Below are 72,089 nucleotides of genomic sequence, written 5' to 3'. Positions count from 1 at the left end.
CTTTTTAATCTTATAACTCTGATTTATAGCTGGATTCTCTTATAACTCCGTATTTATAGCTGCATTCCTTCACACATCGACGAGGAGATCCTGGATATGTCTCTGGCAGATCCAAAGACTAAAACTTTGAGGAGGGTGGTGACTTTAGTAGCACGTGGTCACCAGGTCCAGCAGGAAGCAAATCTGTGTCCAGGAAACAGCAAATGTCTGTAACCATCTGACGTGACAGCTTGAGTCTTCTGAGACGCTGCTGTTTGGATACATCAAGGGAACTCAGCCCTTGTCTGTACACCCTGTGTCATGGGTAGTGCCTCCTGTGAGCTGCACCACTCACTGCTCCCCTGTCTTCCACTCCCGTGCCACTGCCCTCTCTGCTTTCCCCTGTCGCTGCCCTTTCTCTCACTCCGCTGCCACCTACCTCTCTGCTGCCGGTACTGGCCATATTGGTCCTTGTCTGAGGTCCCATCTAAGACAGCCAAAGCTCTGCCCATCCTGATTTGATCGAGAAAACCTCCAGAATGTAGAAAGTAATCTCTCAGCAAAAGTACTGTGAAAAATATCATTTCCCATTGGCAGGTAAGAAAGCAGCAGTTGGTACTGAATATTTACTGCAGTGTTCCCACAAGATTGATTCAGCCACCTGATCGTGGCTCTTCAAAGCATAATATATGATGACCAATAATGAGGAAGCATCACTTTTTGATCATCAGGACAGCGTGGCAATGCAAAATGTTCACAATCATGCTCATTTTGTTAACCATGGGCGGTAAACCAAGATACTAGTAAAGTAACTTTTACTGCTATGAAAAGTACAACTAACAGTTGAAGTTGTCTCCTGTTGGTTTTAAGAGGGTACATTTTGGAGAATTGTACTGCAGTCTGCTGAATCTTATATGCTTGTCATGCCGGAGACTGATGTTACTGAGAACCAAAGAAAGGTAACTGATTACCGGTCTTTCACTGCAGTTGACCTGTAATGTGGTTTGTAGTACAACAGTTTTCAGGATTGGGCTTTCAGATTCAAAATGTGAGCGTAGGCCAGTGCAGTTCTGAAACCTCCTGTAAGCCATGCCCTGTACAGACACAAAAGATTTATAATGGAGCACAATTCATGCACTGTGATGGTAAATAAAGTGGTCTCTTTAGTAGGATCAAGGCAAATGTTAGGGAAGACAAGCAGGGGCCGTTGTGTGTTTCCAGAATCTTCTGCCTTTATTTCTGATTTCCTACATCTGAAATATTTTAATTTTTTTACAGACTATAAAGTCTCTCCGAAGGCAAATCAGCTGATACAGCAATTAAAATTTGACTGAATTTGAAGTGGTTCTTATCACATAGCTCAGGAAATATGAACAAAAGCAGTTCCAAACAAATCTTTCTTGAGCAACACACTAAGTAAATTGGCGCAGTATTTCAGTTTGCTCTCAATTTCCTGACTTCATGACATACATTAAATTTAACTGTGATGGAAACAAAGCTTCTTCCTGCTTCACGTCATAAAATGTCTGTGTTCAATCTATTTCCTATGAAATCTTAGGCAGGCCATTATACCATCAGACTCTCATTAATTTTGCAGCTAAATGAGAGTCTGATAGCGGCGACCTTTAAAATAGTGGTGAGCATCCTTCGTGGTACAAGTGAGGGGCTTACTGGGTTTTTCAGAGGGCAGTTAAGAGCCAGAGGCCATGTGATTGGGCTCTGTAACGTTGCTGATCCTGTCACCACTGAAGGCCAAAACTGCAAAAATGTTGGCCGGCATTCTTCCAGCCACTTTTGGCATGGCCTACACAGTGCCCTGACTGTCAGGGTGCTAGGGCAGGCACAATGTGCATGCACCAGGAGTAGCCGCACGGGTGGATCATGATGTCAAACTGCATCTAACACTGCTTTGGCCCAAAATTTGCCATTTTGGATCATGTAGGTCCAGTTAATGCCCCCTCTTAATACTCCCAGCTGAGCGTTCATCTACACGAGGGATCCACCCCCATCAACAGGAATCTTTAGAAGGCTAGCCATTCAATTTTCAGATGAAGTGCCTTTGGTTTTCTTTGCTAGTGCAGGGTTATTGGAAGTACTGTATTCCGTGGTATTGGACGGGTTTTGTTAATGTTTTGGATTTATAAGGGAGTGGCGCTGGGTCTTGACAAGGAGGTCAGAGGAGTTGATTGGTTGACATGTCTTCCTTCTTCCTTAACCAAGGTTTTCCACCCACTGTGATTGACAGGGTCCTCAACCGTGCTTGACCCATCTTCTGCGCCTCTGCCCTCACACCTTCCCCTGTCTCCCAGAACCATGATAGGTTCCCCACTGTCCTCACTTTTCACCCCACTAGCCTCCGCATTCAAAGGACCATCCTCCGCCATTTCCACCAACTCCAGCATGATGCCACCACCAAACACGTTTTCCCCTCACACCCCCATCAGCATTCCGTTGGGACTGTTCCCTCTGTGACACCCTGGTCCACTCCTCCATCATCCCAACACCTCATCTCCTTCCCTGCCCCTTTACCTCCTCCCTCCTCACCATCCAAGGGCCCAAACATTCCTTTCAGGTCACTTGCACCTCCTTCAATTTGGCCTACTGCGTTCACTGCTCCCTATACGGTTTCCTCGACATTGGAGAGGCCAAACGCAGACTAGGTTAGTGCTTTGCGGAGCACCTTTGGTCTGTCCACAAGCATGACCCAGGCCTTCCCGTTGCTTGCCATTTCGACACACCATCCTGGTCTCATGACCACATGTCTCTCCTTGGCCTGCTGTAATGTTCCCGTGAAGCCCAACACAAACTGAAGGAACAGCACCTCATCTTCCGACTAGACACTTTACAGCCTCCGGGACTTAACATTGAGTTCAACAATTTTAGACCATGAACCCTCTCCTCTATCCTCACCCCTTTTTAATCCCCTTTTTTCTACGTTAATTTTTATTTTTTATCCACTTATTTTTATTTTTATTCATTTTTATTTTTATTCATTTATTCATTGTTTTATGCTCCTATTTCATACCCCCTTTCTATCCCATTTTCGATCCTTTTTACCCTCAACACCACTTCCTCGCCCCACCCGACCCTCACAAGAGCAGCCTGTTACCTGTTCATGTTGTTCTGCTATTATCACATTCTGCTTTCTTACCTTTGCCACTATCAGCGCCTTTTTTTAGCCCTGATCACTACCATTAACACTCCCTTTGTCCTTTTGATCATGATATCTTTTTCAATCCCTCCTTTGCCCCCACCTATCACTGGCCTTCTATCCAGTTCCACCTGCTGTACCCACTTCAAACAGTATAAATTTCATCACATTTCTACTTCTCTGTAGCTCTGGAGAAGAAACGTCAACTCTGTTTCTCTCTCCACAGATGCTGTCAGGCCTGCTGAGTTTTCCAGCATTTTCTGTTTTTATTTGAGTTGGTTGGCCTGTCAGGAGAAAGTCTGCTTCAATAATGGAGGCAAAGTTGCAGTACCTCTTGGGCTGCAGGGTGATTTGGAGTTGAGTGAAAAGCAATAGCCTGGTATTGTCATACTCACAGAATCATACCTTACACCCAATGCCCCAGGCTCATGCATCAGCATCCCTTGGCATGTCCTGGCCCATCGCGAGGACAACCTGGTGAAGAATCTACAGGGAAGCACCACTGACCCCTGGTGCCAGTCTATTTCTTGGCTCTGACATCTCAAAAGTGACCTAACCACTGCTGTGTAAGGGGCTTGGATGTCATGGGTGTGGCGAGGGGACGGGAGGGCGCAGGCAGTGAGGGTGGGGTTGCGGTGCCAGGATGATAATGATTCATGGGGGCTGGGGCTAATGGGGGAAGAAGTTTGAAGGCGGTTGAGAGGAAAGGGGTGCACAGATAAAATGGCACAGACCTCTGACAAAAAAAAAGAGGTGGACAAGGGAGTTGGGTCTTGATGCAGAACCTCCATGCTTATCAACGCAGTTCTTTTATAGCCCACCCAGACCTGCTGAGCTGCCACCTGACGATGGAATCTTCCCATGAAAACCTGACCCCGCCACGCAATTGCGCATGTTTCGCGTGCCTGCTGCTGGTCCTTTAAATTTTCACATGAACTGCATGGGCACCAGCTCCAGACATGAAAGCACAAGTGCCACCCACTTCCATTTTCAACATCGGGAATGGTGCATCGCTGATTAAATCCCAATCTTGGTGTCACTCCTCCTTTCCATCTCCATCACTGAGGCCTCCAGCACCCACTCTGAAAACCTGGGCACCCTCTCTCTGGCCTGTTGCTCTGTTTTCCGGGCTATACCTTCCAAACAAACCTTCCAGAGACAGTTGCAGCAGCTTCTGTTGAATGAGTCCAGATTCCCTTTAAGAGGAGCAAGTTGCCTTCAAGAGGTGCAGGCGTCGTGCGAGTCATGAATGCACCTGGCCCTCCTCCCTGGCGTGCAGGCAGTCAGCAGTGTGTTTTGCACTGGGCTGCACACTGAAACCAGTTAGATAAATAGACAGCACAAAGTTTGTCTGCTGCTGGCTTCGACAGACCCAGACATGGGGTAATCGCGCATTATGATCCCCAAACCGATTATAAGTCCTGGTGTTTCCCCCAGTGTTTCTCCTGCTGCTGCTGCCATTACTTTAAATAAGTTTAAATTCAATCAATTACTGCAGAGCAGAACATGCCTGTGTGACTTCAACTGACTGTTGGTCACAGATCTTATGTACCAAAGGCAAATCAAAGCAGTTAATTGAAGCCAATTAAATATGTACTGAAATATGCAAATAATGTCAGTGAGGACTCAATAGGCTGATTGTAGCAAGTGTCTGAAAGTGCAAAGTAACTTGGCAGGGGGAGTATTTTTAAGGTGCAAAACAGGTAGGTACAACTTCCACCCGATTTTCCTTGCACACTGAAAAGAGTAAGGGACTTTATCCTCATAGTCTTTTGCCACGAGACTGACTGACTGGCTGCACGCCACAGAGGAGGGCCAGATGCATCCATGATTTATAACTGATATGAATTTAGCAGATGATTGGAATTTGAGTTGCAGGATTGCACCATAGGATGGAGAGAGATTATGAAAAGAAACATTTTACCTAATCTACACCATTTAATATTTGTATGCCATGGTAAAGGCAACAACTATCAGCAAATCAAGCATGTTAAATGCAATTACACATACTTCTTCTGATGTTCCTCCACATGAAGCATCACTAATTTCCAAACAGATACCTGCGGGGTCCACTATCAAGAACATCTGCTTTGGACAACGATAAATGAACCATATACACTCACTACTGAACAGACACTTAATTAACTGACAGAAATAGGAAGCAGACAGAAATGTAATTATATATCCAATTTGTCAAGTAAGTTCCGAGCTAAGTAATGTATCAGACATCCACTCAGTGTTGACTCCGGACATTTATTGCATTCAACTGCTTAAAAGGTAATTGAAAAATGTTGCAGTGATAGGTTTATTTGGTTTTTAATTAGTTTCTTCTCTTTTCACGTGTCTCCTTATTTTAGATGTTCTTGCTTGAGAACAGCTTCACTGCTACTTTTCCGGCACCGCATTTAACTTGCCCTTCCTTATTTACCATAGAATCACAGAACTTTAATGGCACAGAAGGAGACTATTCGGCCCATCGTGTCTGCACCAGCTCTCCAAATGAGCATTATGATCCAGTGCCACTTCCCTGCCTTTTCCCTGTACCCCTGAACATTGTTTCAATTCAAATAATCATCTAATGCCCTCTTGAATGCCTCGATTGAACCTGCCTCCGTCACACTTCCAGGCAGTGCATTCCAGACCCGAGCCACTCGGGTGTGAAAAAGTTTTTTCACACGTCACATTTGCTTCTTTTGTAAATCACTTTAAATCTGTGCCCTCTTGTTATGATCCTTTTATGAGCGAGAACAGCTTCTTCCTATCTAATCTGTCCAGCCCCCTCATGATTTTGAACATCTCTATCAAATCTCCTCTTAGCTGTCTTCTATCCAAGGAGAACAGTCCCAACCTCTCCAATCTATCTTCATAACTGAAGTTTCCCATCCCTGGAACCATTCTTGTAAACCTCTTCTGCACTCTCTCCAATGTGTTCACATCCTTCCTAAACTGTGGCACCCAGAACTGTACACAATACTCCAACTGAGGTCCAATGAGTATCTTATATAAATTCAGCATAACCTCCTTGCTCTTGTACTCTATGCCCCTATTAATAAAGCCCAGGATATCTGCCACCTATCTGTCCACTCCACCAGCTTGACCATGTCCTTTTGAAGTTCTATCCTGTCCTCGCAGTTTACAACACTCCCAAGCTTCGTGCCATCCACAAACTTTGAAATTGTCCCCTGCACATCAAGATCTAGATCATTAATATATATCAGGAAAAGCAAGGGTCCCAATACCAACCCCTGGGGAACTCCACTACAAACCTTCCTCCAGCCCAAAAAATATACATTGACCATTACTCTCTGCTTCCTATTTTTCAGCCAATTTTGTATCCACTTTGCTACTGTCCCTTTTATTCCATGAGCAATAACTATTCTCACAAGTCTGTTGTGTGGCACTGTAACAGATGCCTTTTGAAAGGCCATGTACACTACATCAACAGCATTACCCTCATCGACCTTTTCTGTTACCTCTTCAAAAAACTCCAGCAAGTTAGTTAAACACAATTTCCCCTTTAGAAATCCATGCTGGCTCTTCCTTATCGGCCTATATTTTTCCACATGACTACAAATTCTATCCCGAATAATTGTTTCTAGAATCCAACACTGAAGTTAAACTGACTGGTCTGTAATTGCTGGGCTTATCCTTACAACCTTTTTTGAACAAGGGCGTAATGTTTGCAATTCTCCAGTCCTCTGGCACCTCCCCCAAGTCTAGAGAAGACTGCAAAATTATGGCCAGTGCCCCTGCAATTTCTACTCTCAGTTCCTCCAATAACCTTTGATGCATCTCATCCGGTCCCGGTGCCTTGCCAGCTTTAAGTACTGACAGCTTATTCAAAACTTCCTCCTTATCAATTTTGAACCTTTCTAGTGACAGAATCCGTCACCATGGCCTGGGTAGCATCTACCTCCTTGGTAAAGATAGATGGAAAGTATTCATTTAATACCTCAGCCATGGCCCCTTTGTACATGTGTAAATTCCCTTTTAGATCCCTAATCAGCCCTACTGCTCCTTTTACTACGCTTTTTACTATTTATATGCCTATAGAAGACATTGAGATTCCCCTTGATGTTGGCTGCCAGTCTTTTCTCATAATCCCTCTTCACTTCTCTCATATGCTTTTTCACCTCCCCTCTGAACTTCTGTATTCCTCTTTGTTCTCAAATGTATTTTCTACCTGACACCTGTCATAAACACACTTATTCTTTTTTATTTTAATTTCTCTCCCCTTTTTCATCCAGGGAGCACTGGATTTGTTTGCCCTACCTTTCCCTTTCAATGGAATATATCTTGACTGTGCCAAAAGGAATTTTTTTTTGAAGGTAGCCCATTGTTCAGCTGCAGTTTGTCCTGCCAATCTTTCATTCCAGTCTATCTGGCCCAGCTCCATCGAAGTCGGCTCTCGTCCAGTTAATTATTCTTGCTCTGGATTGTCTATCGTCCTTTTCTATCATCATCCCAAAACATACAATACAATGATCCCTGTCTCCTAAATGTTCCCCCACTGACACTTGATCTACTTGGCCCACCTCATTTCCAAGAATCAGGTCCAACAGTGCATCTTTTTTTCTTGGATTGGACACATACTGCTGTAGAAAATTTCCCTGAATCAATCCAGGAACTTTTGCCTCTCTGCACCCTTTACACTACCACTGTCCCAATCTACATTCGGGTAATTAAAGTCACCTGTTATAACTCCTCTATAATGTTTGCATCTTTCTGCAATTTCCCTATAGATTTGTTCTTCTACATCCTTCTCACTAGTTGGTGCTCTATAGACTACACCAAGCAATGTAATTGCACCCTTTTTGTTCCTTAGCTCTGGCCAAATTGATTCTGTCCTTGAATCCTCTGGGATGTCCTCTTTCTCCAGCACTGCAATGCTCTCCTTAGCCAATACCGCCACCCCTCCCCTTTTCCTCCCTTTCCTATCTTTTCTGAACACCTTGTACCCAGGAATATTTAACACCCAGTTCTGCCCTTCCTTGAGCCAGGTCTCTGTTATCGCCACAACATCATAATTCCACATGGCAATCTGCGCCTGTAACTCTCCAATCTTATTTACTGTACTCCGTACATTCACATACATACATGGTAACCCTGATTTAGAATTTGTTACTTTCTCCCTCACCCCGACTTCACCTATTAACTTACTATTCTCTATACCAGTACCAGCTGTCCCTCCCAGTATTTTGTGCTGCCTGGTACTCCTCTCTAATACTCTCTCCAGGTTCCCACGCCCCTGTTGAGTTAGTTTAAAGCCCTCCCAACAGCACGAGCAAAATGACCCGCAAGGAACTCAGTCCCAGCTCTGTTCAGGTGCAACCCGTCCAGCTTGTACAGGTGCCATCTCCCCCAGAGCCAGTCCCAATGTCCCAGGAATCTAAAGCCCTCCCTCCTGCACCATCTTTCCAGTCACGCATTCATATGTCTTATCCTATTTCTGTACTCACTGGCACGTGGTACTGGGAGTAATCTGGAAATTACTACATTTGAGGCCATCCTTGCTAATTTTCTATCTAACTCCCTAAATTATGATTGCAGGACCACATCCCCTTTCCTACCTAAGTCATTGGTACCAATGTACACCACAGGCTCTGGCTATTCACCCTCCCCCTGCTGTTCTGTGACATCCTTGACCCTGGCACCAGGGAGTCAACATGCCATCCTGGAGTCACTTCTATAGCCACAGAAATGCCTGTCTGCTCCCCTAACCAATGAATCCCCTATCATTATTGCTCTTTCTTCTTCCTCCCCTCCTGTACAGCCGAGCCACTCGTGGTGCCACAAACCTGGCTCTGACTGCATACCTCTGAGGAACCAGCACCCTCACCAGCTTCCAAAATGGAAAACCGATTTGAGAGCAGGACCCCAGGGGACTCCTGCACTACTGCCTACTTCTCTTGGACTGCCTGGTGGTCACCCATTCCCTCTCTGTCTCCAGGCCCTTGAGCTGCAGTGTGACCACCTCTCTGAATGTGCTATCCACTTAGCTCTCAGCCTCGTGGATATGCCACAGTGACTCCAGCCACCGCTCGAGCTCTGAAACCCAGAGCTCCGGTTTCTGCAGCTGACAGCACTTCCTGCACATGTGGTCCTCAAGGACACTAGTAGCATCCATGCCGTGTATGTGACTAGGGTCAGCTTGCCAGTGGCGACTGACAGGCCATTGAAATCCAGGAGGTATCATGGTCAAGCCTGAACTACTTTCGCCCAACATCCAAGCAAAATCACACTTCCAGCTGGAGTTGCTCAATAACAGTCAGATAGTGAATTCCCATTCTAACCTGTTGTGCTTCCACCCTGCCTAAAATCATCACTGTCACGTACCACAATCACTACCCCGTCCCCACACACAACCACCACCATTTCTCGTAGTGCTGCCAGATCCGCTAACTCAGCACAGACGGGGAAAATCCAGCTGTATGACCCAGATCCGAACCGCTTGCTGCGTGAAAAAGTCTTTCCTCAGGACACCGTTGCTTGTTTGCCAATCACCTTAAATCTGTGCCCCCTGGTTCCCGATTCTTCCACCAATGGGAACAGTTTCTCCCTATCTACTCTGTCCAGACCTCTCATGATTTTGAATACCTCTATCAAATCCCCCCTCGCACCATCACTTCTCCAAGGACAACATCCAGTCCCAACTTCTCCAATCTTTCTACATAACTGAAGTTTCTCATCCCTGTAACCATTCTCATGGATCTTTTCTGCACCCTCTCTAATGCCTTCACATTCTTCCTAAACCATGGTGCCTAAAACTGGATGCTCTACTCCAGCTGAGATCAAACCAGTGTTTTGTACAAGTTTTACATAACATCCTTGCTTTTATACTCTCTGCCCCATTAATAAGCACAGGATGCTGTATGCTTTATTAACTGCTCTCTCTCAGTCATACATATTTATTTCTGTTTGTGCTATAAATTCGTCCACTTTGTTACGAATACTGCATACATTCAGATACAGAGTCTTTAATTCTATCGTTTTACCATTCTTGCAAACTCTGGTTTTATCTGCTGGTGTAGTGGTAAGTTTATACACTCTGCCCCTTCCTGCCACACTCTGGTTACCATTATCCATATTGCTACCCTGCTTTATTGCCTTGTCCTTTCTCCTTAATTTACCACATTTCCCCTCAAATGATCCCTCCCCCCAGCAATTTAATTTAAAGCCTTCTCTATAGTCTAGTTATACAACTGGCCAGAAAATTGGTCTCAGGACAGATCAGGTGAAGGTCCCAACAGTACAGCTGCCACTTTCCCCTAATGCCAGTGTCCCATGAATCCCCAAAACTCCTAGTACTGCCAGCACCAAGGATCAGTAAAATTTCCTCCTTTATCCAAGTTAGGTCTTGATGGAGACTGGGCCTCCCCCACATCCAGTTCTGGTCCTCATCCTGCTGTTTATCCAGATACTTGTCTTGAAGAAAGAGTAGGGGTGAGTTGGTCTGTGGTTTAAAGAAAGAACTATGCGAATATATGTGCACTTTATGTTGTGTGCACGCTGAGTAAGAGAAGCAGGGGTGGACAGGACAGACAAGTGGTCAAGTGCAAGAAAGTGGCTTCAGTGTGAAATGTGAAAACAGTTGGCAGAAATGTGAAATGCTTCCCAGCTGCTATCAGGCAACTGCAGAATGCTGCTTGTGCCTGTTGTGACAGCATCAGCAGGAGGTGAGTGTGGTTACAAGGGGAAGGGGAGTTAATCCAGTGTCCCATAGCATTTGGAGAAGCAGGGTGAGAAGGGAGGGAAATATTTGTGTGCTCAGGTAGAAAAGTACCATAGCAAGGTCTCATCATAAGAAATCGAGCCAGCAAGACACAACTTTTACCGTGGCAGGTCATGTAAAAATGTGGAACTCCTTGCACTGGGGATGATGTTTCGCGCATTGATTTTCTCTTTCACCCCCCTCTGGGCTTGTTGCAGAATCTATCTGAGCACCTTCCTGCCATTGGAGGGGAGGAGGCACTCACCTGCTCCATTATAACCTCTACTACTGTGTTTCCAAAGCTTTGAGTTCCAACATGAGACCTTTTGAAACAAGTTAGCCATGATCTGATTGAATGGTGGAAAAAGACCAAGGGACTGAATGATCTTCTCCAATTCCTACATTCTTATCATAAATTGCAAAGCCATGGCAACAATTTGAACAAAGTTAAACATGCCCCACTTTAAAAGATGGACCACAATTTAAATAAACAGTAAATCTACCCTCCAAATCCAGTGAGCTACCAATCATTGGTGACAATCAGCTAACCAATCAAGTTTCAATGATGTCTGAGCATCAAAATGGTTCTCACAAGTGACATTGGGTGGGTCAACATCGAGTTAACATCTGCCTGATGCCCAAGGAATACTTGAGATTAACAGGACTTTTTCCCTCTTCAGACTGATGCATATGTTGAATGATCTTCCAGCAGAAGCAATTAATTCTGTAGCAATTCTTCCTCCTCCTTCAAGTACCATATGCTAAGAGGAGATTGGTGACCATGGATTTCTATTGGATTGATCCATGATTATGCTTAGAAAAATACTGCAGTAATTTTCCATTGCGTACTGCAGTATTGCTGACCAGTAAACTTTCCTGCTCCCAGCACCTGATTGACATACTGATAATCAACCTTTTTGGCCACATTATGAACACACCTCCCATGACCATCAAGCCCAGAGTGGGACTTGAACCCAGGGCTTCTGGCCCAGAGTTAGGGGTGTACCACTGCACCATAAGAACTCCTTCTGTAGTAGTTATACCTTAAAAGTATAAGAAATATGATTGAAGTTAAGTATACATTAAAATGAATACTGTGTGGGACATGTTGTTTCCTGACTTCCTAAGGCGAGACCATAGACAAATATCATGACAAGAAAGCCAACTTAATTAGGATAGCATTATGATCCTGGACCAGATCCCCAAATATTTGGTACAATCCAGTTAGGGACCAGCAACATTTTGTTTAAAATAGACAAAGTTTGAGATTCAAGACACTTGCAAAAAGAATAAAGCCGTAAGATTCCACAGGTTTGGAACAAACGAGAATAAACTTTGCTATACAAGGTCAGAAAGATAAAACAATTTACATCTATCTTATACTCCAACATTGCCTGTGAATTAACAGGCAAACTGTGGTTTAGCACACCACTCTGCACAATAAATGGCAGATGCAACCAAGACAGAGTCTGTGGATTTCTCACCAACCCACCCAGATGTTGGTAAACACTGTGAGTCAGTCAATCTCATTATAATTCTCTCTCACACATTGGATTCTCTTGGAGCCTCTTTCTCTGCTCCTCTCTTATTAACTGGGACCTTTCCATATCCTCTCTCCCTGTCCCCTGCCTGGGATTCTTCTCCGATATGGTGCTCTCGGTCACACGATCAGCTTTTCGCACCATTTCTTTTTCTTTCCTTCATGCAGCACACTGCTGTCTTTAACTGCCAGATTGCGCATGCGTCACCCGCTCCCAGTCCATGCATGCACAAAACTCCCGAGGCCTGTCGAGTTCCCAGCCCCCACTTGCCGAGAAGGTAAGATGAACTTTGCAACAATGTAGACTATAGGAAGTAATAGTCATCATATATTTTCCTAGGTTTAACTTTGGATGATTTAACCCTGCAAGGATTTCCTCAAAATATTGAATAGGATGAGCAGAGTTCCTGAAGAAGTGTATGAAAGGAGCAAATTGATGAACTGAGTACTCTTTCCTGCTGCATGCACATATTCTATTTAAAAGCAATTCTGATGAAAGCAAGAGCAAAATATTCTGCTGAAAACCTGACATCAGGCAAAATGTTGGAAACACTCAACAGGTCTGACAGCAGCTATGGAAACAGAAATGGAGTTAAAGGCTAGACGTTTTTACAGAGGTGGTGCCCTTGCACCCAGCCAATCCCTACCCAGAACCACACCCCTCCCACAAGGACATTTGTCCCAGTACAACCCACGCCTTTTAGATAGCTGTCTTCTTCCCCAGCTCTGGTCCTAATTCCCAAAGAATCTGAAGCCTCCCTCTTGCCTCAAGTCATACATTGATCCTCCCTATTTTCTGATTTCTACCCTTTTTAGTATGCATCACTGGGGGCAATCCAGAGATTACTATTTCCAAGGCCCTACTTTTTAACTTTCTCCCTTGCTCCTGAAAATCTGACCTTAGGACCTCAATACCTGCCCTCCATATGTCGTTGGTACCAATGTGTACCACAACCTTTGGCTCACTCCTTTCACCCTGCAGAATATTCTGCATCCTCTCCATGATGTCCTTTACTACCATGGAGACAAGTTACCATGCAGGACCCACAATGATGGTTACAGAAATAGTGACTGTCCCCCTGGCTATGGAATCTCCAATATGACTGCATTTCTACACTTTGCTGTTCCCCCCTGTGCATACCTTGCCCATTGGTGCCATGATATAGACTGCACTCCTTTCAGGTGTCATCACTCCCAGCAGTCTCCAATCTCCAATGCCGGGTGTTAGTTTGAGAGCTGCACACACCCCGAAGAGTCCTGTACTTCCTGCCTTTTCCTGCTCTTCCTGATGGCCACCCATCTGCTATCCTGAAGTCTTTTTTGCTTTGGGGTGGCCACCTCAAGGAAACACACATCCTCCCTGATCCTCCAGTGACTTCAGCTGCCCCTCAAGCTTGGAAATCCTGAGCTTGAGCTGAAGTAGCTTGAGTCACGTCTCATTTATGTGGTCCCACAAGACACGTAAGGTGTCCTAAGTTCCCACATGGTGCAGGACTTGCAAGCAACAGGTCTCAGATGCCTACCCATGATTTAAAAAAACTTCTCTATTTCCTCTTTCACAATTTAGTTAGTAGCTTATTTAAAGTATTAATTTTATTGATGCCTCTAGATCTGCTCTGTGCTTATACTCCTATTTATTGACTCACTGTTATACTTTTATAATGATTGAAATTTTTAATTTCCCAGCTCCAAACTTGAATGAACACCCTAGAGAGAGAAAATACTCATCAACCAATCACGCACCCGCTTTCCTGTGACATCACAATTTGACTTTCTTTCAAACACAATTGGTTGGCTCTGAATTACCCGGAGTTCTTTTATCCTCCCTCTGGTCTTGTTGTATTCTCACTCTCAGTGCTGCTGCTGCTCTTTTATCCCCCCTCTGGTCTTGTTGTACTCTCACTCTCAGCGCTGCTGCTGCTCTTTATCCTCCCTCTGGCTTCACTATGCTCTCACTCTCATTGCTGCTGCCACAACTCTATTACCCTTTCACTGCTCTCTGCTTTGTTGTGTGGCATGGTTTAGACAGGGTTTCAGGATTGTCCAATCTCCCAAAACTATGCGGCTCAAGTCCATTTTCTTTTTAACCAAAACAATTTATTTATAGCAAGTATTTACACTTTTGGATCTCCACATGAAGTAAGAGCTTATGTCCTCTTTAAGATCTCTCTTAATTCTCAGTCATGTCATCTGACATTATTATTATATCAGCAACATGTATGTTTCTGATGTTAACCCTTTGGCCTACATCTCCCCCCAACTCTTTATCCCTGTCACATTTACATCCTCCCATATCTCCCCACAAAGTCTCAGACTTCACGGAGTTAGTCTCTGAGGTACCCTGAGCAATTTCCCTGATCTTGTTCTGATCTCCTTTTGAGGTTGAGGATATTCAGTACTCTCCCTTCTGTCACTGTGAGTGTTCTTCTCCTGGGTGACTGTAGAGCTTATAGTAGATCTTTCCTTTTCTTCAGGATCTGAGTAGTAAGTCTCTATTGGCTTTATTTTCAAGGATATTAAGATGCTGTGGTTTCTCTATATGATGCCCTGGCCTGTCTCAGCCCTGTACGATCTTGATTGTGGAGTTCTTTTAATGATTGTACCTTCCCTTTGTTGGTCTCGGACTCATACTCTCTGCCCAGGCTCCAGCACTGATAACTCATGTGCTCCATGCCTGTGACTAAAGTTCCGAGCCTGGTTGTTTCATTGTTCTTCCTCACAATGTTTTACCTCTCGTAGTTGTATGTGGTGACATTGGTTTGAATTTTTGTGTCAGAGGTGGAAGCTACGTTCTCAATCTTCTTCCCATTAGTAACTCTGATGGTTTGAGACCATTCTGTAATGGTGAGAATCGATAACTCAGAAGAGCTAGATTAAGGTCTTCACTTTTCTTTAATAACTCGTTAACAGTTTGTACCTCTCTCATACAAGCATACGAATTAGGAGCAGGAGTAGGCCCATCAAGCCCGCTCCGGCATTCATTAAGATCATGGCTGATCTGATTGTAACCTCAACTCCACATTCCCACCTACCTCCGATAACCTTTCACCCCCTTGCTCGGCATCTCTCTTGACCTCTCTCGGCTTCTCCATTTGCTTGATGATAGTGAGGTGAACTGGTCACGTGAACAAAGCCATATTTGTTTGCTAAATTTTGGAACTGCGCATTGTCAAACACTACAATGTCTGGAGTGCCATGCGTTGAATAAATTCTCTTGAGGGATTGAATGATTGCTTCTGCCATGATACTATGAAATCAGTTGAACTCAATCCACCATTTATAATAATCAATAACGATAAGGAAGGTTTTACCCTTAAATTCAAATCAGTCTATTCCCAGGCACTCCCACAGCCTTGATGGAAAAGGAAAAGGTAATAGTGGTTCTTTTTATTCCTGACTGTATATGACATGAGTACTACAGTTAGAAATCATTTCTTCTATAGAGTGAGTAACACCTTGCCACCAGACTGATTGTTGCATCCTTGCACGACACTTGGTAAAGGTCCTTGGTGAAGTCTTTAAAGAATGTCAAGCCAAATATCGGTATGACTAATCACTCATTGAAGACTAGTAAGACGCCAATGACAATGAGGTTCTTGCACTGTTAAAAATACTGGTGTAGTATTGGATTACTGGGGATATAGTCCAACCATCCTTCCAGACAACATTCTCAAATTTGAAGACATTCTTCATCCCATTTTTGAGCTTGCTTTATTTCCTGCCACTTTCTTGCAGTAGCTGGTGAGTGCTGAGTAATTGCGGACATATAAGCTTCAACCTCCTCGATGATACCTAAATCCACTAGTTCAGTTCCTTCTGATGGTACTCATAACAGTATATCCGCTGTTGTTTGACATTTTACTTGCACATACTATGTGATGGAGTGTTATATCATCACTCTTAATCTGAACTGCTGGATTCTACGCGGCATCTTTGCAATTTCTTTCGCATTCAGAAGGGTGACTAGTGGTTTGTGGTCTGGTTCAACCTTGAAACACAATCCCACAACATGGTCTGAAAATTTTTCACACGCTAAAGCTTCTTTTGTTGTTCCTTTTCCATCAGTGACCTAGAGGCACAGTAGACTGGTCTATGCTTGCCGTCTCCCTGCACTTGAAATAATACTGCCCCGAGACCTGTAAATGATGCATACACCACTACTATGACTGGTAAGTCTGGATCGTAATGTGCCAAGATTTCAGAAGAGATTAAAAGTTGTTCAATCCTTTCAAAAGCATTTTGTGGGTCCATGTCCCAGCATCACAGTTGATTCTGTCTAAAAGCTGTCTCAAGGGCTTGTTGACCTCTGCTAAATTCAGTAGAAACTTGTCTACTTTGTTCACCATCCCTAGGAATCTTTGAAGCTCAGGTATGCTCCTGGGTTGCAGAAATTCTCTTATAACTTTTGTCTTTTGCGGATCAACTGTGATTCCAGCGGCTTGTGTTATGTGACTTAGAAACTTAATCATGGGTTTGGCAAACTCACATTTTTCATTCAGTGTTGGGCCAGCATCTTGTAAGGGCTCTCAGGGCTGCTCTGACCCTGCAATCATGCCCCTCTCTCATGGATCCATGTATGAGTATTTTTTTTATTTATTCACTGGATGTAGGCTTCGCTGGCTAAGTCAGCACTTATTGACCATCCCGAGTTGCACTTGAGAAGGTGGTGGTGGGCTGCCTTCTTGAACCACTGCAGTCCATGTGGCGTTTTACTCCTTCCATGCCTTCTAAGTGTTGGACATGGTTCTCTGGAGAATTTCTGGAGTGGATGCGATTCCAAAGGGCAATACATTGAAACAATAAAGACAGAAAGACATTTTAAATGTGGTCAGAAATCTGGATTTTTTGTCCAGAGGAGTCTGCCAAATCCACTGTTTACATCCAATTTGGTAAATAACGTGCTCTTAGCTAGTTTTGCTAGGCTATCATCCACTGAGGCCATCGGGTGGATCCCACATTCCACTGCTTTGTTTAGCTGAGTTAAATCCCCAGTGACCACGCCACGGTTGGGTTTTACTGTGCTGCAGGGCTAGGGCTCCATTTTGGAAAGGGCCAGACACGATTAACGGACAGGAAGGGGCTACAGAACAAGGGCTGCATTGGGGGCAATGAGCAGGGAAGGTTGCACTGAAACACATGACTGGAGGTGGGTTGGGGGGCACTAAAGGGCCACCCAACTGCGATGTAATTTCCAAAATGAGGACAGAGCCACAGCTGAGACAGGTTAGCAGCTGTTCAACTGACATGCAGGGAGTCAGGGAAGTGGAGGTGTCAGCTGTGGCTCAGTTCATAGCACCCTCGCCTTTGAATCAGAGGGTTGTGGGTTCATGTCCCACTCCCGGAAACCAAGAACTGTGAATGTACTCGAAAGAAATAGAGAGTTAGGGAAGTGAAGCAATAAGGCCCTTTCATGCAACACTGATCCCTCAAAGTGGCAATGCTTGTACCCCTAGTTTTAACCCATCATGTGCAGCCTTCAAATTCACCAGAGTATTATCAAACTGCAGAACTATTGGGCGACTGGACAAGCTTGAGAACCCCCTTGGAAATGTGGCCATGCACCGCTCACAGGGGAGAAGCCTTGGGACCTGCAAAATTAATCTCATGTAAACACTGAACATTCACCCTCATGGTCAGTCAAACAGTGCAGGCTTGGAGTGGAGGTAATGATGATCCCAGCGGCTCGGCTGAAAACAGAACTTTCAGCTGCCTGGCCAAAGCTGTCGGCAGTCGGTCACGTGGGCTGGGGGGTGTGGGGGTTGTGGTGAATGTTCATGCACTGGACATCATTTCAGGGGCCAATACTCTTCTGTATGCGTTAAAAAGGCCTTGAGGCCACAATCACAGACAATTCCTTGACAGAAAGTTGTCCTTTGGAGACAAATGCTGACTCTTGTGTGTTTCTCATTGATATTGTAGTGAGGAGACCATCAGGAAGATGGAGCCTGGTGTCATCATGCCTACATTGTAGCTTATAGGCAGGAAAGAAGAATGAGAAGAATACAATGGAGGCAGCTGGCTCACCAAAGGAAGGAGCAGAATCCGCAAGACAAAGGGGCAGCAGGTCCTCCTTCAGAAGCAGAGGACCTCAAAGGGGCTGATGGTGGTGAGGACCTGGAAGCCAAGGATGCAGGCAAAGGCACCATTGCACAGGCCAGATGAGGCAGGCGTGCTTGTGAGGACCTCATTGCCAGCAGATTCCAGGAAGAGGATGACGAGATGCACTGAGGATCCTCCTGGACAAGTCTCCTCCGTCATGGGGCAGCATGACCAGCAGCATTGCTACTCCTCTAATTTCACCCATGAACTCCCAGATGACACTGCATCGTTGTACAGCACACTCACATTGTCCTGATGCTTTGTAGGATGAGAAAATCTCAAGGGCATGTATCCATGTTGAGATGAGGTGCTACCTGGAGGAGCGCACCCTGGCATCAGATGTCAGAAAGTGTTGCCTCCTCACACGGGCATCTAGCATCCCAGTCACAACAGCACTCTACAAGACACAGGGGCACTTAGACGATCCTCAGTGGGCCTGTGCCTGCATGCCTTCAACCTGGCAAGGCTCCTCTAGGAGATCCATGGGAACCAAAACAGTCACACACAAAGTGTTACATCGATGGTGAAACAGAAACATAACACTTGGGACAAGGCAGCCGATGAGATTCCGCTGCTGTGACAGCACTTAGAGACGACTCAGTCGGCTGTGATACACTCCCTGAAATGACAGTGACATCCAGCAATTTACGTGAGGGTCCCTGAGCTGCTTTGATTCTAATGCTGCAATGGAGGTGGAGCACCTAAGCATGACAAGGTCAGACACTTGGCTGCCTGATCTGAGGTCCCTCCTCTTCCACACAACCAGTGTGCCCTCATGGCCGGTCCTGGCCCTAGTGAAGTCCAAGTTGATCAGCCAACATGAAGCCCTCAAGGGCTCGTGCCATTGCTAATGAGAAGCACTGTCCAGGTTCATTAGATACTCACTCCTATCCCATTGCTCCCCTCCATACTGTCGGAAGCAATGATGTGCAATTCCAGAGCATGCTTAAAGACTGTTCTGGCCTCCAGACATCACCATTTGGAAGTAGGATCATTGTTGGAGAGTCAAGGTGATGGGATGCACAGCGCTGTCTACCAACTTAGTGATGAGAACCTTCTCTCCATCATAGTCACAACTATAGGGTGAGAGATGCTTAAGATTGGACGTCTCAGCGCCTGCTCACAAATGTGCCATTGCTTTGTCACTTTGAGGTGACAAAGTGCTTCCACTTTTTGCAGAGATAAGCAGATTGACACTGGGAACGTCGGACACCTGTGTGGCTGAGGGCAGAGCTCATAAGCTCTGAGTAAAGGCTGACATCATCAAAACCCTGCCCAGAGACAGTAGGCAGATGAAGTTTGATGGTACATCAATGGATGAGCACATATCCCCTTAAACACCAAACCTTCAGCTGTCAAGAATGCAGATGAGATAGGGGCACACCCCTGCCTCAATTGTTCAGAGTCAAGAATGCACATGATGGCAGCCTGCAACACGGGAACGAGGTTTGTTTGGCAATCACACTTTACATGAAGGTGCAGGCATTACTGATGTGGAGAAACAGGACACTCACTGTGGTCAGATGGTAGCACACTGCACAGAAGAGAGGCCCAGGATAGAGACAATTGCTTTAAGTGTGTACAGGAACCAAGGTATCACACGTGATTGACAGTAACACAGCTCATCATAAGAAGGAGGCGTAGACAAGCGGAGACATGAAATGATTGTGAGTGATTTACATTTCTGAACATTATATACAAGTGGTTCACACCCATGCCAACATTGTGCAACTACATTTTTTTCACTTTCCTCATCCTGCCGCTATGTCTTGGTGCGTCCCGACATCCACAATGGAGGTGGAGGTAGGTGCTGACTGCTATGCCCCAATCTCTGTGATGACCTTGACAGGTGCCCTCTGGAGGGCCGAGACCTGGAGGGCTCTGGCCTGCTTTGCAGGTGTCCTGTTTTGGAGCAGGTTCACCCTCCTCGGCCTGTAGAGCTGGAGCTGATGGGGTCACAGGAAGAGGGGATTTGGATTGGGCAGACACTGCTGAAGTCACCTGGGTGGATTGCCCCGGGGTGTGCACCTGCTGATCCTCCTCCCTATGGGTGCCCGAGGGCCCCTGGCTGACTCTTTGAGGAGAAGGGGCAGCTGGAGTGAGATTGAGCTACCTCGCAGCCCTCTAGCGTTGACACTGATGGATGCCACCAATGGCTACAGTGACGGAATGCAGCTCTTACAGCAGTGCAGGACCGATGTCCTGGACCAAGGTCTCTATAGCAGCCGCCATCCTACCAGTGTTGACCACGGTGCACTGGTATGCCAGTGCTATCACCTCAGACAGAAGGCAGATGGACTCCTCCATGGTGTATTGCAATCTGAGGAGTACAGCTGACATCCCTTTCTGATGTTGCCATGCTTGTCTTTGCAGTTCCAGCAACTGATTTAGAAGGCTCTTCATCCTACTCGAGCTCAGCAAATTCCTGACCTCTAGCAGTCCTCCGAGTGCATGCGACCTCAGATGTCCCTGCCTCCGCCTGCTGTGGACCAGATGGTGCACTGTGCTCACCAGATTGTAACCCCTAGGCTACTCTAGAGCTAGGCCCCACTGAAGTGCGTGTCTCTGTGCTGGTGGAGGGTGTGGGTGAATGCTGCAAAGGATTTTCTAAGTTACTGTCCTCAGCATCCTCAACTGAGGTGTTGTCAGGGCTGCAGTTGAGGGCCTGGCTCGTAGGTGCCATTGGAAGCTTTCCAGAGGTGCCTGCAAAAGAAAGGAGAAATAATTAGTGCGTGACAGGCGACTCTGAGACAGGAGAAATCACTCACAGTATGCTTGTCTGATGGACATTGTAGTGCAGGATCCTCACTTGGGTGTGCGCCACCAACCTCAACATTAGTGCAGGCACAGCCTACGTCCTCTATGGCCAGCTGTATGGCTCTGTTCCCGAAGTCTTTGACAGCCTTGATCTCAGGGCCTCCACCGCCCTTCTGGGACCTCTCCTTCTTATTGTGAGCCAGTTTATCCTGCATGAAGACAGATGGAAAGAGTATGAGCAAGGCACATGCGAGGGCAGATGATAAGGATGCCTGGCATGTGTGGGTGGTGAGTGGAGCCCTGGACAAGATTAGGATGCAAACTCCAGAGGAAATGCAGCCGGGTGACGATGTGAAGGTATGTAAGATTGAGTGCTGATGTCCCTTGATGTGGCAGCAAGTGAGATCCTTGTGAATGTGTGACGGGCTTATGAAGTGTGAGTTGAGAGTGATGAGATGGTTGACTTACCCTGGCGGAAAGGACGAGATCATTCATCCTCTTCCTGCACTGGACTGCTGACCTCTTCAGCAGGGCATTTGCACTGACCACCGCGGCAACCGCATCCCAAGGTCACCTTGGCGGAACTCCTGCAGGCAGAACAGGAGTAGAGAACATTGCAATGGGCCCTCGACTGCGTCCAACAGGTGCTCCAGTGAGGCGATACTGAATTTCAGTGCAGCATGCTTTCTGCCTTTGGAAGCCATTTCTTCTGTGGAGCCGTCCTCAGCTGCAGAGGGTGCAAACGCTGTGCAGGGGTGCCGTTTAAATATGGCACCAGCAATATGGTGTGATCGCCGTACATGAATATTTAGTGGCGTTTGAAGCACACGATACAGCGCAAAAACCCACCATTGCAGCCGGTGGGTTGAACGCCATTTTTTACACTCTCTACCAGGCATTGCATTTTTCAGGGAAAATCCAGGCCTGTGTCACAGCTTGCATCTGCTGCTACCCCAATGTTCCAACGTCTTGGTGAGTATTGGAATTTTTTCTTTTGTCATTCCTTCGAGCTTCTATTTTCTTGCCAGCCCTGTAGCTTCTTTCCGGGTCTTTCACTCGCTGCCACCATGTTTTGTTGTTTGGTAAGGGTTTAGAGAGGGCTTGGGGATTGTCTAGTCTCCCAAAAGTATACTGCTCAAGTCCATAGTCTTTGTAACCAGACGTATTTATTTATGGCAAGTATTTACACATTTGGATAAGGTGAGAGCTTCTGCTCTCTTCAAGGTCTCTCTTACTACTCATGTGATCTGACATCATTATTACATCAGCATCATGTATGCTTCTGATGTTAACCCTCTAATCTACAGTTTCACAGTGCTCTCACTCTCAATGCTGCGCTACCACTCTTTATCCTCCCACTAATCTCATTGCTCTCGTTCTCAGCGCTGCTGCTACCACTCTTTATCCTCCCGCTGGTCTCTCTGTGCTCTCACCCTTGGTGCTATTGCCATCGCTCTTTTATCCTAATACTTTTATTGTACTGCTTTTTGTGGGAGAGTGCCACACATCCACATCCTTTAAGTTGCTCTCCTGAATGGCGTGGCTCTAATTTTAAGGTTATGTCCCCTTCTGCTAGATTCCCCGATGCAGAAAAACTCTCTCATTCTATATTATTGTATTGTTGGGTTGGAGTAGTATCAATGATTCTCGAAGACTGCTAACTATAAACACTGTAACATTTATTTTAACACATTTACAGATCATGGAGAACACTCTCTCCCAAGCTTCTGACCTTTTTAACTTCAACTTTAGACAGCCCCAGAGTCACTACATCACATGTATATGTCACTTCCTTCTAAGACATCACAGACAATTACAGTTAACTGTTTATGGGACTTAGTCTAACGTACTCCATTCTATTACACTATCCATCCAATTAATTCCCTTCAAAATACTAAAAGCCTCCATAAAATCACCCTTGTCTTCTATATTCCAGCGAATACAAGCCAAGTCTATGCGATCTCTCCTCATAACCGAACCCTTGGATCTTTGATAGCATTCTGGTGAATCTGTGCTGCACTCCTTCCTAGGCTTTCTAAGGTGCAGTGGCCAGAACTGTACACAGTGCTCACCAGATGTTGTCTAACTGGGGCTTAGTATAATAACAGCAAAATTTCCTTGCCATGATATTTTGGCCTTCTAGATTTAGAGGCTAACATTCCATTAATCATTTTGATTATTCTTGTGCCTATTACATTTTAGCACTACAAACTCTTTGGATCTACACAGTTTCTGGCTTTTCACCATTTATAAAATACTCAGATCTATCCTTTGTTGGTTCAAAATGGATGACCTCACATGTACCCATGTTGAAATACATTTGTCACAGTCTTGCCCACGCGCTTAATCTATCAATGCCTCTTTGAAAATGTATTAGCCAAGAATTTCACAGGGCTGCTCCTGCTCTAAGGTCCAAACTTTGCCAAAAACTGAAATGGCTCTCCTGGAGTCGTTGAAACACACTGGCCATGCCACTCCTCCATGGTGGATGTCCTCGTTAGAAAGTAATTTATCTTCAACGGGACTCCGAATTCACCAAATTGGCAAATCTAAAGATAAAGCAAAGAGGCAGCATGAAAAATTACCTACAAAGTACATCCAAATTACTTTTCAGAATGTGAGGAAACATAACTCCATTTGGAAGCATTTGCAGTGATTAAAATGGCAACGATTTGCATAAGGCATGTCACTGACTGAATGAAAGTAGCTGTAAATTAAGAGAGCTAATTTATAACCACTGACAATTAGTAACAGCCTTTTTCGAATTTTTCTTCACTTTATTGAAGAACAGTTTTAATGGTAATCATAGCAGTTAGGAACCTCACTCATATGGCCATTCTTCACAGGTAGGCATAGAATATGACTGTCAGCATGGGGGTGCATTGCTACTATGACAAGCCCTGTTTTAGCTAGATATTCACACAAAAATACTTTGCAGAAGACACAGGCTGGTGATTAGGAGGTGAAAGCCCTGGTGGATTGTCCTCGTCCCTAGCCTCGGAGCACTGAGGCCAGTTCTAACCAGTCACTTCAGCCTAAAATCAGTTTACCCCTCCAATCAGCATCACAAAAACAGATTATCTGATCATTATCACCTTGCTGTTTCTGGGAGTTTGCTGTGCACAACTTGGCTGCTCTGTTTGCTACATTACTACAGTGAGTACACTCCAAAAGTACTTTATTGGCTGTAAAACACTTTGAGATATCAGGTGGTGCATTCCAGATCCTAACCACTCACTGTGTAAAAAGGTTTTTCCTCATGTCACCATTGCTTCATTTGCCATTCACCTTGCATTGGAGTCCTCTGGTTCTTCACTCTTCCACCAATGGGGACGGTTTCTCTCTATCTACTCTGTCTAGTCTCTACCCTCATGATCTTGAACTGGAGAATTACAAATATTATGCCTTTTTCAAAAAAAAGGATATAAGGTTAAGTCCAGCAACTATGAAAAAGGCTGTTACTAATTGTCAGTGGTCGTAAATTAGCTCTCTTAATTTACAGTCAGTTTACTCTTAGTGGTGAGAAAACTTTTAGAAACACTAGTGCAAGACAAAAAGGGAGGCCTAAGACCAGATAGAAAGATGTGGGTGGTGAGAGACTCAAATGGAAGAGGGATGGGTAACTGACAGCAGAGACTGGATCAACCAGCATTGTATCAACGCCAAGTAACATGGGAGAAGCTGAAAGGTATAGGATTTGGGACAAAATTAACAGCCACTTGGACAAATGTGAATTAATTAAGGAAAGCCAGCATGGGTGTCTTAAAGACAAATCATGTTCAAATTACTTGATTGAGTTTTTTGATGCGGTAACAGAGAGGGTTGATGAGGCGAATGCAGTTGACATGCTGTATATGGACTTGCAAAAGGCATTTGAATACCACATAATAGGCTTGCCTGCAAAGTTGAAGTCCACGGAATAAAAAGGTCAGTTCCAGCATGGATATGAAGTTGGCTGAATAACGGGAAACAGAGACTAGTGCCAAATGTTCTTTTCTCTCCAGGCTGCAGGAAGGTACACAGTGGTGTTTCCCAAGGCTAAGTACAAGGAACACTGCTTTTCTAGATAAAAATTAATGACTTAAGCTTCAGCGTACAGGGCACAATTTCAAAATTTGCAGATGACACGACAGTTGAAAGTATTGTGAATTGTGAGGAGGATAGTGGTAGACTTCAAGGGGATGTAGATAGGCTGATAGAACGGTCAGACATGTGGCAGATGAAATTGAATTCATTCATTTTGGTAGGAAGAATGAAGAGCAGCAATACAAATCAAAGGGTACAATTCTAAAGCAGGTGCAGGAACAGGTAGATGGGGTACATATGCTCAAGTCATGGAAGGTGGCAGGGCAGGTTGTGAAAGTGGTTAAAAGGCACACTGGATCTGGGCTTTATAAATAGAGGCATAGAGTACAAAGCAAGGACCTTATGATGAACTTTTATAAAACACTGGTTTGGCTTCAGCTGAAGTATCATGTCATGTTCAGGGCACCACAATTCAAGAGGCAAGTAAAGACTTTAAAGAGGGTGCAGAAAAGATTGACAAGAATGATTCCAGGGTTGAGGGACTTCCACAATGTGGATTGATTGGAGAAGCTGGATTTGTTCTCAGAGAAGATGTGCTTGAGAGGAAAGATAGAAATGTTCCTTGATTGTGTACTCTATGTTTCTATTAATAAAGCCAATGATCCTGTAAGCCTTTTAACGTCCTTTTCAGCTTGGCCCTGCCACCTTCAGGGACTTGTTTCATATACCCGCAGATCTCTCTGTCCCTGCACCCATTTTAAATTTGTGCCATTTAGTTTATATTGTCTCTCCGCATTCTTGCTACTTCCCCCACCTCCCAACTCCACCCCACATTCCTGATATCTCTCCCGAGTGCATGAACCTCTACCCACCCTAAGTTCCAGGCCTTCTCCCCACTACCCCGCTTTCCAAATTTTAGACCTTATTCTCCTCCTTTCCCCATCAATTCCAGGCCTTCCCCCCAGGTTCCAGGACTTCACCCGTGCCTCCTCTCCAAAATTCTGGGCCTTCTCACCCAACCTACCCTGAGTTCCAGACCTTCTCCAGGCATGAACGGTTGGGAGGAAATTCAGTTCAGGCCACAATCACTTGCAGCCACAAATGAGGTACACATGCACCAGTGGGGGCGTGGGATGGCGTTTGGGCTCAACCCCCATACAGCTGCACATGCATAGAAGGATGGCTGATATGCCTTGTGAGTAATCACTCTAATATGTCTCTAGCCAGCCTCCCTTCCTCAACTCACCACAAGCCTCAACAAGAAAGAAAAGTTTGCATTTGTGTGACAGCTTTAGCATAGAAAATGTGCTTCAGAGAGGAGTAAAACTGGAAAAAAGAAAGACTTGCTTTTCATGACCACTGGACATCTCAAAGCACTTTACAGCCAATGAAGTACTTTTGAAGTGTAGCCACTGTTGTAATATAGGAAACACTGCATCCAATTTTCACACAGCAAGCTCCCTACCACAATGCAATACTAACCAGGTATTCTGTTTTTGTGATGTTGATTGTGGGATAATTATTGGCCAGGACACTAGGGATAACTCCTTTGCTGCCTAGGATCTTTTACATCAACCTGAAAGAGCAGATAGGAACATCACCAACAGTGCAGCATTTCCTCAGTGCTGCACTGGAGTGTCAGCCTTGACTTCTGTACTCAAGTCTTGAACACAGAACCTTGTGATTCAGAGGTGAAAGTGTTACCAACTGGGCCACAGGATAGGTGCTGGGGGTTTGGAGAGCTGACAATAGAATTTGTTAACTATGTTTTGGGAAGGCCTCTAAAGGCAAGAAAGAAGGCAGAGAATTGGCAGGGTTCAGGGAGGAAGTTCCAGACAGCATGCCCAAGAGCCTGCTACTGTTAATGTAACAGAGGGAGGGAAGATATAACTTATGCAGTAGCCTATATCCTTCATCTGCACAAAGTTCCATGTTCCAATCAGTCCCAGCTTTTACAAGTTCCACTTGCTTCATGTGCCTCAGCAAGTTGAGTTCAAAATTCTCATCCTTACTTTCATAGGCTCAACCAACCTTACTTATTGACCTCTCCCTGCCATACGTCCCTGTGTATGCTTTCCCTTCCTATAACAATGGGCTTCTCCTTGACCCCTATTCTCTCTGGACTGGTTGGCTAAGTCTTGTTTCGGTGTTGCAGTTTCTATTTAACTCTATGCAACTTGCTGTTTGAGTCTTATTACACTGGTGGAAATAAGAAAAATTTGAGTTCAGGCGAAGGTGAATTGAAATGTCCACAGCAACAATTTAATGCAAATACCCACTGAGATGTATGAAATTGTCATGCAGGTTCACTTATTAATGTGTATGTGTGCCTAAAACCTCAGCTGCTCCACAGAATATTGATTACTGGTTTCATGTATATGTATCAAAGTCAAGCAGCAGGGAACAAAGGAGGTGGAAAGGAAGATAACTCAACACCAGATGGGATATAAGCTGTCAGTTAGTATAGTGTTTTGCAGTCATGTGTAACTAGGACACTTTACTGGTGTTTGGAGACATTTATTTAAGGAGTTCAAGATCTATATGTTTATCTTGTTGAAACATGTAACAACATGTACCCCTGCCACCTTTCAACGATAGTGCAAAGTCCTAAAAGATGTAGGCCAGAATTTTCCGCTCCTCTTGGTGGCGGGCATCGTGGCGGGCGTGAACAGGCAATATGGCGAGAAGGCCAAAAATCGGTTTCACGCATCATTAAACCAGTTTGTGATCGTCCATTCCATCCGTCAATGGCAGGCCACGTTTCCTGCCTTCCAATATCGGGAACTTAATTTTAATGCATTTGCATCTCATTATTGTGCCCCCATGCCAGAATCAACCCCCCACATCAAATTTACATTGGCACGGCTTCAAAATGCCGTGATTCATGACTGCCTTTAAAATTGAACTTCAAGGGGAACTCAGAGGCGAGTGCGCACAACCTTGTGTAGTGCTCATGAGGATTGCCCGTGGCACATCAAGGAAGAGGCTCAGCGCTTTCGGTGGGGGGGTGGGTGGGTGGAGGGGGTTGGAGATGGGGGGTGGTGTGGGCACAGGTAAGTCGTTTTTTTTCCTAGCTGGCTTTCAGTGCGGTGTCGGGGCAAGGGTCTTATACGAGTGGGGCCAGGGAGGGGTGCAAGGCAGCACACACTGAAGGAAGTGCACAAGCATATGCCAGGGGCTGTAACAGATACACTTGGAAAGGCTTGTCAAACTGTGCATTCTTCCACAGCTGAGACCGTTCAGCAGCAGCTCCATTGACATACTTGGAGTCAGACTTCTTCAGTATTTCTGCCCACTCAAGCAACACAAAAGCACGAATGTGCTACAAAATGTTCCAGGCCTTTTCACCCCTTGGACGCAGAGTGCAAATTAATGTGTGTTTTAGGGAGTAACATAACAATTGGCCGACTGGGCAAGTTGTAGAATCCCCTTGCAAAAGGTGGCCATGGTGCAGTCACTGGTCACAGCCCCTTGCAATGTCTTTATTAAGGTTTGGACCAGTGTCCATCATGGTTCAAGCTAACAGAGCAGCCTTGCAGTGCGGGTTAGGGGAATGCCTGTGCCTGATCAGAGAGCACAGCATGCAGTCCAGAGGCTGAAGCTGCCGCCAATTTTTCGAGTGGAGCGCGAGCGGAGGTGGGTGTGGTTTTGGACGTCCATGAAGGGCATTACACACTGGCCATCCAAGTGGTGGCCAGCGTTCTCCGGTATGCACGAAATGGCCTCCAGACTTAACTGGGAGAGGTTCTTACGACACTGATGAAGCGGCTAAAGATGGTTGGGCCTAGAACACTATCCTGGGAAACTCCTACAATGATATCCCAGGACTGAGATGACTGACCTCCAACAATCAAAACCATCTTCCTTCGTGCCAGGTATGACTCCAACCAGTGGAGCGTTTACCACCTGATTCCCATTGATCCCAGTTTTGCTAGGGATCCTTAATGCCACACTCAGTCAAATACTGTTTTGATGCCAAGGGCAGTCACTCCCACCTCACCTCTTGAGTTCAGCTTTTTTGTCTATGTTTGGACCAAGGCTGTAATGAGGTCAGGAGCTGAGTGGCCCTAGTGGAACCCAAACTGAGCATCAGCGAGCAGGCTATTGCTGAATAAGTGCCGCTTGATAGCACTGTTGAAGAGAGCTTACATCATTTTGCTGATGATTGAGAGTAGACTGATGGAGTGGTATTTGTATGGGTTGGATTTGCCCCGCATTTTATGGACTGGGCATCCCTGGGCAGCTTCCCACATAGCCGGGTAGATGCCAGTGTTGTAACTGTACTGGAATAACTTGGCTAGTGGTGCGGAAAGCTCTGGAGCACAACTCTTCGGTACTATTGCCAGAATATTGTCAGAGCCCACAGCTTTTGCCTTCAGCCGCTTCTTTATATTAGTGGAGTGAATCAAATTGGCTAAAGACTAGCATCTGTGATGCTGGGGACCGCAGGAGGAGGCTGATATGGGTCACCACCCAAAACAATTCCCAGTAATAGATCTTGATGAGACTCAGTGGTGGTACACTCACTTCTCAGTCAGAAGAGAATGGGGTTAAGTCCCACCTAATTTAAACTGATACTTGAATGCAATACTGAGGGAGTGCTGCACCATCGGAGGTGTCATTTTCTGATGAGACGTTGAACCAAGGTGCTTGTAGAAGTTCCTTTAGAAGTTCTCAAAGAAGGACAGGAAGGAGAGTTCCCCCAGTGTCCTGGCCAACATTTTCCCCTCAACTAACAGCAGATTATTTGTTGTCCCATCATCATCCCAATGCTACAGTGAGGCCTTGCTATGCACAAATTACAGAGCACATTTCATGCCTTATAACATCCCTGTACCAGTAAGTTCAGATGTTCATCATGGAAAGTCAAGAATACTTACATATTAGGCCAGAAATTGTGGAACTTCACTCTCACCATGGAGTCTTCCTCAACACATATTAGACATTTAGACTCAGAAGCTGGCTATTATGATCTTCTGCACTTTCAATTACCACCATTGAGAGTTTTAGTTCTTCAACCTGTGCATTGGTCAAGTGACTATGCAGTCATTGAACCTCACAGTCTCCAAAACATCTGGAAAAACAGGAGTGTGACCATCTCTTCAGCCTGCTTCTGTTGATAAAGTTGCCAGGTGGCCTCATTATGATTGCTTGGCTAAGCTTCAAGAATAACTAATGAACTTAAACCAGCAGGGGTTTGTTTACCCAGTTGCAAAGGGGACTGCTAGTTTTGTTTGACTGACAGATTTATTACCATGTAATAAATTGACCTTTGTTTGATGTGGTTTGTCAATGTCCATATGTATATTTGAACAAGATTAAAGGTTTCTTCAATGGGAAGCTCACTGGCTGTGTTTGATTGACAGTTTTGTGAGAAGATTCAAAGGGAATGTTGAAACCTTGATTTTTAATTTAATTCCTTAATTCCTGAGCATTTCAAAGACTTGCCAGTGTTAATTTATTGCTCATAGGTACTGAACCTAGTGGATACTGGAAGAGTGCTTCAAAGACACAGCAAATGTCAGGACATTAAAGCAATGTGAAAATCAAACCATTGCACTGAACCATAGAATCATAGAAAGTTTATGACACAGAAGGAGGCCACATGGCCCATCGTGTCTGTGCCGGCTAAAAAAATTGAGCCGCCCAGACAAATCCCACTTTCCAGCATTTGTAATGGGACTTCAAGTGTACATCCAGGAACCTTTTAAATGTGATGATTTTTTTTGTCTCTACCATCCTTTCAGGCAGCGAGTTCCAGACCCCTATCACACCTGGATGAAAAGCTTTTTCCTCATCTCCCCTGTAATCCTTCTACCAGACATTTTAAATCTAAGCTTCCTAGTCACTGTTCTCTCTGCTAAAGTAAATAGGCCGTTCCCATCCACTCTATCTAGGCCCCACTCAATTTTGTACATCTCAACCAAATCTCCTCTCAACCTCCTCTGTTCCAAGGAGAACAACACCAGCCTATCCAATCTTTCCTCATAGCTGTAATTTTCCAGTCTTAGCATCACCCTCGTAAAATCTCCCCTGTACCCTCTCTAGTGCAATTACATCCTTTCTGCAATGAGGTGACCACAACTGCACACAGTACTCCAGTTTTTTGGCCTTATTAATGTTTTATATAGTTCCAGCATAACCTCCCTGCTCTTCTATTCTATTCCTCGGCTAATGAAAAAAAGGATTCCATATGCCTTCTTAACCACCTTATTGACCTGTCCTGCTACCTTCAGGGATCTGTGGAAATTCACTCCAAGGTCCCTCACTTCCTCTACACCTCTCAGTATCTTCCCATTTATTGTGTATTCCTTTGCCTTGTTTGACCACCCAAAATGCATCGCCTCACACTTCTCTGGGTTGAATTCTATTTACCACCTGTCTGCCCACCTGACCAGTCCATTGATATATTCCAGCAGTCTACAGCTATTCTTCTCACTATCCACTACATGGCCAATTTTTGTGTCACCTTCAAACTTCTTGATCATTCCCCCTACATTTCCATCCAAATCACTGAATTGAAAACATGCATAAAATCATTATAAACCATTACATTATGCCAGTTGAAGTTGACTAGAGCTTTCAAAGTTACCTGTTCCCGACTTCACAGCAGGCTTCCACAAGGTTCATGAACTGATTTACCTGGCATGGTTCCCAAAGCCTTCAGGAAGCCACTCGCCTACACCAAAACAGCAATGACTGGGAAATATGAATTTGCAGGAGGCATTTAAATAGCGAGCCCGATGTCATTTTAAATGCTCATCGGGCCACAACCTACCACATTTCCAACCTGACAAAAATGGTGGGCGGCAGGAATCGGAGGCAAAATTTAAAAATGCAGCTCTGCATGCCTCCCATTTCACACTCCTGATGCGGGTTCTCTCAGCGTCGAGAGACGAAAATTCAGCCCGAGGAGTGCATTTCAGTAGTCGAGCCTAGAGGTAACAAAAGCAAGGATGAGGGTTTCAGCAGCATGTAAGCTGAGGTAGGTGTGGAGTTGGAAGTAGGCGGTTTCAATGATGGCACAGGTATGTGGCTGGAAGCTCATTTGGGCTTCAAACATGTCACCAAAGTTGAAAACAGTCTAGGTCAGCCTCAGTTTCCAGGGAAAAGGATGCAATCGATGAGTAGGGAACAGAGTTTGTGGCAGGGCCTGAAGGCAGTGACTTCGGGTTTTCCAAAATTTGCTTGGACAGTTGGAAATGTCATCATTCCTCCTCCATCCCACTTTTCATGTTGACCATTGCCTCCTGTGTAATATTGAATATCTCGTGCTCTGTCATTTCTTTGTCGTATTATGACTATTCACAATCAACGTCCTGGGGGTTACCATTGACCAGAAACTGAACTGGACTAGCCATATAAATACTGTGGCTACAAGGGCAAGTCAGAGGCTAGGAATCCTGCGACGGGTAACTCGCCTCCTGACTCCCCAAAGCCTGCCCACCATCTACAAGGCACAAGTGTGATGGAATACTCCCCACTTGCTTGGATGAGTGCAGCTCCCACAACACTCAGAAGCTTGACACCATCCAGGATAAAGCAGCCCGCTAGATTCGCACCATATCCACAAACATTCACTCCCTCCATCACTGACGCACAGTAGCAGCAATGGGTACCATCTACAAGATGCACTGCAAAAATTCACCAAGGCACCTTCAACAGCACCTTCCAAACCCACAACCACTACCATCTAGAAGGACAAGGGCAGCAGGTAGATGGGAACGCTATGCCTCCAAGTCACTCACCATCCTGAGTTGGAGATATATCGCTGTTCCTTCACTGTCGCTGGGTCAACATCCTGGAACTCCCACCCTAACAGCACTGTGGGTGTACCTACACCGTAGGGACTGCAGCGGTTCAAGAAGGCAGCTTGCCCACCACCTTCTCAAGGCCAACTAGGGATGGGCAATAAATGCTGGCCCAGCCAGCAAAGCCCACACCCCATGAATGAATTTTTAAAAAATTCATATTTTAATTTTTTGCAAGTACAATATTTTATAGTATGTTTATTTGAAGTGGTTTGTAATGTAATGCTGGTGCTCAGACTTTCCCATGGGAACATTACAAAGCAAAAGCAAAGTAATGGTAAGTATAGGTATGTACAATGTTAAAAAGTTGCAGTTGAAATTTTGAAGTTTCTTTTCTAAAATAAAATAAAATTGGTGCCATATATAGTTAACTCATCTGGGATGGATAATACTAGTAGCATCTGGTATGGCTGAAGGCTCCCATTTATTCTTGCCTCCTGCAGTGCTTTGCCTCCAGAAACTTCAGTGCCACAGCTGAAGTAGAAAAGAAAGAAGCACAGTATAAAATTGTGTCCTTAATTATACCTGCACTTCCCTCATATGGAGGCAATGTGATTTTATGCTACCTCCCTTGTGTTATGACCTCCCTTATGTCTACACTTTACTGTTTCTGGAAATGTGACCTTTTTACAACAAATTCAAATGATGTTTATTATCCTCAGACATTCCTTTAGTGGCTCGGAAAGTTTCTCCAGTAGGCACCTGAGGGGCACTTAGCAGGAAGATTTTGGGTTCAACCTCTGCTTTGTATTCAGCAAGCTGATCAAAGCCAAGGTGGTGCTAGGAGCACCAAAGCTAGCCTCAGCACCTCAGCTTCCTGCTTTAGATCATTACTCAGTGGCCTCAGATAGGTGCAAGCAGATGTAAAGGCTAGGTAAGGACAGAATGAGGTGCTGTCCACAATCAAGTAGCCTGGCAACATCAACACATTAACATATGTTTAGGCTCACACTCAAATTATGGCTGAACACAGTGGGTACACATTGACATCTGCTAGAAAGTTTAGACACTGCTGAGTGTTTGGTCTGCTTTCACCAGAAATTTCTAGTGTGGAAGTCCGGCCATGCAACCCTTTACAGAAAAAAAAATCCTGCTTGCAATAACAGAAGCAAAGCACAAGTGTGCCTAACTCATGCTGTGCCAAACGCGGCATGATGAATCATACCCTTATCTGAAATTAGCAATCGTGCCACTGCTATTATCTACAATTAAGTGGTGATGTGGGAATTGCCAGGCCTGCTCACAGCCAGATTTGTTTATTGTCATCAGGTTCCTTCAGGAAGACAGCAGAGTTCCATTCTGGGCTGGAAAGCAGTGGCACTAAGATCATGGTCTGCCTGTTTCAGTTTAAAAAAACATTATATAGCGCTGTCAATTTGGGCAATTCTAATTTAAATTATAGCTTAAGTAAGTTAATATCTGTACTAGCCCTTTTAAAAAAATAATGAGGGAGGAAAGAGAGAGCAACACAAACTGTGGGGACAGGGCGGTGGGGAGGGAGGGGAGCTGGCGTGGGAGGAAGAAAGAGAGAAACACAAACTGGAAGAAGGGAGAGAGCTCACACCTGTGACATGCACTGTCCAATAACAGGTCAGGAGTCAGAGAGCTTTGGTGCTTCATGGGATGTGGGAGTCAGTGAATCCAATTGGCTTGGTTTTGGTGTTATATTATTTTTATAACTTGCCATGTATTACAAAAAGTCAAAAGCACAAAAACTTTAGTTAAAAGTTACCTAGATTCCATTCCTTTGGATTCCTGAGTACACTCAAACATCAACTTACAAGCAGCTCTTCGACCGAGCTGAGCAGAACACTGTTGCTCCAAAGGGGTACCTCTGTCACAATGGCCCACAGCATGGAGTCACCAACCTGCACCACCCTTAGATCTTTAGGGTTTCTCTTGTGCCCTCTCCAATTTCCAGCCTCGGACGGCATCAACCACTGCCCACCTCTCCGGGTTTCAATCTCGCCTTCCAAGATTCCACTCCCTGGATTCCCGAGTATACACCCAAGCACCAAACTATAGGTACAGCTTCAGATTTCTGGCTGCGCTGAGCTGAATGCTACTGGTCCAAAGGGGTAACTTGGCACCAGCAGTCCTATTTACTTAAAGTCTGCTCCTCCCCGCCCTTTCTCTAACTTGGAGCTCTTGCTCCTCTGTTTTAACTGAATTAACTGGGACCTTATCTGTCCCCTGTCTTTGTCCCTTACCAGGGACTTGCATTTGGGACCTCTCCCTGTCCACTTCCCTTGTCTCCTGTCTGAGGCACTTGCAAGCTATGGCGCTCCACACATCCAGACACCTGACTTGGGTTTTTCAGGCCCTTCTTCTTTCTTTCTCTATGCACAGGCGCACATGTCCTGACCTTGAAGAACGTAAAGATGCTGAACTGCACATGTGCAGCCCGCCCCCAGCTTGCACATGCACAAAAAGTCCAAGGTCCATTGGGAACCAAAGTTCTCAACCTTCAAGCTTAACAAGGTAAGTGTGAGTTTCACAACACAATCAGCTTGGGATTGTCATCACTACAAGGTTTGCAACAATTCAAACATTTCACGGTCCGTCTGTCTTTTCATGGTAAGCAAAGATAGACAGCAAATGTGGCCCAAACCCAAGAAACAAATAGCAGAATTGTACTCGAACATAATCTGTAACCTCATGGCCCGGCATATCCCCCACTCTATCATTACCACCAGGCCAGAGGATCAGCTGGTTCAATGAAGAGTGCAGGAGGGCATGCCAGGAGCAGCGCCAGGCATACTTAAAAATGAGGTGTCAATCTGGTGAAACTATAACACAAGACTACTTGTGTGCCAAACAGCATAAGCAGCAAGTGATAGAGCTGAGCGATCCCACAACCAACAGATCAGATCTAAGTTCCAGTACAGCTACAACACTGGCATCTACCCGGCTATGTGGAAAATTGCCCAGGTATGTCCTGTACACAAAAAACAGGACAAATCCAACCCGGCCAATTACTGCCCCATCAGTCTACTCTCGATCATCAGTAAAGTAATGAAGGAGGTTATCAACAATGCTATCAAGCGGCACTTACTTAGCAATAACCTGCTCGTTGATGCCCAGTTTTGGTTCTGCCAGGGCCACTCAGATCCTGACATTATTATAGCCTTGGTTCAAACATGAACAAAAGAGCTGAACTCCCGAGGTGAGGTGAGAGTGACATCAAGGCCGTAATCGAACGAGTGTGGCATCAAGGAGTCCGAGCAAAACTGGAGTCAATGGGAACCAGGGGGAAATCTCTCTGCTGGTTGGAGTCATGCCTAGCACAAAGGAAGATGGTTGTGGTTGTTGGAGGTCAATCATCTCAGCTCCAGGACATCACTGCAGGACTTCCTCAAGATAGTGTCCTCGGCCCAACCATCTCCAGCTGCTTCATCAATGACTTTCCTTCCATCATAAGGTCAGAAGTGGGATGTTCACTGATGATTGCACAATGTTCAGCACCATTTGTGACTCCTCAGATACTGAAGCAGTCCATGTCCAAATGCAGCAAGACCTGGATAATATCCAGGCTTGGGCTGACAAGTGGCAAGTAACATTCGCGCAACAAAAGTGTTAGGCAATGACCACCTCCAACAAGAGAGGATCCAACCATGTTCATTGATGTTCAATGGCATTACCATCACTGAATCCCCCACTATCAACATCCTGGTGGTTACCATTGACCAGAAACTGAACTCGACCAGACGTATAAATACTATGGCTACAAAAGCAGGTCAGAGGCTAGGAATCCTGTACTCAGTATCTCACCTCCTGACTCCCAAAGCCGGCCCACCATCTACCAGGCACAAGTCAGGAGCATGATGGAATACTCCCCACTTGCCTGGATGAGTACAGCTCCCACAACGCTCAAGAAGCCTGACACTGTCCAGGACAAAGCAGCCCGCTTGATTGGCACCACCTCCACAAACATTCATTCCCTCCACCACTGATGCACAGTAGCAGCAGTGTGTACCATCTACAAGATGCACTGCAAGAATTCACCAAGGGTCCTTAGGCAGCACCTTCCAAACCCACAACCACTACCAACTAGAAGGACAAGGGCAGCAGATAGGTTGGAACACCACCACCTGGAAGATCCCCCCCAAGTCCCTCACCATTCTGACTTGGAAATGTATCACCATTCCTTCACTGTCGCTGGATCAAAATCATGGAGCTCCCTTCCTAACAGCACTGTGGGTGTACCTACACCACATAGACTGCAGCGGTTCAAGAAGGCAGCTCACCACCACCTTTTGAAAGGCAACTAGGGATGGGCAATAAATGCTGGCCCAGCCAGCGAAGCCCACAGCCCGTGAATGAATATAAAAAAAAATGCATAAAATCCCAGTTTGGACATGAAGCAAAGTTCAGTCACGGACGTTATATACAATGCAAATAAAATGCTAGTCATTAATAGATACTCCATCATGTCTTCCTGGGTGTGAGGAGATAATTGATAGCTAGAGATACAGCCACTGCATTGACCAGAAAAAAAAATCAAAGTAACAGGCCTCCATAATCTTATGTGCAAGCTGACAGCATCACTGAGAAATCATGCCACAATGTCAGTCCACTCACTAAATTTAATTTTCTTATTTCTAAGATGAGAAATAGATGACACAACAGTGTCACACAGTTGGTGGTGGGCTGATGCAGAATCTTCATATTGTGTTTTACATAGTGTAGCAGAGAGAAACAGAGCTGTCAGCAAAGCTTTGAAGGTGTAGACTGTTGTAAAATGTGTATAGTTCAGTAGGTCACACAAAGATGTTCTGAGTCTTGTATAGTTTAACAGTAAGTGTTTATTAACTACTAGTAACTATAATATATATCTATATATATTATTTATATATACAGTACAAGGTCTAAACTAGGAGCTGTCTCCATGCTTCCTCTATACACTTCTCTATCCAGTCCCAGACTGCCCTGTAGACTCAGGTCATGTGTTCCTTTACATCACAGTGTGGGCAGTACTGTACCCAATCCACATTAACCCTTTCTATGCCAGACCCTAATACTACACTTCCATCCCCCCCTCCCTCCCAAGTCTTTATCCAACATATTTACAATGCATTCCTGTTTGCCCAACATATTTACATTACTTTTATCACATTTTCTCCTCATCTCAAATCTCTGTGTTTACAGATTCAGGAGGCTTTATAATTCTCCCAGATTTTCTCTTTATAACATTTGGAGGAGTTGTAGGCTCTGTTGTTGACTAGGAGGTCCTTATGAATGTGGTCATTCTGGCATTTGGTTGGTTGATCTTAATTCTCTTTTTTCATTCTTTGGAGTTGAGCTGCTCCTTCTCAAATCCCCATCTGGTGTCATCAATGGTCATTGGATTATCACATTCCATACAGGGAGAACAAACTCACAGCTCGCCTGTAGTGCTCATCTTGTTTCTCTTCCTGCATGCAGTTTGCCATGATCATGCTAGGATGGAAGATGTTTCTTCCTATTGTGTGGGTGCCAATGGGCTCACCTTGCAGTTTAGTTTTCTATGTAATAACGTTCTCATTGGTTTGTTTCCTTGCCTCACTGAGTGTGCTGCTGTCGATTGATGGCTGTTTCTCTGTTCCAGCATCATCTGTCTAATGATTGTGCAGGCCGGAGGTTGCATTGTCTGTGTCGTGGTGTTTTGAGGTATCTTACAACAGATGTCGGAGCCGGAGGTTGAAGTTCTTCTCGCTGCTGGTGCATCTCTTGGCTGTCTTCCACTCGAGGCATTGTGGTAGCCATCTGAGTGGTTGACCGGTCTGACCAACAAGGGGCTTCTGGCACTTGTAAAGAAAATGGACAAATCGGCTCCACAAAGAGTGAAGTCAATTCAGAGCTGAAACCCCAGTCAGGAGTATCTTTTCTGTTGGGGCTTTTGGAAACTTGCAGTTCTGTGTAATTGACTACAGAGGTTGTTTTGACATCTTCTGCCATTTTAAGAAGGTTCAGGGCAACACACATATCTCTGCTCAGAAGAGCAAAAGTCTGGTTACAGATGATGTACATGACTTCAAATATTTGATTGCCACCGTAACTTAATGGTTCCAGAATCATGCCTATAACCAGAAGTCAGATTCCTCCATAGAGCGGTGTGTCTGTCGTTCGTAGCCAGATGTCTCTCAGCCATGGTTCCTTGTCCGAGAGGACCGTAGCACTGCCACCCATGTACAATTTAAAGTTTGTGAGATGGCACATTCCAGAACGCAAATCCCTGTTGTTTGACCTCACCTAAGAAGCATGGTTGTGTTTCCACTTGGTGTGGTACCTCGACCTCGTGAATTGTCTTCAAATAATCTGTGTGTCTGGTTGTGTTAGCTTTGAATAGCTTTCTGAAGTGTCCTTTTCGGTTGCAATTAAAACAGTGTGCTGAGACTGCCAGACTGCGAGTTCGCTTTGCTCCAGAGCGCTGGCAAGGTTGCCCACCCTCCGGTGGTCGGTTAGGGTGTTGTTTCCCTTGGCCTGGAGTTTCCTTGCTCCTCTGCTGTTTTACCAGCTGGAGAGTGGGGGTTGCTCTGTACCATGGCTCCCCTTTGCCCCTTAAGATTGATCTGTGCTGTAATTGGATCTCGGATTGCCTGACAATATGAATGGCCTTTTCGAGGGTCAAATTTCTCTTAGCTTGAAGCATACCTGAGAGTGCATCATCCACCACTCTGACAACAATCCTGGCCCTGGTTAGCCCCGATTTCAGGTTGCCATAGTCACAGCCTTCAGCCACTCTGTACAGCTCGTTAATGACAGAATCAGCAGTTTCTCCTGGCTGTTGGACACATTTGTTAAACTTTGCTCTTTCAAGAAGCTTGTTATTGCTCAAATTAAAATATGCATCAAGTTATTTTAAAACATTGTCAAATTTTGCTGAGGATTCATTGATTCCTTAGCTAGCTATTTTATCATCAGCTATTGGACCTACTGCATAAAGTAGTGTGTTAACCTGTTCAGCTTCTGCCTTATTGTCTAGACCTGAAGCAACAATATATCTAAAGACTCTCTTCCTCCAATGTCCCCAATTTTGAGACTGGTTTGGCCCTTGGATGAGTCCAAACTGGTCTGGTGAGGTAGACTTTTGATCCAGAGTCATTTAAAATTAAACGTGTATATAGCTCTCGGACATCCAAGATGGCACTGCTGTATGCTTCTTCTCAACAAGGTTCCCCATGCATGTCAGTTTTAGTGGGCTCCTGCAGTAATGACAATTGCAATTTCTGTGTTTTAAATTTTCAGCAGCAACTCTCTGGAGCAAAGTTTCTGAGTCTTCCCCGCAATAAATATTTTCAGGTTGAGAAACCATCAATTCCTGGCTTTTCAGGGTTTTTTAACTGCCAATTATTTGTGATTTAAATTAATTTTTTTTCATTCGGACTGAGCTCAGTCACCATGTGGACATGCATCAATTCACGCTGCTCGCAGTATGTTTTAAAACAGCAATTCTGACTGTTGCTAACTTAAAAGCTTTTTAAAAATGCATTCTGGCAAAGAACTTAATTTTTTTATCCCTGTTACATCTTCTGATTCTGCACTCTTTGGGTATTAAAGCTGGACATCCATGGGATTCAGTGGAGTCTTCTGCTGCTTAGAGTTTTATTTCTGCCTTCTGCTTCCAATCCTGCTTTGGTGCTTCTCTCTGGTGATCTCCTTCTGTGGCTTCATTCCTGGTGCTTTTCGGCAGGTCAGAATGCTGCTTTTTCAATCTTCACAGTTTTAAATTTTGTCTCCAGCTTCTGTGAGGTTCTGGGTGATCCTGAAAGCTGCCGCCATGTTGTAAGATGTTGTGTGTAGTTTGGTTCCACAAGATACACTAACACCAGAATTTTCCGCCCATATTGGCATCAGGCGTCATGTCGGGCGTGTGCAGACAATAAGGAAAGAAGGCCAAAAATTGGTTTTACGCCATCATGAAACCAATTTGCGATCATCCGCTCTGCTGTCAATGGTGGGTTGCCATTCCCATCATGCAACTTTGGGAACCTAATTGCATCTCATCATCTTGCCTTCTCACCAGAATCATCCTCCCACATCAAGTTTACTGCCCAAGTTGGGCAGTAACACGCAGGCCCAGAACACGTCTTGACAAATGTGACGTGCAGAAGTCGGGACTCACCATTAGGGCCTTGCTCACATCATGGACATCCGAGGAGCAGAAGATGCTAGAGCCCTACAGCTACCGGACCCTGGAGGAACACATGAATCTCATACTAGGTGAATTCTCATGGACATGGTTCTGCCGCAAAGCAGCTCACAAGAGGTGGGAGGTCTCCATCAATGTCTGGGGTCTGCTTTGGGTCATCAGGATCCTGGTCATGGGCTGCTATGGATGGTCATTGAGGGGAGAGCGAGGAAGGTCCAGCTGTGATTGGGAGAGGAAAGTGTACCAGGGAGATGGTGGGACAGGACGGTCTAGGTTTGACTATGAGAGGAAGGTGCACCGTGAGTGGTGGGGGGGTCGGGGTGGTGTTGGTGAGTGAGGTTTGGAGGAGAGGAACATGAAACAAAGGTGTCAGTGGTGCATGAGGTTGGGAGGGGGGGTGAACAAAGGTGTTGGGGCAGTGAGGTTGGGAGGGGGAAGAGAGTACCGGGGGAGGAGGGTGTAACGGGAAAATGCAGCAACTGGGGAGGTAAGGGGGTAAGGGGGTTTAGAGCAAACTGAAGGTGGCATGGTAGGAGGGAATGGTGAGTATGAGAGAGGGCAGAGTGAGTTGGAAGGCTGGGAGGGTGAGGATGCAATGGTGGATAGAAAGGACAGCAAGGGCAGTTAGTGGGAACTTGGAGGCAGACACAGACACTGGGGGTGGGAAAGAGGAGGTCAGGGAGGTCAATGTGGATGAGGGTGGGATTCTTGGGAAGGTAAGGAAGGTGCACGTTCAACCGGACATCCGGGAAAGAAAATGGTTCTGGTTGGTAGGTGACGGTGGGGAGGTGGAAGGTAATGCCAGGGGGATCCACAGTGATAGGGGAAAGGACATGTGTGGCTGGGGGAGGGGAAAGAGTGAGGGAGCTGAGAAGAAACCTTACAATGACCATGCTTCTGAAATCGAAAGTGAGAGGGGCCTTGTGTTGGGCGGGTACAGGTGCTGCATGGGAGTGTGATCATCAGTGGGTGGGTGGAGATGCAGGTCAGCTCAGATGGACAACTGAAAGAGAACCCCAGCAGGCAGCAGTGAAAATGCTCAGGACATTGAGATGAGTGTGATGGAGGAAGGTTCCATGTGCATGGGAGAGTGCTTGCTCTAGGCTCCGAAAGGCTCTGCCACACACACACACACTTCTCCCTCCAGAATCACTTGTGGTTTGGCTACATGCAGCTGAATTGCTTGTTGGTGAGGCAGAGGGATACAGGGGGAGGACTCGCGAAGCCTGTAAATGAAGCTGAAAGACACCATTACACATTATTTAGTGAAAATGAATATATTTTCAGATTATAAAGTGACAAAATGTGTTCACCTGTGCAACCACTTGTGAATAGAAATTCTTAACTTTTCTAGACCTGCCCTTCTTCCAGGTGCTGCCCTGATATCCGCAGCAGGGGTGGAGACAGCCTATGGAATGGTTGGTCCTGTTGCCTCTGATGACTTTGGCATGCATCCTCTGGACAGCCAAGGACTTGTGGGCCTTGGCTTGCTTTGGCTGTCCTCCTGTGGGCCAGCTGCTCCTTCTGCAATGACAGAGGACGAGGTTGAAGGTGTCATAGGCAAAGGGAACTCGGAGGGAGAGTACAGCCTCTGAGATCCCTGAGTGGATGGCCCAGGAGTGTCCAGCTGCTGCTCCTCCTCCCTTCGGGTGCCCGAGGGCCCTGGCCTGACTCCTTGAGGGGAAGGAGCATCTGGGGGGACATCGAGATGTCCCATTCCCCTCTCGCATTGCCACTGAAGGAACTCACCCATGGCTACCGCGGTGGAGTGCAGGTCTGCACACATCTCCATATTCGGGTCATGTGTTCCAGTACATCACAGTGTGAGCGGTACTGTACCCAGTCCCAGAATCACAGAATCACAGAATCACAGCACAGAAGAGGCCCTTCAGCCTATCGAGTCTGCACCGACACGTGAGAAACACCTGACCTACCTACCTAACCCCATTTACCAGCAGTTGTCTCATAGCCTTGAATGTTATGACGTGCCAAGTGCTCATCCAGGTACTTTTTAAAGGATGTGAGGCAACCTGCCTCCACCACCCTCCCAGGCAGCGCATTCCAGACCGTCACCACCCTCTGGGTAAAAAAGTTTTTCCTCACATCCCCCCTAAATCTCCTGCCCTCACCTTGAACTTTTGTCCCCTTGTGACTGACCCTTCAACTAAGGGGAACAGCTGCTCCCTATACACTTTGTCCATGCCCCTCACTCATAATCACACCTCAATTAGGTCGCCCCTCAGTCCTTTCTGCTCCAACGAAAACAACCCAAGTCTATCCAATCTTTCTTCATAACTTAAATGTTTCATCCCAGGCAACATCCTGGTGAATGTCCCCTGCACCCCCTCCAGTGCAATCACATCCTTTTTACAATGTGGTGACCAGAACTGCACACAGTACTCCAGCTGTGGCCTCACCAAGGTTCTATACAACTCCAACATCATCTCCCTACTTTTGTAATCTATGCCTCAATTGATAAAGGCAAGTGTCCCATATGCCTTTTTCACCACCCCACTAACATGCCCCTCTGCCTTCAGAGATCTATGGACACACACGCCAAGGTGCCTTTGCTCCTCAGAACTTCCTAGTGCCATGCCGTTCATTACTCCTTCCAAAGTGTATCACCTCATACTTTTCAGGGTTAAATTCCATCTACCATTTATCTGTCCATTTGACCACCCCGACTATATCTTTCTGTAGCCCAAGACACTCAACCTCACTGTTAACCACCCAGCCAATCTTTGTATCTTTGTGTCATCCGCAAACTTACTAATATTACCCCCTACATAGTCATCTAAGTCGTTTATATAAATGACAAATAATAGGGAACCCAGCACAGATCCCTGTGGTATGCCACTGGACACTGGCTTCCAGTCACTAAAGTATCCTTCTGTCATCACCCTCTGCCTCCTACAACTAAGCCAATTTTGAATCCACCTTATCAAATTACCCTGCATCCCATGAGCATTTGCCTTCTTTATAAGTCTCCCATGTGGGACCTGGCCAAAGGTTTTGCTGAAATCCATATAAACTACATCAACTGCACTATCCTCATCTACACACCTAGTCACCTCCCCAAAAAATTAAATCAAATTTGTTAGACATGACCTCCCTCTGACAAAGCCATGCTGATTATCCCTGATCAAACCTTGGCTCTCCAAGTGGAGATGGATACTCTCCTTCAGAACCCATGTTAACTCTTTGTATGTCAGACCATTATACTACATAGGCCCTCATCTCATTAGCTGGAAACTGAGGAGATACATGCGCATGAAGCAGTTAACTTATAAGGTTAGTCAGAGAAGCTGTGCTAAAACAGTGAGTGTGCTGTACTTCGGAATACTGTTTCGTTGATCTGTGAGCGTAATTTTTTAATTCCTGTGGTCACAACTGTTACTATTAAATAATTTTCAATTAATTTTAAATAATTTTAAAATCATTGAACTGACTTTGTCCACTATCAGTAAACCATATTGTACCTTGTGGTATCAGGCCATACAGTTCAAAAGCCAAAGGTTATCTTTGTCAGTTTGGCATTGGCTAATCAGCTGGGACAGCAGTTGATATGTTACAATTTGCTTCAGTGCTCAAGGACTAGGGAAGGAATTCTTAACTGGAGTTCCCAATTCTATCACCAGCTATTGAGGGTTGGATCAGGCTCAGTTGTGATAGCCTCCATGATCAAATATTCTGCCCAGTGTTTATGTTAATCGACGATGATTAACCATGTGACCAGTTTGGCAAGGTACCAGAGGCCTGCCTGGTGCCAAAAGAACCATACCAGAGCCAAATTATTTTTGTTATGATATAAAACAGACAGTAGAGTATAGGTAGACCATTATACACCTTACGCATGGCTTCCTTCCATTGGCTTCAAATTGGGCATGGTGTTTAATGGGATGCCCACCCGATGGCACATGTTTTACACTGGAAATTAAGATAACCTCCCCTGTCTTTAGGAGAGAACAGGAGATAACTGGGATGGGCTGGGATGCTTTTTAATATAAAAAGCAACAATATGTATTTTTCAGTAGAGATTTATGGGTATCCTGTATAAAGCTGTAAATCGTTAGAGGTCTTCCCAAGATAGTGGAATTCTCGGCCCACTGAGCTTTTTTGTTAATCCAGATATTGATCCCAAAATGTTACCTTGAGGAATGGGTTGTTTGTTCCATGAAGCTTTCCTATGTAACAGCCTGCTTATGGGTCACATGGGGCTTAATCCAACCTAAAGATTCAAGACCACTTACATGGAAATTAATTAGAAGAGGAATGCTGAAGAGCAGCTCTGTGGAAATACTAGATGCCCTGAAGCACTCGAACAGAGAGGACATCATCCCCAAGGCAACTGTCCAAACATGTTCTTGTGTAATAACCAGGATCAGCGGCAAACTCAGCCAAAGAGCCATGATGATTTCTGCAGTACAGCTGTCATCTTATTTCAGAACAATTACACAGGTGATAAATTTTGGACAGGATAAGATGGAAAAGATTATGGATGTTTTTTTCACATACAAAAGGCCTTCCCTGTACGTCCTTTAATAGAGTACCTTAGAATTGGTAAGAAACTGCAGCAAAATGACTACATCGGGCAGAGGTGCCCAGCCTTTTGATGGAGGAGCTGGACGCAAGTCTCAGATGTACTGAATGACTAAATTGCCAATGGGTCGGACAGAATTACAATTTGGCACCATTTCCAACAACACAATCACAGGCTTCTCATTGCAACGGGGCATTTTCACATTTATTGGAGAAGCCAACATGTTCACTATCTTAGTTTGTTAATAAAAAACCTGAACTTGCTGTTGCTTTGCCAGCTTTTTCACTGCCAGCCCCCTTATGAACAACTAAAAGATGCCTTGCAAATCTTGGTCTGTGATCCTTGACTAGAAGTGAGGCTCCTGCAATTTCATCCGCAAAAATAAATTGGTCCGATATTGATATGATATTGTTGTAACTTTGGATCCATTGTCAAATACAGAAGATTCCTCTAGTCAGGAAGTGGTTTTGACAGCTGCCTCCGAACTAAAAGATTGCCCCACATCTCATTATGAGACCAAATGATGTCAAACCACTACTATAATTATCAGCTTTGACTTGATGACCTTGAAAGTATTTGGTCTCCAGTTTGAGATAGAGATGGATACTGAACTTATTTGTACCAAGATGGAATAATTCTGTGTTGGAAAAACTAATGAAACCCAGCAGAGGATTTTAACCCAATTCACAATGGACAGAAGAGGGTCAGGAAGGTTAAAAATTAAAAATCGTGTAACGTGACAGCAATCTGCCACATAAGCATCTCCCACCAATTCTATGGTGACAGGTTGTGAGGCATGTCTGTACCCTGCTCTTGAGAGGCAGGGCACCACATTATAATATCTAAATAAGGCTGCAATCCTGCAAGGTTGCCTTCTCTCTCCCCAATCATTTGTAAATATCCTGGTTTTCCTTTATTCTTTCACGGAATGTAGGCATCGCAGGCTATAGTGTCCATCCCAAATTTCCCTTGAGAAGTTGGTGTTGAGCCACTTTCTTGAACTGCTGCAGTCCATGTGGTGTAGGTACACCCACAGTGCTGTTAGGGAAGGATTTTGACCCAGTGACAGTGAAGGAACGGTGATATATTTCCAAGTCAGGATGGTGAGTGGCTTGGAGGGGAACTTCCAGGTGGTGGTGTTGGTGTTCCCATCTATCTGCCCTTGTCCTCCTGGGTGGCAGAGGTCACAGACTAGGAGGAACTTGTCAAAAGAGCCTTGCTGAGTTGCTGCAGTGCATCTTGTAGATGGTACACACTGCTGCCATTTTGCATCAGTGGTGGAGGGAGTGAATGTTTAAGGTGGTGGATGGGATGCCAATCAAATGGGTTACTTTGTCCTGGATGGTGTCGAGCTTCTTGAATGTTGTTGGAGCTACACTCATCCTGGCAAGTGGGGAGTATTCCATCACACTCCTGCCTTGTGCCTTGTAGATGGTGGACAGGCTTTGGGGAGTCAGGAGGTGAGTTACTCACTGCAGGATTCCTAACGTATGACCTGCTCTTGTTGCCACAGTATTTATATGGCTAGTCCAGTTCAGTTTCTGGTCAATGGTAACCCCCAGGATGTTGATATTAATAGGGAGACGTGCTTAGGCTAAGCTGGGAGAGGTGGGTGTTGGGGGTTGTTGTCAGATATTGCATGGAAACATAACATTTGTTTTAGGCTTTATAACTCAGTCACCTTTGTAATTTTATATCCGGTTCACTGCCCAATCCACAGCAGTCCGCAGGGTGAGGAATCATGTGACACATTCTCAATCCTAGCATTTAAAGGGTCACTCCAAAGTTGCAATTTGGAGGAGGCAGAAATGGAAAGAAGAAAAGAGAAAGTTCCAGAATGGATTTGAGTCATGCAAAGACTGTGCCCCAGTTGGCTGATGCCTCCCTTGGTTTATCATTGGGGGCTGTGAGGAGCTGGAGGGACATACTATTCCCCAGCAATAGGAGGGAAAAAAGCTGTGGAGGAATCCAGAAATGTGTGTTTGGAGGATTCCCAGGAGCTGAGCAGCAGCAGTGTGGTACCACGCTCCTGGTTGCCATCCAGGGAGTGGTTTAAAGGCCAAAGCAGGTGAGGAAAGGTGAGTTCAGTTGTACATTCACCTATATCCTGCTGTGTGCTTCACCTCGACACTCAAAGAAGTTGCACGCCGGGTAGCCAGCCCAGACTTCTGCTACCCATGCAGAGATTCTGCAGCCCAAATCAGACTTTCCAGGCCAGAGCTGTTTGAGCTGGTCCTCCAAGGTCACCTACAGTCTCCTCCACTGAAATTCAGCAGCCTCCCACCAGCCATCTTTTTACCACTGAAGCAGCACTGCATGAGAATTAGAAGAGGCAAAGGCACTAAGGAGATACACAAGGGAGTTGGTTGGCGTTTGTATGCAATGCAGCATGAATTCATTTCTAAGGCCAGGATTCTACAGTGCAGAGATGGCTGGTAATGGAGGATGGCGAGGGGTGGGAGAGGTGGGTGTAAAATTGCATGAGATGACTTCAGGCTGGCCCCCGACATCATCACTCTGGGCCCCAATTTTACAAGAGGACAAGCCGTGTGGGGACACCACTCGTTTCCAAATTGAGCAATAGAGAGGTACTCGAGCTTGTTAAGGAGGCAAACGAACCCAATTTTACAGGCCCCTTCACATTTTACAATAAACACGTAGGGGGACACGATGGGGTCGCAGAGGTTGGGGGGGTCTGAACCTCAACAGCTTTTAAAAGATGGCAGTGGGGTGGCAGCTATTGTTATTGCTGAACTCGGCAAATGTTCAGTGAAATGTTATACTTCCTTTCCTAGAAAAGACCTGGGCAGCCATTGATTCAAGGACGAGGCCACTTTGATGAGATTGTGCTCCTGGCAGGGGGCTCATTGGAGAGGTACTTTAGAGTGGGTGAGCTAGGTAATATTGCAGTAGCTCCTACCTCTGTGTCCCAGTCAGACTGGCAGCACCCAAGGAGCATGAGCATCATTCATTCCAGAGGAGGTTCCTCTAGTGAGAAGGAAGACCTTGCGGGGTGAGGGGAGGGGGTTGGGGTGGGTGCTGGTGGGGATGGAGGAGCGTGTACACAGATCCAGACAGCGGCAACCTCATGGACAACTGCAGGAGAAACTCAGTGCTGAGCAGTGGGAGAAGGCGACAGAGGAGACTGCAAGCAGGCAGCAGCATGGAGATGAAGACACTCAGTGGGAAGGATATACAGGAAAAGGATGAGCTACCAGCAGATGTCGGGTTGGCAGTGTTGCTAAAGATTGCACCTGTCCCAAGAGGAACAAAGAGAATGGGATCAGGAGTCATCCATTTGGCCATTTGAGCTTGCTTTGCCATTCAACTATATATGGCTGATCATCTACCTCAGTGTCATTTTCCCACATTATCCCCATATAGAAACATAGAAAATACCCTTTGTTATCTTTAATCCCTAGAAATCTGTCAATCTCTGTCCTGAATATACTCAATAACTGAGCCTCCACAGCCCTCTGGGATAGAGAATCCCAAAGATTTCCCACCCTCTAGGTGAAGAAATTCCTCCCCATCTCAATCCTAAATGGCCTACCCCTTATTCTGAAACTGTGCCCCCTGGTTCTGAATCCACGCACCCCCCCTCCCCCACCCCCACCCCCAAACAGCTAGGGGAAACATCCTTTCTGCATCCAGCCTGTAGAGCCCTGTAAGAATTTTGTATGTTTCCATGAGATCATCTCTCATTCTGCTAAACTCTAGAGATTACAGGTCCAGTCTCCTCAATCTCTCCTCATTGGACAATCCCACCATCCCAGGGATTAGTCTAGCCATGGCCAATCTGTGTGCCATGACGGTGGAGGAACTGAGCTCTTGTTGTATTGGCTCTCAAGGTCACTGTGAGCCTAATTTCTATGTCTCAAGTTCATTCCAGGCGCCCACTGGAGACATGTACAACATCTTCCATCAGATTCACATCACTGTATCAAGATGGTGACAAATGCCCCCTTCATGAGGCTCAGCCAGGACATCAATTTCCAAACCGATGCAGGCAGTCAGGCTGAGAGAGCCAGAGGTTCGGTGCCATGGCTGAGTTCCCCCAGCTGCAACATCTCAAACTGCATACTTGTGGCCATCAGGGCTCCCAGGGACCAGCCAACAGCCTTCGTTAACCAGTTGCGATTTTATCCCTTAAACAGCCAACTCGTCTGTGACCACTGCCAGCAGATCCTGTAGTTATCCTGGGAGGAGCCCCAATTCACATATTCTCTGGCACTCCTAGGTGCCACACCTCTTCACTCCCACTGCTCTCCTGCAGGGATGGATACTTGCTGACAAGGGATACCCATTGAACAGATGGCTGATCACGCCAGTGAGAAACCCAAGGTCTGAGGCAGAGGAACGCTATAATGCGAGCCACACTGTGACCAGAGCGACCATCAGGCAGACCATCAGTCTCTTCAAAATGTGATTCAGATGACTTGATGGACTGAGATCTCTGTTAGGCTGCCCCTCGGGGTCGAGGATGACTTGCTTCCACACTAAAAATGAGTTCTCAGGTGACTGAAGAGTCCAATGCGTGACCTGTAGTCTCTAACACAGGTAAGGCAGACGGTGGTAGGGGGAAATGGATGGGTGGGGTGCCCGGGTTGCCACGTGCTCCTTTCACTGTCAACGCTTGGCTACAGATAGCCCTTGGCAATGAAACTCAAGGTGTTCAACTCCTTCCCTATGCTTTCCCTCCATTTCGGGCGGTCTTGGGCCAGGGATTCCCAGATGTCGGTGGGGATACTGCACTTTTTCAAGGAGGCTTTGAGGGTGCCCTTGAAGCTTCACTGCCCCCCTGCGGCTCGCTTGCTGCATTGAAGCTGCAAGTAGAACACTTGTTTTGGGAGTCTTGTGTCAGACATGCGGACAATGTGGTCTGCCCAGCGGAGCTGATCGAGCATGGTCAATGCCGGTGATGTTGGCCTGAGCAAGAACACTGACATTGGTGCACATATCCTGCCAATGGATTTGCAGGATCTTGCGGAGGCAGTGCTGGTGGTACTTCTCCAGAGTTCTGAGGTGCCTGATGTACATAGTCCTCGTCTCTGAGCCATATAGGAGGAAAGGTATCACTGCTGCTCTGTAGACCGTGAGCTTGGTGCCAGGTTTAAGGTTCTAGCCTTCAAACACTCTTTTCCTCAGGCAACCAAGGGCTATGCTGACACACTGAAGGCAGTGTTGAAACTCATCATTGATGTCTGCCCTTGTTGACAGTAGGCCCCCAAGGTATGGAAAGTGATCCACATTTCCGAGGCCTCGTCGTGGATTTTGATAACCGGGAGGGGGGGTGCAGTGTGGTGTGGAGGGGGCCAGTTTGGTAGAGGACCTTTGTCTTACAGATATTTAGTGTAAGGCCCACGGTCTCGTACACCTTGGTGAAAGTGTTGATGATGGCTTGGAGCTCAGCCTCCAAGTGTGCGCAGACACAAGCATCATCTGCGTACTGTAATTCAATGACAAAGGATGGGACGACCTTGGATCTGGCCTGCAGGCGGCAGAGGTTGGACAGGTTCTCACTTGTTCTGTAGTTTAGCTCCATTCCAGTGGGGAGCTTGCTGAGGGTGAGATGGAGAATTGCAGCAAGGAAGATTGAGAAGATCATCGATGGGATGACACAGCCATGCTTGACCCTGGTCCGAATGTGGATTGGGTCTGTGGTGGATCCATTGGCCAAGATCACGGCTTGCATGTCATAATGAAGCAGGCAGGGGATGGTGAAAAACTTTTGACGGTAGCTGTAACGGAGCAGAATGCTCCATAATTCCTCGTGGTTGACAGTGTCGAAGGCATTTGTGAGGTCAAAGAAGGCCATGTACAAGGGTTGGTGCTGTTCCTGGCATTTCTCTTGCAGTTGCCGCGCAGCGAAGATCATGTCCTTTGTGCCCTTAGTGGGTGGAATCTGCATTGCGACTCTGGGAGGAGCTCTTCAGCTGCAGGGAGAGGACAATTGAGAAGGATTCTTGTGATGACATTCCCTGTGGCCAACAGCAGGAGGATTCCTTTATAGTTACCGCAGTCAGGCTTGTCAGCTTTCTTGAAGATGGTCACGATTACGGCGTCTCTGACATCTCCAGGCATGCTCTCCTCCTTCCAGATAAGGGAGATGATGGATCGATCGGGTGACAGTCTTCAATATGGCCCAGCACGGGTCCTCCAGACAGTGTTGGTATACTGCACTTTACACAACCGAGCATTGCGGGGGTTGAAGGAAGCGCTGGCTGCTGAAGGCGTAGTGGAGCACGAGGCATCCTGAGATGGAGGAAGATGAGGAAACTGATGAGGAGGTGTAGCATGTTGTTTGGCACAAGGAGCCACATGAAAGATGGAAAGTTATAGGCGCAAGGAGGGCTCAGGAGACACTTAAACATGTGCATTTTGGATGACCCTTCCCACTTCAGCCAACCAGATCCATACTTCAAGCACCCTAATACCAATCACCTCTGCTGTACACCCAGATCCAGGGCCTGGAAGAGAAATCTTGTGCCTTGATTCTTCTCCTGCTTCTGAGCTACTTTAGATCGGTTCAGAAGAAAATGTTTGCACGTCACTTCTTTTCCAGGAGGACAACCCCTTTAAATGCCACAACGGCATCAAAACTTGTTTTAAAGAGACTTCCATTCTCAACAAATAAATAGAAGTGATGTACCTGGAAGTTATCACATTCTTCATCGCCCTGATGCCTCTTGTGGTTGAGCTATGAGCGGGACAGGGGTTCCGCAGGTATTTGCTGCTCCATATTTTCTTCAGCTGCAAAAGTGCAGTGAAGTAGCAGGGCAGGAGTGCCACACACATCGGAGCTGTCCTGGAAATCCCAGGGAAAGGCCTCCATCCCTCCCATCTGAGCTGAGGAATTCCAGGGGAATCATTTTTATATATCACCTTTGCATTTGCCTATAAGACGGATGGTGGGTAAAGTGAAGGATTCGAAGTTTGGGCACTGCAAGAAAATATTTGATATGTATGCACTGCTTTTACAATCTTGATAGGTGCACATCATCATTTTTTTTTAAATAAAGAAAGCCATTGCTCATGTTAAGTTAGAGGACATGCAGCTTGCCTTCCACATGCTTATGCTCTTCATGTTACTGATTTTCCCTCCATCTTTTTTTTGTCCTGATTTCTCTCATTTTGTTTTCCTTTCTTTTTACTCTTTCACGGGATGTGGGCTTCGCTGACTGGGCCAGCATTTTTATTGCCCATCCCTAATTGCCCTCGAGAAGGTGATGGTGAGCTGCCTCCTTGAACTGCTGCAGTCCACGTGGTGTAGGTAGACTCACAGTGCTGTTAGGGAGGGAATTCCAGGCTTTTGACCCATGATGGTGACGGAACAGCGATATATTTCTAAGTCAGGATGGTGTGTGGCATGGAGGGGAACTTGCTGGTGGTAGCGTTAACGTGCATCTGCTGTCCTTGTCCTTCTAGGTGATAAAGGTCGCGGGTTTACAAGGTTGATGGAGCCTTGATGAGCTGCTGCAGTGCACCTTGTAGATGGTACACACTGCTGCCACTGTGCATCGGTGGTGCAGGGAGTGAATGTTAAAGGTGGTGGACAGAGTGCCAATCATGCAGGCTACTTTGTCCTGGATGGTGTCAAGCTTCTTGAGTATTGTTGGCATTGCAGTCATCCAGATAAGTGGAGAGTATACCAACACATCTGACTTGTGCCTTATAGATGGTTGACAGTCTTGCGGAGTCAGGAGATGGGTTGCTCTGCGCAGAATCCCGAGTGTCTAACCTGCTCTTGCAGCCACGATATTTATATAGTAATAAATGCTGGCCTAGCCAGTGATGGCCATGTCCCATGAATGAATAAAAAAAGTATATGGCTGGTCCAGTTCAGTTTCTGGTTGATGGTAACCCCAAGGATGTTGATGGTGGGGGATTCAAAGATTGTAATGCTATTGAATGTCAAGGGGCAATGGTTAGATTCTCTCTTGTTGGAGATGGTCATTGCCTGACACTTGTGTGGCGCAAATGTTATTTGCCATTTGCCAGTCCAAGCCTGGATATTGTCCAGGTCTTGCTGCATGTGGACATGGACTGCTTCAGTATCTGAGAAGTCGCAAATGGTGCTGAAAATTGTACAATCATCAGTGAACATTCCCACTTCTGACCTCATGATGAAAGGAAGGTCATTGATGAAGCAGCTGAAGATGGTTGAGCCAAGGACACTACCTTGAGGATCACCTGTAGTGATGTCCTAGGACTGAGATGACTAACCTCCAACAACCACACCCATCTTCCTTTGTGCTAAGTATGGCTCCAACCAGCGGAGAGTTTTCCCCGATTCCCATTGACTCAATTTTGTTAGGGCTCCTTGATGCCACACTCTGACAAATGCTGCCTTGATGTCAGGGGCAATCATTCTTTCCTTTCTTCCTTTAATTGTGCTTGCTCATGCTAATTTTTGTGTTTGTTTCAAAATTCCCTTCCAACCTAATACAAAAGCAAATACTGAGGAATGATCTTCAACTCCTGGGAAGACTGGCACAGCTGTATCATCAACTATTATACTGAAGACTGAAAAGGCATTGAAGAGCTGAGATTTCAACGAACTTAGATGATGAAGGAAAAAACGACTAATTTCTGCAAGACTGTGAGGAAAAGATGGGGAATTGATTTCCCAATGATTTTTCTAGAGGACTATCTACTTTCTGTAGGCAATGGTAAGAGAGCCACACTTCGCTCTGTCCGAGGTTGCTCCACTACGGGCAATGAGAAGAACTGCTGAGAATGTGGAGACAAGACAGCCTCATCTTCTGTAAATTTCTTGTAGACAATCAATTCAGGATTTGTTGTACAGGATTGTTGTACAGGATTGTTGTACAGGATTCTACAGCTTCAGATGTGCTAAAGATTCTGCCACAGCTTCTGTGCTGACCTCCAGCTCTGAATAGACGGCAACTTTCAGCTGGGACTGAAGTACGGGTGGCAATTGACTTTCACCCTGGGGAGGGACCAGCTCTCTAGCAGTGTGTGATCCTCTATGGACTCTAACTTGAACTCAGGTAAAGCATTCTCAATGGAAGACTCTTCATGAACAACAGAAGATAAAGTAGGTGATACATTGGGAGATTCGGTGGAACTAAGATCTGAATGTTGCTCAGCCACTAAAAGCACAGCTGATTCTTCTATAAAGACAACAGAGACTTCATAAGGTGCATCCATCAACGGCAAAGATGAATCATCCTTTTGAAACTCAACCTCTAACAGATCACTCATTACTGCAAGGGATTCTTCCTTATCACTCTCTAGGAAGAGACAATTCAGAACTTCATGGGGATGATCAGCGTCTGCTGCAGTGCCTTCTGTATCCTCCAGCTCTGGCTTTACTTTATGAAGAGCTGGAAGATTCATAACTTCCATGTCTACCCTAGGTCTTGTGGATGGTATCTCTGTGAAAGAAAGGAACTTACTGCTGAATGTATAAACTTCCTCAGCTTCTGAGGGCTGAATTTCAACTGCTTCTAAATAAAAAGTTGAAGATTGTTGCATAAACGACAGTGAGTCATTCAAATGATGAGCATCATCTGTTTTTTCCAGGATGGGCAAGCATTTTAGTGATAGCGACCACAACATGGTACAGTTTAACCTTGTTATGGACAAAGAAATAAAACAAGTTGCAAAAAAATGTTTTGGATTAAGGGAAAGTGGATTTTAGTAAAATAAGGCAGGATCTGGTCAAGGAAACAGTTACTTGTGGGGAAATCGACAGAGGAACAGTGGGGGGTGTTCAATAAGGAAATGGGGAGGGTACAGGCTTAACATGTTCCCTCTAGGGTAACAAGCCCTGAGAACCATGGATGACCAGAGATATTCAGGTCAAGGTGAGAAGGAAAAGAGAGGCTTTTAGCAGGTACAGGGGAAGCAAATCAGCAGAGGCATTAGTGGAGTACAGAAAGTGCAGGGTGGAGCTTAAGAAAGCAATTAGGAGACCAAAGAGGGGATATGAGAAAGCTCTGGCTGTTAAAAGTAGGGAAAATCACAAGATATTCTATAAGTATATCAATGGGAAGAGGATAACCAGGGAAAGAGTAGGACCCATAAGGGATCAAGGGGGTAATCTATGGGTGGAGCCAGAGGACATCGCTAGAGTGTTGAATGAATACTTCACGTCCATCATCACCAAAGAGAATGAGGATGAAGGTATCGAACTCGGGGAGAGAGACTGCGAGGTTCCTAAGCAAATTGATATAGGGAGTGACAAGGTATTGGAGGTGTTGGCAGGCTTAAAAGTCGACAAATCTCCAGGTCCAGATGATTTGTGTCCCAGACTGCTGAGGGAGGCAAGGGAGGAGATCGCATAGGCTCTGACCCGAATTTTTAATTCCTATCTAGCCACGGGGGAGATGCCAGAGGACTGGAGAACAGCTAATGTGGTTCCGCTATTTAAGAAGGGTGGCAGAGATAAGCCAGGGAACTACAGACCAGTGAGTCTCACGTCAGTGATAGGGAAACTATTGGAGAAATTTCTGAAGGAGAGTATCTATCTCCACTTGGACAGCCAAGGTTTGATCAGGGATAGTCAGCATGGCTTTGTCAGAGGGAGGTCAAGCCTAACAAATTTGATTGAATTTTTTGAGGAGGTGACCAGGTGTGTAGATGAGAGTAGTGCAGTTGATGTAGTTTATATGGATTTCAGCAAAGCCTTTGACAAGGTCCCACATGGGAGACTTATAAAGAAGGCAAAGGTACATGGGATACAGGGTAATTTGATAAGGTGGATTCAAAATTGGCTTAGTTGTAGGAGGCAGAGGGTGTTGACAGAAGGATGCTTTAATGACTGGAAGCCAGTGTCCAGTGGCATACCACAGGGATCTGTGCTCGGTCCCCTATTATTTGTCATTTATATAAACGACATAGATGACTATGGGAGGGGTAGGATTAGTAAGTTTGCGGATGACACTAAAGACTGGCCGGGTGGTTAACAGTGAGGTTGAGTGTCTTGGGCTACAGAAAGATATAGATGGGCTGGTCAAATGGGCAGATAAGTGGCAGATGGAATTTAACCCTGTAAAGTGTGAGGTGATACTCTTTGGAAGGAGTAATTTGACAAGGAAGTATTCAATGAACGGCATGGCACTAGGAAGTTCTGAGGAACAAAGGGACCTTGGCGTGTGTGTCCATAGATCTCTGAAGGCGGAGGGGCATGTTAGTGGGATGGTGAAAAACGCATATGGGACACTTGCCTTTATCAATCAAGGCATAGATTACAAAAGTAGGGAGATCATGTTGGAGTTGTATAGAACCTTGGTGAGGCCACAGCTGGAATACTGTGTGCAGTTCTGGTCGCTACATTGTAGGAAGGATGTGATTGCACTGGAGGGGGTGCAGAGGAGATTCACCAGGATGTTGCCTGGGATGAAATATTTAAGTTATGAAGAGAGGTTGGATAGACTTGGGTTGTTTTCATTGGAGCAGAGAAGACTGAGGGGCGACCTGATCAAGGTATACAAGATTATGAGGGGCATGGACAGGGTGGATAGGGAGCAGCTGTCCCCCTTAGTTGAAGGGTCATTCACGAGGGGACATAAGTTCAAGGTGAGGGGCAGGAGGTTTAGGGGGATGTGAGGAAAAACCTTTTTACCCAGAGGGTGGTGACGGTCTGGAATGCGCTGCCTGGGAGGGTGGTGGAGGCAGGTTGCCTCACATCCTTTAAAAAGTATCTGGATGAGCACTTGGCACATCATAACATTCAAGGCGATGGGCCAAGTGCTGGTAAATGGGATTAGGTAGGTAGGTCACTTGTTTCTCACATGTTGGTGCAGACTCGATGGGCCGAAGGGCCTCTTCTGCACTGTGATTCTGTGATTCTGTGATTGCTAGAAGCGTGCCAACATCGCAACTCAATAAAGACATGCATTGATTGTGAAGAACAGAGAATCAATGATCTGTCACCCCCTGTAGCTGAGAGGAGCAATAATCCTGCCTTTGATTGGAAGGTCTATGCCGCCTGGACCTTGTAACTTGATGTCTGATGGATGATGGGTCATTGTCTGAAGTCAGTCATGGTCATCTGCTAGTAAGTTAACAGCTGGTCCCATATCAATTTTTAAAGAAGCTTCAAAGCCTTAAACTTGGACTGTTACTGACCAATAGTTTGGATTAAGGCTATCTAGTTCCCCAAGGAACTTTATAGGGTCATCATTTTATGGGCTTTCCATTTCTTGGAAGGAATGTATTTCATAAATATTTGCTGGTCTGCGACTTCGATTAAAATTTCTGGATTGGCAGAAATGCTTGGAATATCCAGTTTTGCCTGAATGGAAGCATTCCACACCACCTGCTGGGCCGTCTTGGCGTCTATGCTGGGTTTTCACATCACAACGCTGGCTGCCAGCCTAGAGTCTCCCGCCCTTTCGGTTGGTTTGGCGGGCTTTCACATGGGTGAGACCGCTGCCCGTAGACATACCTAACCTACGGAGTCATGGGAAGCCATGGAATCACCACAAATTATAGCCCAATTAAAAGCTCAAAACTCAGCCTGTCTTGCATACTGGATTGCTTGATCCAGTCTAAGGTCATCTTTGGTCTGCAGAAAGTCAGAGAGTTTTTCATCCCAGACACCCACGACTACACGATCACCAATTAGCGTGTCCTTCAGTGCCCCATATCCACAAGAACTAACTAAGCAATATAAGTCAGTTAGGCATAATTCAATCGATTCCCCAGGCCATTGTGTGTACTGATTAAAACGTGTTCTTTCAATTACTAAATTTTGCTTTGGGATAAAATAAATGTCAAAGGCTTTAATAATGGAAACAAAATCTGCGCTGGACTACTGCACAGCCTGCCATAAGAGAACATCATCCAGTATTGTACCCACTGCATAAAGAAAGGTGCTAACTTGGAGCCCAAGAAGACTTAACGCTGCTCAGTACTGGAGAAAATGGCGTTTCCATGACTCCCACTGCTGGCCTTTCTACGAGCCCTAAAAGCAGCCAACTGTGCAGGGCAAGGAGAGGGACTACTCAGTTGGAACGGTGCCTCCTTCTGCCAACATTTCTCAAGCTGCTTTTAAAGGTTCTTTCACTCTGTGGTCCCTTCAATAACATCAATATGTCTTTTACATCGATGTCTCCGTCATTGCCACCCTGTTCTGAGATTGGGTCCTTCTGTTTTGGACTCTAGGTGTGGGACCTGCTTCTTATGCAGACTGTAGACATACTCAAGTATCTGCGTAACACTTGTTTATTAGTGCTACTTCTAAAAAGGCCACAGAGTGGGCATATAACTCCCAGGCATGATTCCAATCTCTCTCTTGAGAGTCTAACACATGTCTGACTAGTGTATGTGGTACATCATCATCTCGTCATACATTTGCATATCCCATCTGTCACGGAAAGAATCGAAGGAAGAGTCGTGGAATAGTGTCAGCAGAAGGATGAACCAGTACAGTTGCTGAAAGCTAAAAGCCAAATACTGCTTATGCAGGGAATCTGAAACAAAAACAAAAATATCTGGAAAAACTCAGCAGGTCTGACATCATCTGCGGAGAGGAACACAGTTGACATTTCGAGTCCGTATGACTGTTCATCAGAACTAAGGAAATGGAGAAATGAGGTGACATATAAGCTGGTAGAGGGGGGTGGGATAGGAAGAGCTGGATAGAGGGCCAGTGATAGGTGGAGGCAAAGAAGAGATTGCCAAAGATGCCATAGGCAAAAGGACAAAGGGGTGTTGACGGTGGTGATATTATCTAAGGAATGTGCTAATGGTGACATTAAGGGTAGCAAGCAGGACAAGCTAGTGGCAGATGGCCCTAGTGGGGGTGGGGTGGAGGGAAGGGATTGAAATGGGCTAAAAGGTGGAGATAAAACAATAGATCGAAATAAATTTTTAAAAAGGTGGGAAAAGAAAAATATATATTTTTTAAATTATAAATTATTGGAAAAAGGGGGATCAGAAAGGGGGTGGGGATGGAGGAGAGAGTTCATGATCTGAAGTTGTTGAACTCAATATTAAGTCCAGAAGACTGTAAAGTGCCTAACTGGAAGATGAGGTGCTATTCCTCCAGTTTGCGTTGAGCTTCACTGGAACATTGCAGCAGGCCAAGGACAGACATGTGGGCATGAAAGCAGGGTGGTGTGTTGAAATGGCAAGCGACAAGGAGGTCTGGGTCATGCTTGCGGACAGACCAAAGGTGTTCCGCAAAGCGGTCACCCAGTCTGCGTTTGGTCTCTCCAATGTAGAGGAAACCGCATTGGGAGCAGCAAATGCAGTAGACTAAATTGAGGGAAGTGCAAGTGAAGTACTGCTTCACTTGAAATGAGTGTTTGGGTCTCTCTTTTTCTCTTTCCTGCATCTCTTTCCTAACTATTTTCCCTCCTTTCTACCTTAGCTTCACTTTCTGTCTTTTAGAAGAAACTCCACATGACCCTGCCCTTCCCCCCCCCACTCCCAGGGTCAACTGGGGGCAAACATTTTGCAAGTAAGGGCAAAATGCAGCAGCCCCATGCCAAACATCAACAGCAGATGCATTCATCCCCAATTAAAAGTTAAAGAGAATATACGATTTAGTCCTTTGCTTGTCTTGAGGTGTAGATTGTTGAACGTTGCATCTATTTGAAGTTAGGTGGTTTTCTGGAGAATTCTAGAGTTGACTTGATTCAGATCTTCACTCTGTTGAAGACAACCTTTTAGCTTCCACGGAGAGAGAAAGAGAGAGAGAGAGAAAGTGAAATCTTTCCTGCTCTTTTCCATCAGTGTTTTAGATGACTGCCATGTTTCTTTCTACTCCCTCTTTTTCTTCCGCATTCTGCTTGGCAAAACCAGTTTTTAAAACTCCTCTCTGTATATTCCCGAAAGGGAATTCGATTAGCATGTCTTCCATTCATTGCTATAGACCAAGTAATCCTATTTTCCAATCTTTTCATCTCTGAAACTTCTGACACATTTCAAGATATAAATCAATAGGAGATGGGGGTTACTTCAATCTCCACAGGGTTTTGAATGTTTGATGAGTATCTGATCAATGTCCACCACTTTGCATCTTTAGTGCCTTCCTTTCAAGACTGTCCCTGTTTAAAGTGGACCTTGACACCCCCAAGATGTGAAATTCCATGCAAAAGGTCTGCAATGCGATTCATATAAACTTTCCAGAAAAGTATAAGCCATCTGGTAACTCGTGGCAGCCATTTTTTGATCAGTGTCTTTTCTTGTATGTTAGAAAAAAAGGTCTTCTTTAAACAGCCAATATGTCTGTGGTTAGCTGGTAAAGCTGTGGGTAGCTCTCACTCAGTCACAGTTTCCTATCCTCGTAACAGAGGACACATGAATGCTAGCCCTCATGCTTGCCTGAGGCTTCCCTCGTGCCCGGTAATAAGGTGACTCACCCTCCTGTGACTAAACTCCCCTCTCATCTTCTGCACCAGAGCCTCCTCCTCCACGGGCATTAGGATAGTGATAATCGGACTCTGCCACAGGTCCAGCCCCTCTCTCCAGCGGTCTGGGCCCACTACTCCTGCAGGAACTCAAGAGAATAATGTTTGAGGCTGCTCTGGAGGAAACACAATGCCTAAGCGCCTTGCATGCTTGCTGCAGTGTCTATGGCCAATGTCATGTATGTGATACTGATCCACTCAAGGTCAACAGTCCTAGGCTCATGTACCCTGACCGGGCTACATCCATTCCTTTCCCAGGAAATGCTGCAGCCTGCAACCATTGCCAACACAGTGGTCCTCAAGACCTTGGAGACACAGCAGGGCTGAAAAGAGCAAGAAAGAGAGAGAGAGACAGAGGCCTCCAGTGAGGCTTTGGAGAAACAGTTGGGCCTAAAAGAGCAAAAGAAGGAATTGTGAGACTTTAGCGAAACAGAGGGGCTAGACTAGGCTAGCCCAGCTGTACCCAGCCTGCATTCGGAAACAAAAATCAACATGTGACATCACAGGGAAGCAGGTAGGTAATTGGCTAGTGACTATTTCCTTCCTTAAACCAGGGAATTTCAATGAGGATAAGTAGAGCATAAATTGAAATAATAAGAATATAAGCACAAACAAGGCTCGATGCATTAATTCAAAAATGTAATCAAGAAAACATATAATCAGTGAATTAAAATGCAATAAAGATGGCAGGGCTGGTGAGGTGTTGCAGCTACAGTATGTGGGGTTCATGGACACCAGTGTGATCCATGACAGCCACAACTGCAGGAAGTGTCTGCAGCTTGAGGAACTTAGGCTCAGAGTCACTGAGCTAGAGGCCAAACTACAGGCACTGCAAAGCGACAGAAGGCAGTCACACCCCTTAGGCTAGGGTCATCTGATTTGGTCCATGGTGAAGGACAGGAAGGTGTGACTGTCAGTGAGGCAGGCAAGTGGACCCAGAAGGTAGAAGTGGAGGAGCTTCAGCTCTTGCAATTGTCCAAAGGTTCAATATTCTTGCAGCTTCTATGGATAAGAGTGGGGGCTGCAGGGTGGATGAGCAAACTGACCATGGTACTGTGGTACAGAAAGCCATTCAAGGAGTGGAGTAAATAGTAATTTTGTTGTAGTAGGGGATAGTATAGTCAGGGGGATAGACACAGTTCTCTGTAGCCGAGAGCGAGAGTCCAGGTGGCAATGTTGCCTGCCCAAGGCTCAGGGTTGGAATGGAACTTGCAGTGGATGCTGGAAGATCCAGTGGCTGTGAGCCATGTAGGTAGTAATGGCATAAATAGGCTAAGGAAAGAGGTCCTGCATAGGGAGTATGAGCAGCAAGGGGCTAAATTAAAAAGCAGTACCTCAAAGGTAATAAGCAAGGAACATAGGACTTAGGACCAGGAGTAGATCATTAAGCCCTTTGAGCCTGCCCTTCATTCGATAAGATCGGGGCTGACCCGACTGTGGTCTCAGCTCCACCTTCCTGTCTGCACCCCATAACCCTTAACAGACAAGTCATTGATACATATTGTAAATAATTGTGTCCCCAGCACTGATCTTTGTGGCAGTCCACTAAGGTACAGCTTACCAACCTGAAAAAGACCTACTTACCCCAACCCTCTGGGTGGAATTTTCCCAAATTTGCAGGAAGTGCGGCAGCGAGTGGGCAAAATGGCATTCCACCCGCCACCAGCGATGACGGGTTTTCATGCAGAATCTTCCTGAGCCCGCCACGTTCCTTATGCATTCCCAGGAAACCATGGCGAGCAGGCTCCTCATTTGCCCACCCACCATCACCCCGCTGTTGCACCACGCCGGCCGCCATGTTTAAAAGGCAGCCGCCAGCACTCCGCTCATCACTACCAGCTCACCACCACTGCTCGAGAGACATGGCCAGCAAAGGAAAAAAGGCTGCAGAGCCCCTACTTCAACGGCGGGTCCCTTGTGCGACTGCTGGATGCCGTGGAGGCCCGCCAGGATGTCTTGTACCCCTGCTCTGGCCGCAGGATGAGCAGCAATGTGACCAATCTGGCCTGGGAGGTGGTGGCAGTGGTGGTCAGCGTCAATGCCCTGCAGAAGGGGACAGCCACCCAGTGCCGCAAGACGATCCATGATCTCCTCCGTTCCGCCAGGGTAAGTCACTCTTCTCATCACTCTCAACTCACACACTCACAAACCCATCACACATCCACAGGGACCTCACTCTTTGCCACTTCAAGGGACATCACCATTCACTCTCTCTCACTCACCGCCCTTTTACGACAGAGATGAGAAGAAATTTTTTCTTTCAAAGGGGTGTGTGACTTTGGAATTCTCTGTCTCAGAAGGTGGTGGAGGCGGGGTCATTGAATAATTTTAAGGCAGAGGTAGATAGATTCTTGTTAGGCAAGGGAATCAAAGGTTATTGGGGTTAGATGGGAATGTGGAAATCAAAACACAAGAAGATCAGCCATGATCTTATTGAATAGCAGAGCAGGCTCGAGGGGCCGAATGGTCTCCTCCTGTTCCTATTTCTTATGTTCTTATGTTCTTAATAGATCTCACTGGACAGCAGGGATCCTGCAAGATTCTTCAACTCCCTAAACCAGGGCATTGAAGTCTCATGGTACATTAACTACTTGGCTGAAATCAGTTAAATCACCATAGGCCAGGGATCAAGACAATACCCTTGTGTAAGTAAAAAAATTCCAGACTTGATTTTTATTTAAATTATGGATTTTTTGTCTAGTAAATGTAAAATGCACAGGAAGGCAAACAATGAAAGGAAGACTTCCAACAGTTAAAAGAAATACTGGGCCTAACCTATATTCTGATTCATAAATCAAACGGGTTTAAACTCCTGCCCAATTATTGTCTCTATCCAGGCAGATGGTTCAGCTCTCTTACAAAATAACCCCAGGCTGTCAACAGACAGATATATTTCAAGACAATGTCAAAAGTGGGACCAAGAATACCTTGTCCACTGGTCTGTGAAAGATAGCTTTCATTTATGAACAGGTGTACCTGCTCAAACAGACAGGCAGGTTTTGAATACACAATGATTACTGACAATTCATAACAAATAAATCATTAGCTGTCTGCATAGACATCCACTCATCAGACAGCTACTCAGGTTCTTGTATAAGAAGATTGTGTTTAAGTGGGCACAGTGTATTACAGGCCAGTCTACCTAAAATCTCTTATGTTCCATGCATAATTTTCCCCTGCCCATCCAAACAAATTTCCTATTTTTCTTGCCAGTGTCCTTTTTCTTTCTTGTAATTGAGGATAATTATTTAAGTCTAGATTTCTTGTCTGACCAGCCAATGGAATGAAATGAATGGAATAAAAGTTATTTTTTTCCCCATTGGCTTTTAAGGAAAGTGAGAGAAATTAGTTTGCAAACTTGTGAATGCCATTCAATATTGCCCTTCATTTGTGGCACTCGGCAATAATTCGGTAATGTCTCCTCAACAAGGCCACCTGGGGATGCAAAAGTCACATTACTGCTGTCAGCGAGAGGGTAAAGCACCCATCTGAGGTAATCATTCAGCAATATTGTAAGGGTAAGGTAGTGAAACAGCTAATCAAGTTGATCCAAATAGGTGTGTGTACATTTTCCACCACGCTCACAAACACACACACAATTCCCTGATCCTAGTAAATAATTCCAAGAAAATTGATAGTACTTAACTAATAGTAATTTTAAAGAAATGGAATGAAATTTGCCTTTAATGGAAAAGAAAGGCTGGCATGGTGTCAGTCTGTCGATTTGCCATCAGTTCATTTCACGCTGCAGCTGAAGACCTATTACACCCCAACAATATTCATTTTTGTATGTTGGAAATAAAGCATTAACAATATTTTTTTTATATGCAGTAGGTTTGATTGTATAGAAAGTAATGAGTGCCCATTTTAAAATGTTCTCTTCTCAAAGAGTCAATGAATGAGTCCAGCATGAGAAATGATGTTTGTTTCTTATCCAGCAGAGGGATCTGCTCAGCAGGTAGCCTGTCTCATACATTATACAACTACATGATAACAGAAAGTAAGAAATCGCAGAGAGACTAATTACTGGTGAAAAAGATACCAAACGACCCATTTCTCTTAATATGACTGACAGCTATGTGACCCGTGAGTTTAGTCAGTTTTAAGGCTATTCTTCCATGAAGTCAAAGTTTGTAACATATTCCAACAAGTGAATGGCCTTAGAATATGTCGCAGAATAGTTAAATAAAGTCAAGGTCTTACTTTAGCAGCAAGGTAAATTTCAAGGTGTGTACTTTTTTCGATCGTTAAATTGATTTAAGTCTCTGATGAAAGAGATGAACCCTATTCCTTCCTCCACTCCTCCCCACAGAAGTAAATCATTGGAACATACAGGTGGGATTAAGTTTAAGGCTGAAATGTCAGAAACAAATGTGGTAAAGGGAAAATCCATGCCACAGAGATTGCTGGATCCTTGTGACAACTTTCTTCAAGTTGAATGGCAAATATTGTCACTTTGCTGCTAACTGAAATATCTGGGCCTTTGTAACAATCTTCACAAAAGAAGAGGATGAAGTTAATGTTCCATTAGAGGAGCAGGAAGTAGAAGCATTGGATAGAATAAACACTGTTAGAAGCGTGGTGTTAAACAGGATAACATCACCCTAAGTTAACATCACCTGGTCCAAAAGGGGTGCATCCTAGGTTGCAGAGGGAAACTAAAGTAGAGTAGCAGAAGCTCTGGTCACAATGCTCCTTCGATATGGGAATGGTACCAGAGGAATGGAGATGTGCAAATATTGCACCCCTGTTCAAAATAAGAGAGGGATAAACCTGGTAACGATGGGCCAAATCGGTATAACACTAGTCGTGTGAAGACTATGCCAGACGATTGTCAAGGACAAAATTAATTCCCATTTGGAAAAGCCTGGAGAGCACCGGCATGGATTTGTTAAAGAAAATGTCTAACTAATCTGACTGAGTTCTTTAATGAAGCTAATGCTGTAGATTTTGTATAAATGTTATTAAAAGGGACGTGATAAAGTACCTCATAACAGACTTATTCAGAAAATAGAAGCACATGGTATTAAAGGGACAAGGGTAAGTTTGGTTTATAATTAGCTAAGGGATAAGACATAGAGAGTTGTGTGAATTATTTTTTTTCTGACAGGAAAGAATTACACAGTTGTGTCCACCAGGGGTTTTATATATAAGTGACCTGGATTTTCCCTTTCCCAATATAAACTTGAACCTGGCACCATCAATAGGATCTCCAGGCATCCAACAACAGTGATGTCATTAAAGCAGCAGCCAATCACATTGAAGTATTCTCACAGGCAGAAAATGAGAAAGTAAAATACACTGTATTTTTCACTTTTATTTAAATTTTATAGAGAACGAAATTATTGGGACATAAGTTAGAGGTTGAAATAAATGTCATTTATTTAAAAAGAAATAAGAATGTGTGATTTTATCATTTATCATAATGAAGAAATTTGATATGCCACAAACATAAAACTAGTTCTTCAGGGGTAGAAATACTGTACAGCAGGAATTATGAACTTAGTATGCTGTTAAAAATCAGTTACACCTCAAATGCTCAGATGTTTTTACTGTTGACCAATAGCTTAAATGGCAAGTTTCCATCAATTCATTGATTTAACATACAAACATACGATAAAGGAGCAGGAGTAGGCCTTTCAGCCCCTCGAGCCTGCTCCGCCATTTAATAAGTTTTAAGGCTATTCTTCCATGAAGGCATGGCCCTGAAAGACAAAAAGACTTGGTCACTGGAATGCCCTTTGGATGCCGTGCAGTCCCACTGGGATGTCCTCTACCCCCCGCTCTGGCCTCAGGATGGGCAGCAACCTCACTTATCCGGCTTGTGAGGCAGTTGCAGCAATGGTCAGTGCCAACACCGTGCAAAAGAGGACAGCTGCCCAGTGCCACAAGAGGATGAATGACCTCCTCTATTCCACCATGGTAAGTCACTCTACTCATCAATCTCAACTCACACACTCACAAACCCATCACACGTCTACAGGGATCTCCCTCACTGCCAGTTCAAGGGACATCACCATTCTCTCTCTCACACTCACCGTCATGGTCCTCATCCCGTCAATGTGACCACTCACCACCCGCACATGCCAGGCATACTTATCATCTGGCCTAGCAGGCGTCCTGCTTACATTCTCTCCATCTCTATTCATGCAGGGCAAGCTGGCACACAACAAGAGGGAGAGGTCACAGGCTGGGTGGAAGAATGCTTGAAATCAAGGTCCTCACTGACTTTGATAACAGAGCCATCCAGCTGGACAGCAACAATCTGGACCATTCCTGTGCTGATGGTGAGGTCAGTGATGCTCTACCAAGTGAGAGTCCAGCAGTACAACATCCATCAGACAACCATGCCGTGAGTGACGTGTCCTCTTTCACAGGCCACTGCCATATACTAATTATCTCTCCTTGCTTTCACAGGCACATCTGGGAAACAGCCGACAGAGTCCATGACCCAGGGCCTCCAATTAAGCCCCAAAGAAAACTCTGAAGAGGAATCTGAAGACACCCTCCTTGAAGACCCGTCACAACGCTCACCCACACCCTCCACCAGCACAGAGACACACACCTCAGAGGGACCTAGCTTTAGAGTAGCCTCAGGGTCACAATCTGATGAGCACATCACACTGTCTGATCCACAGCAGGTGGCTGCAAGGGCTTCCCTAGTGTCCGACACTCGGAGTGCTGCTGGAGGCCAGATATTTACTGAGTCCGAGTTTAGGAGAGGCAATGGCGTAGTGGTATTGTCGCTGGACTAGTAATCCAGAGACCCAGGGTAATACTCTGGGGACCTGGGTTTGAATTCCGCCATGGCAGATGGTGGAATTTGAGTTCAATAAAAATCTGGAATTAAAAGTCTAATGATGACAATCAAACCATTATCGATGGTTGTAAAAATCCATCTGGTTCACTAATGTCCTTTAGGGAGGGAAATCTGCTGTCCTTACCTGGTCTGGTCTACATGTGACTCCAGACCCACCACAGTGTGGATGACTCTTAAATGCCCTCTCAACATGGGCAATTAGGGATGGGCAGTAAATGCTTGCCTAGCCAGCGATGCCCATATCCCATGAATGAATGAAAAAAAAGATGATGAGCCTCTGGACTCGGTCATACCTCAGTTGTTGGAGCTGCAAAGGCAAACTCGAGAACATCAGGAAGGGATGTCCGCTGCACTCCTCAGATTGCAAGGCACGATGGAGGAGTCTGTCCGCCTTCAGGCTGAGGTGATAGTGCCGACATGCCAATGCACCGAGGTCAACACTGCTAGGATGGCGGTTACCAACACTGCTAGGATGGCGGTTACCAACACTGCTAGGATGGTGGCTCGCTGTGGCTCTTTGGCTGCATGTGCGGGAGTCCCAGCCGTCCCTTCTTCCTGAAGTTGCTGCTTCAGCCTTTACGCAGCCAGGAGCCTCAGTCGCTCTCTCCTCGGTCGTCTTCGCTCTCTGTATGCCATCAGGTACACAGCTAGTTCACCAGGCTCCATGATACTCTTCCTGCAGAATGAAAGTCAGAGACACGGGGTTAACATAGGTGTACTAAGGACCTGTGCTGGTTAAGTGTGAAAACCCCTTAACGATTCCCGGAGAATGCTGACCACCACTTGGATGGCCAGAGATTAGTGCGCTGCATGGCTGCCCGAAACCCCAACCCCGCCCCTCCTCAATCTGACTGATTGGCGGCAGCTTTGCCCATTGGACAGCATGCTGTGCTCTCAGCTCAGGCGCAGGCATTCTCCTAACCCACACTGCAAGGCTGCACTGTTAGCATGTACCATGGGGGAGACTGGTCCAAACTGCTGTGCGTACATTGCAAGGGTCTGTGAGCACCTCCACCAGTGACTGCTCCCTGGCCAGCTTTAGCAAGGAGATTGCACAACGTGTACAGTCGTCCAACTGTTCTACAGTCCACTAAAATGCTCATGACTTTGCAGTTTGTGCCGGTGTGGGTGGGGAATCTGAAAAGCTTTGGAGCTCTTGGTGACACTTTGATGCCTCTTCATTGCTTGAATGGGCAGATAAGCAAGAGGCCCGATTCCAATCATATCAATGTGGCTATGCTTGAACTGTCTTAGTTGCAGAGGAATGATCACTTTATACAGGTTTCCCTAATGCGTGGCCACTTCCCTCACCCACTCAACCCCCCTCCACCCCGAATACTTGTGCCTATATTCAACAGCTGGGCTGCCCTTGCTCCCCACCACCCATCCACCACACCACCCCCCCACAGGTTGCCACACCATCTGGGCTACCCTTAGCCTTAGCCCCTCAATGCCCCTCAAGTTTGAAGTCCAATAGGCAACAGGTAACCCTGACGAACACTGCACAACGTTACTGTGTACTAACCTCCGAGTTCCCCTCAAAGTGCAGGCCGCCAAGTGCACGCCGCTTATGTGCTGTTGTGAAACACGCCAACATGCTTTCCTGCCAACGTGGACAGACAATCCAACGGGATGACAATTCCGGTGGGCTGGCCTGATAATTATATGCTAATATATTACAATGAGGTTCCTGACGTCCAATGGTGGGAAACGCGGCCCACTATTGGCGGGTTGAGCGGACGATGGCAAATTGGTTTAACACCATCGTGAAATATAGGCACCATATTGTGCACTCACGCCACCAATCACACCTGACGTCAGCTCGGGAAGATTCAGGGCCTGCAATCTAAAATCCACGTGGATCCTGATAAAACCTCCAGATATTTGAAGGTGAGGCCAGTCCCCTGTGCATTACGAGAAAATGTGGATATTGTATTGGACAGGCTGGAAAAGTTGGGAGTCTTACAACCTGTATAATTTTCCGAATGGGTAGAGCCGAGACCAGAGTGTACGAATATGATGGGACTACAAATTGACCATTAACAAAGTGGCCAGACTTGATAGGCACCCTATACCAAAAACTGATGAAGCGCACTCCAAGCTGGCAGGGGGAACCACAAATACGAAACTCCACATGGGCCACACTTACCAGCAAGTCGAGCTAGAAAAGGCCTCTCAGGATTTTGTGACTATCTGTGACTATAGGGGGTTATACCAGTATACCAGGTTACCCTTCGGAGTCTTAACAGCTTGTGCCATTTTCCAAAGCACTATGGAAAATTTACTCCAAGGTCTACCCATGTGGTGGTTTATCTCGATGAAGTCCTAGTGCCAGGGCTAATTGATGAAGAACACCTGGCTAACTTGGAAGAGGTATTGAAGCATTTCTCACAAGCCGGAGTGCACTTGAAAAAGGAAAAATGTACCTTCCAAACAAAAGAAGTGATTTACCTGTGTCATAGGGTCGACTCATAGGGCCTTCACCCAATAGAAGACAAGGTGGGTGCTATTCGTGAGGCACCAGCCCCGAGAAATGCCACAGAACTCAAATCCTTCTTGAGATTTGTTAACTACCACGATGGTTTTCTCCCAAATTTGTCGACAGTACTGGCTCCATTATACTGGCTACTCAAGCAAAACCACGGCTGGACTTGGCAAGCCCCACAACAACAGACGTCAGTAAAGCGGTTGCTAAGTTCATCGGCCCTGTTGGTATTTCGACCCAAAGAAACAATTGATTTAACATGTGATGCATCCCCTTTCCGAGTAGGGGCAATATTCTCCCACCGGATGACAGATGGCTTCGAATGGCCATTGGCTACATTTCAAGAGCACTCAGTGAGGCAGAATGAAGATACTCACGAATAGAAAAAGAAGGCTTATCCATTGTATTTGGTGTTAAGAAATTCCACCAATACATCCATGGTCACCACTTCACCATCGTATCCGATCACAAGCCACTACTAGGCTTGTTTGGGGCTGGTAAGGCAATACCCCCAATTGCCTCTACCCGCATCCAAAGGTGGGTGCTGATTCCAGCTGCTTACAGATATACTTTTATCCACCAGCCGGGAAGCCAGATTGACAATCCTGATGCGCTGAGCTGAATACCCCTGAAGGACAGCAATGGGAACATCCCCATCCCTCAGGAACTTGTCTTGTTATTAAATTTTCTGGATTCATCACCAGTGAATGCCAAACAGATTAGAAAATGGATCAACCATGATCCAGTTTTGTCTCACGTCAGGGAACAAGTCTTGTTGGGATGGTCTAATGAGCTAAAGTCAGATGAAATGAAGACCTATTTTAAGATGAGATACAAGCTCACCTGACAGGATAACATCTTACTGTGGGGAGTGAGAGTCATTGTGCCTCCCAGAGGAAGACAACCATTATTGATCGAATTGCATTGCGCTCACCCTGGCATTTCCAGAATGAAAATGTTGGTGCGCAGCTACTTATGGTGGTCAGGGATGGACACTGAAATCAAAAACATAGTCAAGAACTGCATGCAGTGCCAACAGGTGCAGATTTTGCCTCCTTCTGCTCCACTGCACCCTTGGGAATGGCCAGGAAGGCCATGGGTCCACATCCATGTTGACTATGTGAGACCTTTTTTGGGCACAATGTTCCTCTTATTTATTGACTCCCACTCCAAATAGATGGATGTATATGAGGTGCGATCACCCACATCTGCCACCACATTACATTAGAGTTTCACAATACAGTTTCCCAGAGATAATAGTGTCTAAAAATGGAACGGCATTCACTAGCAGGGAGTTCCAAAGATTTACAACTCTCAATGGCATATCACATGTCAAGACCTCACCTTACCAAACTGCATCCAATGGGTTGGCTGACAGAGCTGTCCAGACCTTCAAGGCCAGAATGAAAAAAACTAGAAGGGGGACCCTATAGCAACAAAGTTATCACACTTCCTACTCAGCTACAAAACCACACCACATATGACCACCAGTATTGCCCCCGCAGAGTTAATAATGAAGAGACGTCTCAGGGCATGGTTAAGCCTCATAAGGCCAAATTTAGCGGGTAGGGTAGAGAGAAGTCAGGAAGCACACAAAAATGAACACAATTGTCATAGCCATGAAAGAAATTTCACTGTAGGGCAAGCTGT

The sequence above is a fragment of the Cetorhinus maximus genome, chromosome 1 (genome assembly GCF_964194155.1).
Source record: "Cetorhinus maximus chromosome 1, sCetMax3.hap1.1, whole genome shotgun sequence".
Taxonomy (NCBI): domain Eukaryota; kingdom Metazoa; phylum Chordata; class Chondrichthyes; order Lamniformes; family Cetorhinidae; genus Cetorhinus; species Cetorhinus maximus.
Note: the sequence above shows the minus strand (reverse complement) of the source record.